Consider the following 72,089-nt stretch of genomic DNA (forward strand, 5'->3'; position numbering starts at 1 on the left):
GCTACAACTGCATTTGATTAATGTCTTGTCTCAAAATCCACTTTGGAAAAAAGCCTCAGGTATTAAAATGATAGACATATAGTGCTAATCAAAATGATGCATATTTTTAGGATACAGGAACTCTGGGCTAACAGTGCTGAGTCTAGAAGTGCTTGCTTTTTCTTGTAATCAAAGATACACATTTACTTCTGCAATCTTAGCATCAGACTTCCTGAACCCATTGGACCTCTGTTGGGGCTGCTCACATATGGTCAGATATCACTGAAGATCAGGTAGCTTCTTCTATTCAATTGAGAAAATATGGAGATATTCTTATTTTCAAGTTCTATGTCTTTTAAGCTATTGTGATGCTTAATAGAGATTCCTTTGAAAAGATTCATTCTTGTGAAGTTTGCTTTCTCTCCATTATAATTCCTTCACTGCGTATATTAGATACTGATTTTTTTTTGAGTGAAAACATCAAAAACATGTTTATGCCAAATCCTCTCAAGTTCTGAGTCCTGGGTTCTGAGGACTGTAGGATGTGCTGCTCTGTTGTCTTTTACCTTTGTCCCCTGAAAATTTTATTTAAAAATAGCCAGAGAAAAACAGATGACAGCCTAACAAAAGGTCCATAGTGTACTGTGTCCCCTCCTCCCTCCCTGAGCCCCTTGTTCTAGCAAAACTCCTTTGCTTTCTCCTTTGATTTGCACCAATCTACCTTCAGAATTTTTCAAACATTGCAGTGCATTAAACACTACAGCAGATGGTGCTTTTTGACGATGCCTTTCTACATGAAGCAACATTTTGTAGTGTATGCTGCATTATCAAAAAATCAAACATGTAATTATGCAAATATGTATGCCTTTATAATAATCAAGTTTTATTGTAAATGGTTGATGCACATCAATTTGATCCTGTAGTGCTGCTTTAAGTGCAGTTTAAGTGGCTTTTCAGTGTACCCAGAGGCAACACAAATGCATCTCTGGAATATTAATAAAATCCTGAATCTTTGAGACACCAACTGGTACAGCATTGCTTATACTGATTGGAACTAAATGCTAATCCTTTCCTTTATTTAAAAAAAAGTCCCCTTTGTTATTTAAAACACTGATATTAGTGTGATATAAAGGGCTATTTTATTTTAAATTGTATTGTAATGTAGTTGTTAAAATAATGTCTAATCATAGTATATTCAGATTCTACAATGTAAATTTGATGAGACAAGAATCCAATCATTTTACAGCCATGAAAACAGAGACGTATGTTAATATGTCCAGTTTTTTTAATCCTCCAAATTTATTAAGGAAATATCTGGTTTTATGTTTTAATTCTGAAGGCTTCCAAGGATTCCTGAATGCTCACTCGGAGATGGTTTTGCTTGTGAAATTTAATAAGCTAGATACTTGTGGGGGAAAAAAAATTCAGCAAGGATTTTGACATCCATAATGAAGTGTAAACTTTATTACTGATCTGATCCTGCCTTTTATACATTGGTTAACTTCGTTGGGCTAATGACAGCCATCTCTCTGAATGCACACATACACATTCTGCTGTGTTTGAATCAGCAGACGGGCTGTGGATACAGATAAACCAAGACTGTAAATTATGTTTTGCCTGTTTGTTCCTCCTGCTCTGAAAGCAGGGCACGAAAGGAGCAGATTGCATTGTTCACAGGGAGAAGGCAGTAGCTATACCTTGTCCCCCTTACCAGTTCCAATAGGTTGGATGTTGATTTTTTGGGTTTGCTGTAAACAGAGGCTGTGTTAACCCGAAGGCACATTGAGAAGGCAAAGAAATGGATATGCTTCTATCCTTGCACTGCCTGGACATTCCTCAAAACTAATTTCCTGTAAACTTCATGAAGCTTTAGAGGCTGAGCTTTCACTCTGTAAAATTTTTGCCGTTCTTTAGGATCTCTGTTTCCAATTTACCTTCCTCACCATTTCTCTGTCCCTCTATTTTTGTTTCATGCAGCTGGTTATTGTCTCTCTGCCTTTTGTCCTTCCTCTGCCTCTTTCAATGGTATTTTTTGGTTCCTTTCTGTGCTTGTGTGTTATCCCCCTTTCACTTTTCCCCCTCACAGATTTTGCCTCCTCTGTCAGCCTTCTGCTCCTCAGATTTTTTTCCAAATGTTTCTCTCAGTTTCCCCATTTGGTTCCTTAGTCCTTCCACAAATGTGTATTTCCTAGCTCCCATTCTGCTTTCCACATTCCCCTTCCAGGTTTTACTCTGTCTGATTTCTGTGTTTATCTTTTCTATTTTGTCCCTGCTTTTCTCAATTCAGATTGGTTTAAAATATTGCAGGAAAAGCTGCTCTTGAGAAATTTCATCCAGATTGCTCTCAGAGCAGCTGCTGTCCTGGCACTTCCAATACTGAATCAGACCTGAGCCTAGGGGATAGGAGGTCCTTAAAGGATCAAAGGGCAACTTCAGAATACTACCCAAAATATTGGCAAGCAGGAAATGAATATAAACCCACAGCTGAGAGTAACTGAAACCTCTTCCTACAGTTTTGACATGATCTGGTATTTTCAGGGGAGTGTTTGGTTTTGGTTTTGTTTGTTTTTTCTTCTGAAATAACGATTTTTTCTATCCTTATTTAGCATTCCTGGGACTCCAAAGCAGGGAAGAGATATCATGCATCTTGAGAAGGTCCTAGGGTCCCTAAAATTTTTGGTACATTTTTTTCTTTTTTTCTTAATATATAAGATCATTTAAATACAAATTTTTTAAAAACTAGCACAAGAAAAATCTGTGTCAATAAACTGTCTGCTCTTACTGAGACAGCAGGTTACTTAAAATAATCAGAGATGCTGAAAAACAACTGAGGGATTTTTCTGAACTGAAAAAAGCTCTTCAGGAACTTCAAATTAATAGAAACATTTTCATAAAATCATGAAAGATAAATATATAAAGAAACAAATTAGTAAAGTAAATTACTCCTGCCTTTAGGATTTTTTAATTAATCCTCATGTATGCAAATGTGAAAGTAGAATTTATTAGCAACATAATAAAAATTACTGACTTCCCATTTCTTTCAGCTGTGAACACTGCGAACTTAGTTTCTTTTTAATACTATATTTTGTGTCATCTTCTTAAATGACATTCATGATAAAGTTACTTGCTTTTTAAAAAGTAGCCCCTTAGATAGAAATTCTGTATGTCTGTAGCATTGAACTAGAGAAGCTGCCTGAGTCAACTTATTTGATTTTTCACAGAAGAAGCCACCCAGATTCCTGAAGTTCAATGAGCAAATGGTTTTTATCAGTTTAGTAAATCTGTTTGTATGTGAAAAATCTATAAGTACTATTACCTTTTGATTACATTTAATATTCAGAAACCAAACAATACCCTGTTCTGCTTCTGATTTTTATTTCCCTTGCATGGCATTTCAAGTTTAATTTAAACACAGTAATAAAAAAATCTATGTCTAATGCCTTGATTTCATTTGTAAAGCCACCTAGACAGCCACACACTTTGGTAGGTTTTTTCTAAATAGTCATGTCAGGAATGCTTTAGACATGCTTTACCAGCATTTTCTGTGGGGCAAAGCCTTGAATAAAATATTATAGTATTTGAATGTGATTTTGCATAAAAAAAAGGAGAAAATCTGAAAAAAAAATTTAATGGTCTAAGGCTTGATGTATAAATTTTAAGAGTATGAAGTGATAGGCAAAGTGCTGTCTTCAAAGAAAATATTGAACGTCCTGGTCAATTAATACAATATTTCACAAGATGTTTGTGTTTCCAGGCTGCATCGGTCACATAAAAGTGAATAAACCTTGAATAAAGTACAGCTCAGTCATTGCCTGGTGTTTTATTCTATATATGCAAACATCTGATTACTGGTGTGGCTACAGCAATCTGCTAGAAATCCTCATGCAAGCACAGAAGCTTGGTCCAGCCACAAGGGATTTCACTTCTAGCTTATATGTGATGTGTATAGGCTGTCCATATCTCTTGATTTACTTCCAAATGTCTTTCCAGACTTCATCCTTTATTCTACCTACCCTGGTGGTCTATATTAGATTGCAATTACATCTTAGTTACAGGTCTTGAAAAGAGTGTGAACAAGGTTTTAATGTGGTTAGAGATTCAGAGCCAAACCCCTTAAAAGCCTTAAACTGCTTAACAACCACCTTTCCATGCTTTTTCCAGTGAAAAATCAGCTCAGCACTTTGCAGTGAGGGTATCTGGTACCTCCCCAGCAAATACTCCCCAGCTGCTGAATTCCTCACAAGACTTTCAAATGAACACCCATTCTCATAATAATTTCTTCTGGTTGGTTGAAATACTTTAGCTCTGACCATTTATGGTTCTGTTTACTCTTTTGAGGGTAGCTTATCTAAGTTCAAAACCTAAGATGTGTCAGTGCAGGTGTTTTTAAGTGAAGGTGGCTAGCTTAATGACTGCACTGAAAATAAATACATTATTGTAATACTCTTTAGAGAAAAAAGGTAAAGAGAGACACTGTTTTATTTTTTAATGATCCTACTAAATCCCACTCTTTGCCATTTAACTCTTCTTTCAAATGTTCTTAAATTAAGAAAAATATTTTTTCCTCATGCAGAAACTGAAGAGCAGTGAATATATTATTTTGTACTGATTAATTTTATTCTAATTTTTTATACATTGCTTATAGGTGCAGTGAAAAAAGATTTTTTTTTCAGTAAAATGCTCTCTATGGAATCATGACTAAAACCACATTTTTCTCAACCAGCTGGTGGTACAGTCATCTGCCAGGGGAAGCCCAGCTGCCATCCTTGCAGCACAATGGGGTCAGCTTGGAGCCCTGGTGACAGTCCTAGATGTGAAAGCTGTCCTGGTGAGGCAGACACAGGTAGAGTGCACATCTCTTCCTGATCCCAGAGGCTCCTTCTTGGCTCAGCCACCTGCAGTGTGGGCAGGAGGATTTCTCCTTTTCCTGGCCTTCAGAAGACAGTCAGCAGTCATCAGGTGGTGTGACAAAGGTGATGGCACTCTCTGGATTGGAAAAAAGCTCAAAGAAAAGGTTTTGTGAACATTTTCATTACGTTGTTGGGTCTTTCTGTCCTCTCCACCTGAGGAGGTAATAGAGGACTGTGTCTTATTTTGGGTTCTTGGGAGCAGTTTCAGCCACTCCGTACACCTCTACTTAAAAGGAAATGAGTAAATCAAAGTTGTAGGAACTATTTAAATAGTCCTGAAATAACATCTGCTCCAGGCTGTATTCAAGAATAGGTGGGCTTGGTTAGTAGGATATTAATCCTGCAATTTGGTTGTAGGAGTGAACATTTGAGACCTGTGAAGTTCTGCTAGGACCCCTGGAAGTTGCCATGAGATTCTGCTTCTGTGAAGAAAACTAGCAGCTGTTTTCTTTAACTGTGATTAGAATGATCTTTCTTGAGAATTGTTCAATTAAAAGAAAATCCTTATAACCAAACTTTCCTCCAAATGTGTCCCAGAAATGCCAGCTGCCTTGTGGCCTGTGTCATGGCTAATGGTGTAACCCAGGCATGGTGACTCCATTCACTGGTGGATGTCTCTCCAGTGGGGATCCTGGCTATGAGGGACAGGTCTGTCTCATTTTCGTGGAAAGCTTCAAAAATCTGACTTTTCTTCATAATATGTCTATCTCTGAAAGTACTGAAATTTCTTGTTGAATAGAATTCTTGTTTTCAGACTAGTCCTGTGTTTTAAGTCTGTATTTTCTTCTGAACCTAAAATTCAGATGAAATTTCTAAACTTATTTGTTGCTATGTTCTTAAAAAATGTAGGCTGAATTTCAGGGACATTTCCACTGCTTCTTTGTTGGAGAAGGACTTATGCTTCTGAGAAGTCATCTTAAAAGAGCTCTTTGGCAGACACTCACTTTGCACCTTTGGGTTTTAACTCTGAAATTGACAGGAGAGGGTTTTTCTGTCCTGATTCCAAGTAAAATGAGACCTGTGTGGCTGAGCTGCTTTTCTTTGCTCCTCTTTTTCACCCCCTTCCATCAAATAATTGCTGAGCCAGTTGATCAATTTCAATCAAGTGGGACAGAAGGAGAGAGCTGTGAGACATGAAGTTTAGGAAGAAAACAGGTACTTCAGTATGTCCAAGGGTCCTGGATGAGTGCTTTTGCCAGGGAAAAGTGATGCCAGGAGCTAGCTGACCAGTCATCCCCTACACTTTGCATCAGCCACAGCAGAGAGGAGAGATTCATGCAGTATCCTTTGGGCACTGGCACCTCAAGGACATGGGAGGCCCCTGTGCCACCAATGGCACAGTGAGGTTTTGTCAGGGGATTTACAGTGAGATATTGCTCAGGAGCAGCTTACCTTGTGCTTGGGTCTCTGCCATGTAATATGCTTTACAAGAGGCCCAAAGAACACACCTATCTTGGTGTGGCTAGGTTAGCCAGAACTGACAATTAAATGTTAAATAATTAAATTGTTTTAGCTGTTAATTGTAAGTGAATGTTGTTTTTAATTGCACTTTAATAATGCCATGCCCTTTATAACCAAAATTAATGTTTTCTGTCTCTCTGTTTTTGAAGTACATGTCAGTTTAATTAAACTATTAATGGTAGACAGATTTTAAGTGCTTTATATTCTTCATTAAATTGTATCTGTTCAACAAGCATAAACAGGAAAATAGACTCAGAAGCAGATTCATGTTCTGCCTGATAAATCATTCATCATCAGATAAGATGATGAGGCACGCTTGTTCTTCTGTAGGCTCACAATGATAAACAAATCCACTTTTGTATTGTAATATTTATTGAGTTCATAGAAAAATAAACAAGACCGTTCACTTTTCATATCAGCAACAGGCCTGAAAGCTGCTGTTTGCATTTATGACTGGTCAGTCAAGCAATATCTTGGTGCTCTGAGGGTCAGTCTTAGTTCATTTTGTCTAGGGTGCTTGTTAACAGAGCATTTCTCTGGTCTAAGATACAGTTCTTTCAGGGCCATTCAACTGCAGTAATGATGAATATTTCTACTGTTCCCGCTGTGTTACCCAATTGTGTCTGGAAAGAATTAAAATAGCTTTTGATTTGGCAGAAATGATATATTTATAATGCAAATGTTGAGTAAGTCTCAATCCTTGTAGGACTGCAGGAAGGCTGATGGAAACAATTTTTTGAAGATTGTGAAAGACAGAATTATGGCAAGGTCATTTCTTCTCTATTGGTAAAATCTGCAAATCCTAGTGGGCTGTTAATGGGCTAACAGGCAGAAATTAAGAAACACTGCAGCAACTGCTTGTGATACATTCCTGTGCATATTATACAGGCAGACAAAGATGTAACTGGTTATAATAGAGACAACAAACGTCCTTCCTTTGTGTGGCAGATCAATCAATAGCCAGGCATGTGATCTTGTTCACTATTATGTTAGTAATGAAACCTTCTTGTGATGTGACAACTGTGGAATAACATTTGGTCACAAAGCTGGTGTTAACAAGCACAACTGGCACTCTGGTAATTAGACTGATTCCTGGTCTACTTTCACAGATTGTCGATAAATGCAGTAAACAACAGGCTGCTTTCTCTCAGAAGAAGTTATATGAAGTTGTCATCCATTTGATGGTATGTACTGTATTCTCCTTCATCTTTTATCAGATTCTGCTAAGGTGGGGAGGGGTATATATTTCTCTATAAAATTATGTTTCACAATAGAAACTTTGCGTGCATTGTTAAATAATCACCTAATTAACCTCAAGCTTTTTTTCTCATGGGAAGAAGCTAATTTCTCCGTTACAGGTAGACAGTTAGATGGAAATATTCTTCCTCAAATTTTCAGTGTTTTCCCCTCTGATACAGCTGTGTCTGCTGTGGACAGGCATTTATATTGTTTGAGGATAAACTGAAATCTTAAAAGCCATAGATTACATTTGATTTAAAGGCCAAGAATATAGATCACATACAATTGTAGTGTAATTTGTTACATTAAACAAAATAACTATATTCAGCCATGGATGAGCTAGCCAGCTTTTCCATCACCAATTTAGGACTGTTATGTCAAAACTCATTTGCTGTGTTTTACTCTTTCCACAGACCTGCAGTAGTAGAAAGGTGAATTGTAGTTTGGTCTTTTCACCCTCATGGCAGAGTAAGAAGGAATGAGAGCTCCTTCCCTAGGCCTAGTGCCTCCTCCAAGCCCAGAGCCTGGCTCTGCACATCAGAAAATGTGTGAGTGCTGTGAGTCTGTCTACTCCACCTCCAAAGCAGAAGAATTGAGTCAGCTGAGGTACCTCTGGGGAGTTATTCAGTTTATTTTGCATAGGCTACATGGCAAAGCTTAAGCTGGTGGAGGCCCTATAAAGCAATAAGGATTTCTATGCTTCTTCTTTCACAAGGCGCAGAATTCAGAAACTGGAAACAGTGCATAGGGGATGGTGAGTAGTGGCAATGCCACGGCATGTCTGGGCACTGGTGCACCCTGGCATTTTGCTCAGCTCTGCTAAGTCCAGCTCCATGCTGATTTCAAGTATCCTTGGTTTGCTTTGACCAAGAGGGGCTTCTTTCTTGTGGCCCAAAATTGGGCCACGTTTTGACCACTTGCTGCAACTAAATTCCCTATGAAACATCAAGAGAGGAGTGAGCTTCTCTTCATGGCCATTATAAATGGTTGCCAGATTGTAATTCCCTTTGTAATCGATGAAAAGCAGTAGGAAGGAGTGTTTTACAGTAGGTACCTAATTTTATGCAGGTTTAATGCAGGAAGATGCTTCATTAGTAGTCAGCGAACATAAAAACTAAATTCACACTCATAAACCCGGGAGAGGTTTTGGACAAGTTCACTGAGCCATAGGTATCAAGGACTTAGAGGATATAAATAGCAGTGAATGCAGTATGCTAATCTGAATGGCTGGAAATGAATATCAGAGGTGTTTGTTGCTGCTCCCTTCAGAGCAGTCTCCATTCTGACAAACCACTGAGAAAGACCAGTTAGGCTCTGTAAGACTTTTAGGTTTGTACCCTACAGGCTCCTAGGAAAGGAGAACTGTGGAAAATAACAAAGGAATGTGTGGGGTTTTGTCTGATGGGTCAGAACAATGTTTAGGAAGGAATTAGCAAGAGGCATGTGGGTGGACCAAAATGGCATATGCTCAGGGAAGGGGCAGAGTGAGAATCTCTTTTGTCTTGTGGCTGGCTGTAGATGGTGGTATGATTTTGAGTGAGACCTCATGTCACACACAATCACAGAATGGGTAAGTTTGGAAGGGACCGCTGTGGATTGTCTGGTCCGACCTCCCTGCTCAGACAGGGTCATCCTAGAGTACACTGCACCAGATTTCATCCAGGCAGTTCTGCAATATCTCCAGCGAGGGAGACTGGAAGGCAATCTGTTCCAGTGCTCAGTCACCCTCATGGTAAAGAAGTTCCTCCTCATGTTTGGGTGGAACTTCCTGTGCATCAGTTTCTGCCCATTGCCTCCTGTCCTATTGCTCAGCACCACTGAGCAGAGCCTTGTCCATCCTCTGACACCTCCCTTCAGACACTGACAGACACTGTTGAGGTTCCCTCTCAGTCATCTCCTCATGAGCAGCCCCAGCTCCCTCAGTCTTTCCTTGTGAGATGCTCCAGTCCTTTGTCATCTTTGTTGATCTCCGCCAGACCCATTCCAGGAGCTCTGTGTCTCTCTGGCTCCATCATTCCCTGCAACTGGAGGGACAGAAATGAACCCAGCTTGTGCTCCAGATCCCTTGACCTGTTGACCTAAGGCCCTGAGATCCCTTTTGATTGAAACCTTCTTGTTGGGACCTTGTCACTGCCTGGCTGGAAAACCAGCAGATGGTAACAATCAATAGGCCGTAGCAGGCTGGGAAGTTTCTCGGTGATGTCTCTTGCATGGGCCCCAGGGGGGCAGTGTAACTCCCTGAGGGATGGGTCCGGTCAGTGCATCGGGCCCTCCATTCCCCTCAATAGGGAGCCACCAATGACTAATACATTTCTTTTTTTCTTCATGGAGGAGGTTGGGATGCAGCGGGCAGGCTGACCAGCCCTAGGAGACGCCTCCATCTTGGAGGAACCTTCACCCATGTTCTCATTTCCCCGGTCCTCATTTTGCTGGTTCTCAGATTCCAGGGCCTCATACCTATTTTATAAGGGCACTTGGGAAGGTGAGGTGAGTCAGGAGGGGAATCACCTGCCACCCCAAGCAGAAACCCATTTCCATTCCACAGAATCCTTCCTTGGTTGGGAAGGCACTACAGGAGGGCTAGGTCTGACCTCCTGAATGCAGGGTCAGCCATGAGGCCAGACCAAGTTGCTCAGAGTTTTGTCTAGTCTGCTCTACTGAACCTTCAAGAGTGGAGATGATGTAGCCTCCCTGGGACACTGCTTCACTGCTGGTCCCCTACCCAGAAATCACACTTAAAGTAAAAATGTATCTTTTCAATTGTTTCTCCAGTTTCAACATGATTTTGTTTGGACTCAGTGCTTCCCAGAACTCCACACAGATTCCTATGACTAAGCCTCACATCTATTCATAAAAGACTCAAATCTGCTGCTGATGCCGACTGAGATTGTGTTGACCTGTCAATGGGAGTCCAGAAGCAATGAATATTTTCTTGCTGCTGGAAGTCATAAAATAAAGCCTTAGCTTCTAGAAGAGACCGGGTTCAAGCACCACTAGCTGCAGTAGGTAACAAGAACGTTTGTGTCATTTAAAAAAGAGGCAGTTGGTCAAGAGAATATTGAAAGCATCACATTTGGAGAAAGAACCTCTGTACTTGGAAGGTAAGAAGAAACAAGGAGATGTTTCGTTTTACTGAAGAAACAAGATGAGATATTTTGCCATTTATATAATTTAAGCTCTGCTGTTTTGAGAAGGTTTTACCACACAGATTACTTTGTAAAAGGATGACAAGGCAGAGTGTTTACAGCACGTGGCTGGAAAATCATAGCCATATCTGCCCTATTCAGACCTTGTTGGTGCACTGTTTGTAGAAAAAGTCTTTATCAGGTAAAAGCACAGTGTTCTCCCTTCTTAGGAATATATTTCACGTTCTTAAGTGATTTCGTTGGTAAGATTGAATAAATTCTAGTTTACTAGATTTGATTTCTAAAGAAACGTAAGGAGCAGAGTACAGCTAGTGACAGAGAAGTTGCCTTGGCATTTTGTGTTTATTTGCCATCAGTTACTTCCATATTAAATTGTTCCATTTACAAGCTAGTATAATTTTTTTCCTAAGTGCCTGCTGTTCAGTCTAGTTGTGGAAAATGAAGCTCAGTTGTTTATGACCTGCACTGTACTTCATCACTAACCTTCAGCAAATGTACAAGTTCTGGAATGAGAACAAAGCTTCACTGGTGGTAGCACAGCATGAGGCAAAGTATAATGCATATTACTGTGGTGCACCTGTGCTGGCTTTCCCTTGCTTATTGGGATAAAAAGCACACTTTATTAGCAGGCAAATAGGTAAAGCTTAAGAGGCCAGTCTTCTCTGCTTGGCATATGGGGCTCCCATTAACATTAGTGAGTAAAATGGATATATTTTGACAAAAAGCAGACACTTGTGGGGACAGATAAGTGCAGAAACAAGGTGACATTTTCAGTCGCTTTTCTGACCAAAACGGAACTTTTTGAGTCTCTAAATGTAAAGATTGCATAATGTCTTTTTATTGTTTAATAACTGTCAAAAACCTAATGAGGAAACCAGGTCTAGTGTTTACCTTTGAGACAACAAAGTGCTAATGTCTCCCCAGCCTGTGCTTAGGCCTGTCCCAGTAAAACACCTCTTTGACACCTTTCCCACATTCATAACAATTATCTCCTTGCTTTTGTTTTCCCTGTGGAAATTATTAATTAAAAAGTCTTTAGGAGGAAAGCTTTGATATATCTAGATATCTCAGATTTTATTTTTTTTTCCACCTTTTGAATGCTGTAGATGCATGAAAGAAGATGGTGGGAGAAGCATGAAGATCACAGAATTTCTTCTGATGATGCACAGAGATGATGTGGCTCTGGGCTTTTCAGGAGCCTTTTGTGTCACAGCCTGTGCAGACCAGACCTGCTGTCGGGGTAGATGCACTGTGATGGCTGCAGGGAAGAGATCAGCCTCTCCTGGGAATGACAAAGGTGACAAGCACTTCCCCAGTGTTTAGTTTAGGCAAAGACAATTCTCTGGATGTCCTTCTTCACGTGTATGATACATCTGTCTTCCCAATTTCTCACTGAGACTTAGATCCTGAATTTTTAACTTGACTGGATAAGGCAACTACCCAGAAGAAATGAGATCAGCTGAGGAGGTTTCTAAACTAGGTTTGCTGGGGAGCCTCAGGCTTATTCTGGCTTTTCAGGATGCAGCAGTAGCCAAGAACATTTATTCCCATTTCCACTTGGCAAAGAAGATTTTCTTTTTCTTGTTTTTCAGCTATAAGGCTTCATTGCAATTACTTCTTTTCTGTCTTTTCAAAATCCAGTTACTGAAAAGCTATCTTTTGGATGCTCTTAGCCAATACCCTGAATGTCCATTTAAAACACATATGATGTATAACAGCTTTTTTGGTTCAGTGGCAAGACTGCATCCAACCCAGATGAACACAAAGCAGGCAGTTTAATAAGTTTTTTTTTTTTTTCAAAATTAACAAGAAGTTATTCATATTCTACATACAAAGAAAAAAAAAGCTTAAATATTTGATGATTTCTTTCCCAGTTTTTTCATAGGTATTTTTTTCAATCATAACATATTTTCATTTCCTGTTGGTAAAGCTGTTTTTAGAAAAAAACTCACTTTGGAACCACACTTTTAATATACTAAAAACTGTTTCACCATTTAAAAAAGAAAGAAAAAGAATCCCTTCTGCCTTTTCAGCCAAAGCTCTGTCCTGTTCTGAGCACAATAACAGGAATTGCCTGCATTCCTCTGTGCCTCAGTTTGTGAGTGCAGCTAGCCCTGCAGAGGAGGCGCTGCACAGCCCTGCCTGGAGATGGTGGGTGGTGCTAGACACTGCTGTGACCAGCGTCAGTGGTCTGCTCTGCCCTGCTTGTGGTACTGCTCAGTTGTGCTCAGTAATTTTCCAGTCTCAATGTGCTGCATTTCTGTCTATGAAGTTCCTGTGGTTACAATCTAGGCAGGGCATGATTAGAGAAGACTCTACCTTCCTGCTGCCCAGATATGTTTCATGAACTTCTTGGTAAATTCAAAGCCTGGTTGCTTTTTCAGTGTCTCTGCTGAGGAGATGGCTTCCTGACACATTTGAGATCCTTTGTCACTTGGAAAAAAACACTGAGCCAATTTAGTTAACGTTTTAATTTTTGTTGGATTTATAATTGTGGTCATGTGTCAAGAGGTCAGTTTAGACAGCTTGGCAAGCTGGAAAAGCTAGCAACAAATTGAATCAAGTGAACATCCTTTCATTTTGATGTCTTTTTCTCTCCTTGTTTCAAGCCCAGAAGGAGGCCTTAAAGTTGATGAGAAGATAAATTCAATTATACTTAAAGCTAACTTTGGCTCTTAGCTCTCATACTACCTTTCCCCATCTTTGCCATCCATCGTATTGCAATAGTTTAGATTTGCCCCAATAATAGTTTGCCTATTAGCTTTGCTAATGAATTTACTTCTGCAGAAGACCACTTGCAAGGCTGTCCTAAACATAATGAATGTAATTATTTAGCACAAAACCAGGGCAGCATCTTTTTCTCTCTTGACAAGAATAATTCTTTATTCTCTCATTAGCTATGAGAGAATAGCCTTGGTCTCAGTAAACTAGTTATTGACCTGCTCATTTAAGGAGCTTCACTCTAAATGCTTCTTCCCTTATTTAACTCAGACAAGTTCCTCTAATTTCCCCTCACCATGCAATGCTAGCCCGTAAAATGTAACCATTGTTCATTTGTTGTGAAGAGAGCTGGAAGACGGGAAGCTATTCTTAGATGGATGCTCAGCCTCCTGAGCCCTGCTTGCTTGTCCCTGGTTATAATGGATACAAAACTGTATGGGGCTTAGTAGACATCATGTAAACTCTATAGGAAATCTGAGCCAATGAATCATGGAGACAGACCCCCACTGAGCATTGTGTGTCTGAATAGACTGCAAATAGATAGAAAAGCAGCTTAAGCAAGTGGCTTTCATATGACAAGAATGCATAAATTAGAAATGAATTGGGAGTATCTGTTGTTTTAAGGCAGTTGGATTTTTACTTTCTTTATCATTTTCCTCTTGTAAGAAACCACTAATTACTCAGACTACACTGAAGACTGATGCAGAGTTTTTGCATGTGTGTGGGTTTTGTTGTTCTTTAAGCTTTCTCAACTGGATTGTGCTGGCTCAGCCTGGCAGTGCCATCCTGTGCTGCCTCCCCAGCAGCTGTACAGCTACCCCATCCCAACTAGCAGTGTCTGCCGGGGCATCCTGGGATACTCCCACCCAGAGCATGACACAGATCCCGGGGCAAAGCAGGAATCCAGTGCTGTTAGGGCTGTGGAGGTGCAGGTCCCCAGCCCCAGGCGCACAGCACCAGTTGAACTGGCGTTATCCCTTCCCAGAGGTGGCAGCCTCTCATCTCCCCCTTGCAGCATTCAGTGCTGAGCAGCAGTTGGTTGCCTCCTGTTCTCCTTGGGGCATTCAGTATTTAGGACTGCCATCAGGTGGGCCCTGACCGTCAGAGAATGGAAGCACATAGCATTTGCAGGCCAGCTTCTCCTGAAATCAGCCATTGCCTAACCAATGGGGACATCCCAGGGGCAGCAAGGAGCGGAGCCTGCTTGGTCTGGATCAAAGGGAGATCTTGGCTGTAGGGAGAGAGGCTCAGATCCAAGGGCCATGTAATGAAGGCAAGGATGAGGAAAGTGCAAAATCCCCACACAGCCAATCCTCAGGCTCATGGTGAGGCCTCATACTAGAAGGAATTCTTTCCTTCGCAGGGATTCAATAGGCTCCTCCAAGAAGGATACTCACTCGCTACACACATGGTCTGGAAGTGGGAAATAGTCAGCATTCACAACACCATCTCCTGCTGATCACACATTGCCAGCCCCTGCTTAGTGACAGCAAGTGAACCACCCAAGGAGCAGCTGCCATCTCCCCGGCTTTCTCTGCAGCAGCATTGCAGATCAAAGGCCAGGAGTGGTAAGGGTATGTCCTTCCTCACTGCCTTTCCAGCTGGGGCCCAGTGCATTGTCCAAGCTGTACCTCTGGAGCACTCTGTCTCCCACTGCAGCCCTGTGCAGCCCCTGCAGGGTGCAGCAAGGGATGCAGAGGGCCCTCTGCCAGCAGGAGCTCCAGCACAGGAGAGGGAGTGTAGGATGGTGATGGAGTGGCAGAGACAGGGCAGCCTGATGTAGGGCTGGCAATTCTGGTGCAACCTCACCTGCCAGCTGGGAAAGGGACATTTCACTTGGAGGCAGTGCCCTGAGTACTATGGCTGCTCTCATGCCTCCTGCATGTGGTGAGCTGGTCTCACAGACAGGGTTATGATGCTACCAGGTCTCAGAGAGCAGGCTCAGGTGTTTGTGGGAGGAGAGCTGCTGTTGGCACCCACCATGGCCTCAGCAGCAGCAGAAGTCTTCTCTCCTCTGAGAAGATGTGGTGGTGGTGGGTCCAGGAGCTGCTGGGCTCAAGGGCTGGCAAATGGGGCTCTGTGCAGTGGCTGACTGCTGGTTTATTGCTTGTTTTTTTGATCGTTTTCTGGCTTTTTTCTGTGCCTTTTTTGTTAACTTTGCTATTTTCTAAAATGAAATATCCTGTCTCTAATTGTTCGCAGATTGTGATAATAGACTGTGGGCAGATGGCCCATAGTTTGTGGTCCAGCAATCATATGAGAGAGACAGCAGCCCTCAGTTGTGTTTATAAATACTGGTGCTGAAGCATCACTGTTTCTTGTGGCCCAGTGTGGGCTACATTACCTCCTGCTGTAATGATCTGGGTTTCTCACTGTGTCACTTATGCCAGAGGCCCACACGAGGTCCTTGGCTATCTATAATTTATTTGGCCTCTGATGGGTCTCCAGATGGGCCCTGGGGGTAGCATCCCTTTGTCTAAGAAAGCAAAGAGGTCTGTGTCTTTCCAGGTGGGAGGATGGTGACACCTGAGTGACCTGACTGAAAATGGAGGGGAGGAGAACAGGCAGGATGGCTGAGAGACCCAGCTTGGGGGTCTCACAGTGAGGGCAGGCTGGAGATGAAGGGGCTGTGCCTGTGAGCAACCTATCAGTGCCTGTGTCCCAGGGACACCTCTTATCCAGTATTCCGAAAGCCACTGCCCCATCTGAATGGCAGTTCAGCTTCCCGTAAAGCAATCGTCCCCTGCAGGCTGGGGAGCTGCTCCAGGGCAGCAGGTGGGGGCATGAACCACCCTCTGTATATGTTTGCTGGCTGTGATGTGTCTGGGTTGGGACAACTGTGACGAGTCTTTGGAAACGTGGCTCGCACAGCATAATGTAAAAAAAAAATACCCGGGTTTTGTATTAAAAATTAATATAAATTACAAACTTACACACGGTAGAAAGTCAGTGCAAAGTGTTTTACAGGGACATGTAGTTATAGTACAAGGTGTAATTGCTTTAAACTCAAAGAAGATAGGCTTAGATCAGGTATCAGGAGGAAATTCTATACTGTGAGGGTGGCGAAGCACTGGAACAGGTTGCCCAGAGAAGCTATGGATGCTCCATCCATGGAAGTGTTAAAGGCCTGGTTGAACAGAACTTTGAGCAGCCTGGTCCACTGGAAGGTTCCCTGCCCATGGCAGGGGCATCAGAACTAGATTAAGTTTAATATCCTTTCCAACCCAAGCCAGTCTATGATTCTATGGTTTATATTTAAGAAGGTAAAACAAGGCACTGTATTTTACCTGCCTGGCTTTCTCAAAGTTACAGGAAGCTAGCAGGTATGTAATACGAACCTTTCCCAGTCCTCAGCAGAGGGAGTATAATCCTGTGGCATCGTGTTTTTCCAATTGGTCAGTACATTTCTAGCTCTGATAGCTTTTCTTTTCAAATCCTCCTTAGTTATTTCATGTGAAACATCAGTAAGGAAAGAAAACAGTGTGATTGCAGTCACATAATTCTGCAAAGCTCTTTCTATTTCTTAACAGTCACTGTTTTTTATGAAAAATGGTTTGGCACTGAAATATTAGACTGTAAATTGCAAGAGGAAGATTAATATGTCTTCTGTCTTGGCAAGTTTTCCCATTATATCACTAACACTGAGACCTAAAATTTAGCTTGTTTTTTGAGGTTTGATAAAATTCACAGAAACTTTGATTTGATGCACACAGTCATATGGTCTCTCTTCTACTGTTGACTGGCCTTTAATGCAAGTTCAGTTAGATATATTTAACTGCATTTTATCAGAATTAGCTGTATCAAGTGATTACCTATAATATAGTTAGAGCACTTGCACAATTAAGTAATTGCTAAAATAAGAAGCAGGGCAAAACATGATGAGCATGTGTTAGGAAACAGTGCTGAGTTATGAGTTCTGCCTGTGCAAGACAGAAATGCATAAAGGCATTCCCCAAGATTTATATTTGAAAATGTGAACACAAAAGATGAAGGGTTTAATATCATTTTTACTTTTAGAGGGAATGTCCTTTTGAGGGTTAAGGTGCAAGCTGTTTCTTCATCTCTAGCAGTGGGCTTTGCCTCCCACCCACTAAGAGAAGAAAGTGCCCTGCGACACTGTGCAGACCTTTGGTGAAGTTACCTCTTTTAGTTGCTCTTCAGGAAGCCTTTTCTTGTTCCAGCTTGTGAGACTCTCAGGTAGTCTTGTCAGAGCTGTTATTTCCAGCCTCATTGTCCACTTGTGGTATGTGAGTACAGGACCCTCCTGTACAGTGGGGAACACAGGGACACGTGTCCCCCATCACAGACATCTTACTGTTTAGCAGAAAGTGGAAAGGGAGACAAAAAGCCTTGTAATCACAAAGGCTTGTGCTGTGTGATAACCGTGAATCCGTGATTTATTTTTCTTCTCTGCAAATACAGATTTGTAGCTAAAACCATCCTTTCAAGCTTCTCTCATGAGACTGATAATTTCTTGGCATTCCAAGAGAAGGGGGTCACTGGTGTTCAGAGGAGCAGCTGAAGTAGCAGCATTATACAAAGCATAAACACTTTCAGAGTCAGTAAATGAAAGCGGTGTACTTTGCTCCAATACTCATCAAATAGAAAGAAGAATCTGTCTCAGCATGCTGTAGGATGATCATTAATTTTTAATAGTGTTAATGTTTATTAGTGACAGATGATTGACTTTAAGTGCCTTATGAATAATAAATAAGTGATGTGGATTTTGGGCCTCTGCCTTAGATTTGTATGCAAAGCCAGTGGGACTAACCTTCACAGTTTCAGAGAAGTGTAGATTCAATTCATCAATGTATGCTGTAACACAGACTGTAAGACTTCTTAGGCTTTAGCACTGATAAACCTGGAAGGCCTTTCTGTCCCCTTTCTTGGGGCACATGGAGTGCTTGGCGGCTTCAGGGTGAGAGGGGAGCTCACTGCAGCTCTTTTGGCTAGGGCAGAACTGTTGGAAGGTGCATTATTCACTCTGAGACTCTGCTGGATTTTATAACACTTAAACACCTGTGTCCATCAAACAGAATGCACAGGATCGCAGCTAGAGCTGCTCTTGACTTTGTAATTTCATTGACTGACAGTTTAATATCTATTTATTTTCACATCTGACTCTGGTATAGACAGGCTGGCATCCTGAATGTCAGGATATTATGCTGACAACTGTGTTTTTTCATTACTGTAGGAAAAAAAAAAGGATTCTTCATAAGTAAAGAGGTTCTTTTCAGGCTCAGCAACTGTAATAAAGACCAAATTATACTTCATATAAATTTGGTAGTAACGAGTGATAGGTTATATGTACATATTTATATAGGAACAAGGGCACACAGTTTTCAACTTTCTAGTAATCTGTCTGTTCCAGCCTGTGAAATGCCGTGTAATCATATTGTTTAAATAGCTGGAACAACTGCCTTTACCACAGGCTCTCATAAGCAACACTATCTTTGCTTAAATCAGAAGTTTAAAATTGCTCTCTTATTTTGATCCAATTTTGTTTGCTTTCTAAACAGAAACAAGTGGCTTATCCCATCTGAATTCTACAATATTTGAAACTACTTAGGAGAGTGTTTCGAGAAAAGAGAAATATGTGTGTTTTGGTGAGGCTGTGCTGATGTTTAGAGAAAAGAGGGCAAAACTGCTTTCATACTGGGCACTGGCCAAATGGCTGATGACTCTGTAATAATGTTCTCCAGATGTTAGGCAGTTAAACCAGACCAAAATGCTGTTGCTAACTTATTGTTATTCAGCATTTACTATATAAACAGAAAATTTGTATTTAATTCCTCTTTAGTTCAATGGATTGTGATTAATATTGTAATTAGCCCAATTCAGAGAACTTTTTAGACCAGACTCTTCTGGGTTTTTTCAGAGCATAGCGCACCACACATCAGCCCTAATTACATGGTGTATCTGACTGGGATCTGCCCTGTTATCACATGCCCTAGTCTTCCCTGAGCTACTGGGTGTTGTGTCAGCAAGGAGGAGACACAACTGCACTCTGTAAAACATTTCAAGACACTGAAATTAAATTGCATTTTATCTGGGAAAAAAAAGAATTGCTCTCAAAATTCACAACCTTTAGCTGCTCATCAGGTGACATGAAATCATCTAAACTTGTCTGATTTCTCAGCAGTCACATTAATTACTTCCATTAATGAAACACCTTGCTTATGATTTTTGAAGATTTTTTATTATGCCTAAGTGCCTTATGTCTGTTTCAGGCTGTAGGCAGAGCTTCACAGTGTTGCAGATATGTGGCCAGGGGATGTGGCACTCTGCTGACAGGACATAGGGCATCCCAGTGTCTTTTGGGCGTGCAGATACTCCCACAGTAGTGCCTGTAACTGCACCACATGTGGCTTCCCTTGCCCAGCCCCAGCTTGGTCCGTGAGCCCATCTTCAGCCTGGCTGGCTGCTCTTGAGCTCAGGTAGAAGTCTGGGCTGGGTTGTCCTTAAGGGTGGAAGTCTAGGCTACTCCTGTTGCTGGAGAGGCACAGCAGTGCCCACCGTGGGCTTCTGCTTTGCACTTTCAGAAATCGTAGCACAACTTGCACATTCAGAGAGCCTTGGGTGTCACACATCCTGTCTGGAACCTGCTGGAGAGTGACAGCATGCCTCACTTTTCCCGTGTGTACCTGGGATTAGTCACCTCACTGCTCTTAGACACTTCAAAATCCTCAAAAATCAGTCCTCTGGCACATGCTGGGTGCTTTGCTGTTGCCACGCTGTACAAATACAGATGCACAGAGACCCACCTTGGTGGTCAAAGGTAAAGAGAACATAGTGTTTGTACCTTTTGGAGTGCATAACCATCAGGGTCAGATTTTGCATGATAAAAGCAAAACCGATTTCTGTGCAGCCAATCAAAGGGGCAATATTTTAAGCCTTGGTAAGGGCTTTGTGCTCTGCTTCCATTTACAGCAATGTCAAGAGTATAGCAAGGACAAATGGGAATCATGCGTGATCATAATGTTCCTATTTATATACACATAAAATAGAACAGGCTTTTAAAAGCTAATACAATTTTCTATTATAATGATAACCTTAATAACAATATGGTTTCACTGCAAAGATATAAACAAATATAATAGAAATTGAGATAATGCCATAAAATGGATGCATTATTTTTGGACTTTGAAGGACACCTGCCAGAAAACATTTACCAACTTGTGCAATCCACAGCAAATGAAATACAAACTTACCTTCTGCTGTTGCCTGGATATAACATATTTACTGTGCAGTTTCCTTATCATAGTGGATTTCTAAGATGATTAGTTGTTGTTGTTTAGTGTATAATATCTGACCTAGAATTTACCAGGACTCACTAAACAAATGTTGAAATAAGAAAAGAGATAATACTCTTTTTTAAAATTCATCGGAAGATGCAAAACTGATAAATAATGTGTGTTTCCACAGTGGAGCTCTACAGGAGATAAATGTGCTATGATTATCTCAAGCGTTTTATTGAAGTCTCCTGTTTAGATTTTGTATATACTTTGCTGCTAGCTCAATTGAAATGAACTGCAGTATCAAAGTAAAAATTACATTTGTCTCCTTTAATTACTAATGTGCAAAATGTTGTAAATTAAGAAACGGCTCACCAAAACACATCCTATGAGCATTGTATCTATGTATCTAGAATGTCTTTGTAGAAAATATTACAGATTTTATTTATGAAATCAGCCTTCTTCCTTTTATGACATAATTTGTGACTTCTATCTTTGCTTCTTTTGCTGAAATCACACAGTACTAAAATTCTCATAAGACACTGGTTTTCTTTGTTGCTTCCATTTTAGTTCTTTGCTGATTGTGTATGTGGTCCTTTTAATCATTTTGCAGTCTTTTGTCACATAAATGACCAGTCCTTCCTCTTGCATTATGAAATACCATAACCATGAGTGCCTAAGTGGATTGCTGGATGGTGTTTATTATCATGTGTTACTTTATCATGTCTTTACTTATCCATGTTTGTGGATTAGCACATTGGCAATCTGCTGATTTTCCCTCCTCTTGGTGCTGAAGGATGTCTGGGGAAAAGGACTCATCTCCAACCTGATGCTGAGGTAGCTGGGTTACAATGTGTAGTAGCCAGGGGCAGGAAGGTCCCTGGGGTGGAAAATGCTGCCTGTGTAAGAAATGTGTAAGAAAATGAAGAATTTTAAAAAATCAAGGATGGCTTGTGTCTTTGTTGTTGCTGGGTGACTCCTGCTTTCTGCCCAGGGTGTCAGAACTTGAACTTCTCCCTCTTAGGAGTGACAGGAGCAAGAAGGAATGAGAAATGTTTGTTTCTTGTTTTCTCAAGCATGGTTTATGATGCCCAATACATTTGGAGGTGGGCTTGGAGTATTTGGCAGGGGAGGGAGGACCTGGAGGCCAGAACTGTCTCACCAGTATAGGAAAATTGGGAGTGCACCTGGGGCAGCAGCCAGGGCTCCAGCACGCCAACACATGGTGCTGCCCTGAGCAGTGGCCTCCTGTGCATGGCTGTGTCTGAAAAGGGCCCTGGGAAATTGCTGCAATATAGGCAGGATCAGTACATCTACCTTTCCAGTCCCACTGCCTTTCCCTCCCTAACAAAGTGTGGGGTTTTTTCCTCTGGTGCTCCCAGTTGTCTTGATTTCACAGATTATCAGGGCAATATACCACAGATGCTTTCATTATAAAAAATGCAGTTAGGTATGTAAAATGTCAGTCTGAATGCTTCCTTTGCCTGTGTGATGTAGGTTTAAATCTTGAGCAGGGCATGTGATTTCGACTTGCCTTGAGCGTAATAAGGAAGTAATTACTCAGCCATTGAGAAAGGTCCTAACATCATTACAGATAGCCTGAATGTCCAGGCAATATCTGCCTATTATTTGAAATGGTTTCAAAAATACTTGGGAAAAGAAAAAAAACCCAAACCCTCACATTCAAGTCACATGGGAAGAATATGACTTACCATAAAAAAAGTGTTATAAGATAATTCTAAATGTCAGTTTAGCATATTTTAGCCTATTGGATCTTTATACAGAGTTGAATAACATCTTTCATGAAGTAAATGTCTTTTTGGTAAACTGAAAGGGACAATAATATTTAAAGGTCAGTTAACATGGAGAGTTGGTTCTAGTTATTATTATTAAAGATCCAGCTGTATTACCTTTACACAACATTACCCCACAAATCCTTATTAAAACTGCAAAAGCAAACCACATCTTTCCTTCTTTTCCTCCCCCCTCACCTTCCTGCCACGATCCTGAGATCTTTGATTCTGCCTTCTCTTTATATATAACAATTTCTCTAGTGAATAGCACTGGATGATCCTCACCCTGCTTCTGCCACGCTGCATCCAAAAGAGTCATACATTATAGTTGCTGTCAGTGCTGCCAACTAGAAAAAACCCTCTCATTTCTACATTACATTTCAGCCTCCCACGTATGACATGAGCTACCCTGAAAACAGTTGTTTAATAGTTTTCAGCTGCTTAGGAAATGGTAGTTGATTTCAAAGGGAGTTTTTATTCAAAAAGAAGTTGCAGTAGTGTGTTGTATGACTGCTACTGCATTTAATTGGAAGCAGGGAGGCTGTCTGCCCATCGCACTGCCCACCCATCTGTGACCAATTGGTATTAATAGTCTGCACAATGCCATGATTCATTTATGCACAAGCACCCCCTCCCCAGAAAACTCTCCTGAGAGGGATTCTGTCGCAGGGTGTGTGTCTCCTGGGGCTGGGGGTTTGAGGGGCTGCAGGCTGGCAGCACAGGGCAAGCACAGGGAGGGCTCTGTGCCCCTGCATGCCGTGCAGTGACCATCGTGGGGGCATGGCTGGGGGCTTCCTCCCACAGCCCTCTGCCAATGCTCAAGCTGTGCTCTGCTTGGGTAGGTCCCCCCTTGTCTCTTAGCCACTACTCACAGGTGTAGATACAGGGGAAGGCATAGCAATTACAGAGCAGCTTTTGAAGCCTGCAGAGGCCATTAGGAGCTCTGAGGGAGGTCTGGTACATCGGATGGAAGAGTTTGCTCTGTGTTCGTGTCTGCATCTAGATGCTTCTCTGGGCTGTGCTTGCAGACCTTTTGTTACCAAGATAGTTTTGAACAAAGAGACAATTAGTTGGTTTTGCTGAGGATCCCCAAAGGGAAGTTGCTGCCAGGGTTTGGAGCTGCAGAGGAGGGTGTTGGCATGAGTGATGTAGCTGCCCAGGAAGTGAAACAGAAGTGGAAAAGCAATGACCAAAATAAGGAGATGGGATCATGTTTTCTTTCTTCGTAGTGCTGGGTGTAGAGAAACCCAAGTGATTTAGGAGCTCCTTCAGTCAAGGTGGACATAGAGCAGGGCTAGGGCAGGCTGTTACCCTGCTTCTGTGCATGCAGAGGATGAGCAGGGACAGGATGTGCCAAGCCCTGTTCCTGATGGGCAATTCAGATGTAAACCTCATATTTTAACACACAGAGATAATTTAAGTAAAGACATGTGAACTGTGCTGTGTGTGATGCTGTCAGTGCTCAGGGCAGCCTGGCAGCCCTTTCTTTCACTACTGGAGATGTATCCAGTGTGCCCAGAAACAATGAAGGACAATCGCACAATGTTCACTGCAGTGAGTGCTTCACTGTGCTGAACAACTCTACTAAATGCAATATGCAGTTTGTAAAATGGCTTCCATGGAGAGACTGCAAAATCTGCATGTCAGAGTTTTTTATCCTAAGAAACCTCAAAAAAAAAAGCAGCACAGTTTGTTTTCCCAAAAGCAGAAACGTGATGTTGTGCAAACAGAATGGTTTGCTGCAAGCTGTGGCTTTCATGAGACATACCAGTGTGTTACCTAATCTCTTGTTATTGCTGATGTGAACATGAGGATCTGATGGGTAGTGCAACCATGACCATGGACTCCACGGAGAGCTGTTGGTCAAGGCAGAACACCACTTTGCCTGTGAAATGTTTGTCCAGAATCAGAACAGGTCCTTAGATACAAGTTGATTACCCGATGTGACAATCAGAAAAATCCCCTGCTTGGATAAAAACCCTGTAGAGCTAGTGTGACTGCTTCCATACAGTGTTGTCTGGGAGCTGATCATGGCTTTGGGACTGGAAGGAGGACTTGAGAGCTTCCAGGCATCTCCTCTGCTGCAGCACGTGCCTTGCTTCCCTGAGAGCTGCCTTCACATCTGAGAGCACGTCTGAAACGTTTGGTCTCCTGGACATACCAGCTTTTGAGTATCAGAGGAGCACAGAAAAAGTTCAGCCACAGACAGGCCACTGTCTCGGCCACACAAGAGGTTCAGTGCTTGAGTAGCTGATATCTGTGCTGTGCCATCTCTCCAGCCATCCCTCCTGCTCTCAGCACTGCTCAGAGCCAGCTCTCCTGGCCTGAGCACATGCTGCTGTTAAGGCAGCCAGGTTAGCAACAGGCATGAGGGTAACAATAGCACAGGTGGCTGGACAGGGTGGAAGGCAGCTGTGTTGGAAAGGTATTTGCCCTTGGTTACTTTTTGCAGCCCATTAGGCTTGAGGTTGCAGAGATCCAGAATTAGGACTAGTGGGACACTGCAGAAATATCCCATTTCCATTGCTGCGGGAAGCTCCAGAGTGCCAAGCTTTGTGATGCTACTCTAGCAAACAGTAAAAACATACAGAAGCATTCAGCCTTCTGTTTTTCTGTGTCCTGGGTTTCTTCATGGGCTCTACATCTATAGTTACACCCTTGTAATAAAATGTGCCTTCCTATTTGTGTTTTTCAGGGCTGTTTCCAGAGCCTCCTAATTTCCTTTCTTTCCTTGTTTCATTTCTGGATGAAAATCCAAACCCACACAAGCACTTAGTCTTCCCTGCTTCTGGCATCCTTGGCTCCCTCTAAGTGAAAGGCTCTAACAGTGCTATTTTCCCAGCTTAGTGTACTTTCCCCTCTTGTGATGGTTCACTGATGACCTCACTGATCTAAATATAGGCTCACCTCCCCCGGGCGCAGGAGAGCAGGACCATGCTGCAGCTGTGGAGGTGATGGAAGTGTTGCCTTTCCTTTTAGCAGCTATGTTGGCTTCCATGATTGAAGCCACGCTTTGTCCAAGCCTGCTGCAGCCTGTGCAGCCAAGGTTTGGTGCTGCAGAGCAGGGTGTCCTCAGAAGGGCTCCTGCCCAGCCTTAGTGCCCTCGCTCGGGGTCCACGGAAGGCATAGGTGGGATGGATAGGCTGGGAAGGCAGGGCTGGGGGCTGGGACACCTCTGCCTGCTGGGGGAGGAAGGCACTGCACAGCTCGCACAGGAGGAGGTTTGTGGTGGGGAAGGAGGTGGGGACAGCATCTCTAAGGCTGTGGAGGGCACCTCTTCTACCTGAGGAAACACTGAAAGATGCTCCACCTGTCCTTTACCCCTCCAACAAATATTCTGTCCTGTGCCCTCTAGATGTGAGAAAGAAAATGTGATTAAAAAGGTAAAAGGCTTTTATTTGTGAAATATTAGCTTTGTGTAATATGTATTCAAAAGCAGATACTCATTTAAAGGTTATATTTAATATAGCTCTGCTCCAGTTTTTCTTTTTTATTATTTTCTTATACATCTTTTCACTTTCTAAGGCAATGCTCCAGTGACTACTGCAATATAATAGCTGCTTTCTCTCTCAGTACACAATTTGACAGCATTTATTCTTTCCTTCAGTGAACATAATTACTTCACATATGGAACCTGTGATAGCCTACAGGCATCTGAGAGAAACCAGAATCATACAATCTGTCCCCTTTGTGAGCTTAATTTACATTCACAAGTGTCATTTTAATAGTGCTGGCAACATGTAGGATAAAAATTACAGGTCAGCTGCAGCATGTCACAGGGAACTGTGCTTAAGTCAATAACATGGTATTATTACATTCTGGATAATTTTACAAGGTAGATCTCACAGAAGGAATTTGACCCCTATTTCTTTAGTTTTCTGCCTTTTGGTTTCCTTCGTAAGGTAATTCACTTAGAAATGGATGTTGCAAAACTGCAAACATGTTGACAAAGAGGTTAGACTGTAGTAGGCATTTCCAAATCTGAAAGCAACACCGTTCCCTCGCTGTAACTTTAGCAGCATTTAGAATTACCATGCTCTGGCATATTTAAAAACTTGCACTGCTAATTCTTGAAATTTGTTTTCCTGATCCATGCAGTCAAAATACTGAGGGGCATAGCCTTATGCCTTCTCATTTTGTACAGTTGACAGAAGTTTGAGCTTTCTGCAACTGAATATTTTTCAGCCAGCAAAAGCAGTCTTGGGCTAGGCATTTTACAGACATTTTTTACAAGAAAAATAATGTCACAGAGACATGCTGCATACAGACCTATGTGCAAGTCATGATTTAATTTATACACTTATAAGACCTAAAAATAATAGCTCATTTTTTATACAGGCATCTATAATACGGTGCAATAAATAATCTAATAAACATCAGGTGATTTTTTTTTAGTGAAAACTTGTTTTGGGGTAGAACACACAATTCAAATATAAAATCAATCTTAGTTACCATTACTGATTATTTTCTGTTTTCAAAAACCCCATAATTTACTGCATTTTAAGTTTTCAAAGCTTCTTTAGGTTTTGTACCATTTGCCCATAGTACTATGATATTCAGCAAGTCCATATATACACAGACAAGACAAATACACCCCCAGGTGCTCCCCTGCACACATACCCACACACATCCATTCCCTGAACCACGCAGCCATTTACTCCTCCTGAAATTTGGATCTCTCTCTTGCTGTAAGCGCTTTTACTCATTTGAGGAGCACAAGGAGGGAAAACATCTTTTATCTAATGATTCATTTTCATATCACTGACAGTGCTGGGGTTTGAGTGAGGTTTTTTTTAATTAAAAAAAAAAAGACCAATAAGAAAAAGGTATTTTTTTCTTCTGAGGAGGCTAGATAGAACATACTTGAATCTATAGTAAAAAATATGATAAACTAACAGCTAGGAACTGGATGCATAAATAACTAGGTATAATGAAAATGCCCATTACCTGAAGACTTGTAACATGGCTGAGGATGAAGCAAAAGTGCATATAAATCCCCCAAATAATTGAGATTAAAACCAGGAAAAGTACAACTTGAGCACATCACACATTTTTGAGAGTGAAGGTAATTAGGCACTGGAAAGGATTCCTTTTCAGACTGGTTGAATACCTAGCAAAACTTTGTGTTTTTCTAAAGGATGTGTCCTACTCAACTGGTGGGCTGATGTGGGAAGTCAGTCAGTTTTGTTTCATTGTCCATGTTTAAGTCCACCCAGGCCTTAAATCCTTGAAAATCACACAGCCAACCTCTGAAGTCTAATGCCAGCCTTTACTTGGGAAAATATCTGTTTGGGGCACTGGGAAATATTTTTGTGGAAGAAAAGCGTCTATTAGTCATGTTCTTCAGAAGTCTGGCAAAGGGAAGTGTTTACATTTCAGATACTCTCTACCCTAGCAGGAGGCTCTGGTTTTGTTTCTTGCTCTAAGTTGCTGCAAGGGTGTAGGTTGGGAAACGAGCTACAAAGGGCAGGCTGGAGGTGCTCATTTCACCTCTGGAGCTCCCCCACACACCTATCTTAGCATGAAAACTTCTGTCACTGATACACATGTCAGCATATGTGCAAATATTAATAGTTTATGTGCCTGATGACCTATTGAACAAACGAGTGGAATATTTGAAACATGACAATTTTCATTCTTTGTGAGGATATTGTATGAGCTACAGGTCAGTTGTAGGAGGGTCTCATTTATTCCACTGGAGATGTGCTGAAGTGTCTTGCTTGCCTCTTCTCAGCTTCTGTCTTCTCCCTTGGCTGACATTAAGTTTATTACTTGCTTGATTAATGGTTGCCATATCTGTTTATTCTATTTTAGAGAAGGAAAAATAAAGGAAGAAAAATAAGTGTTTACAGGGGATACTTTGCAGACAGGAGCAAGCGCTGTGCAAGACCCTGCCTAGGAACGGGGGTTACTTCTGTTTCTGAAAAGGTAAGGGACACAATCAAGTTTTTGTCCTGACATCCACTTTTCACCAAGAGGACACAATTTTGCTGATAACTTTTGTGATAAGATGCTGAACATGCAGTAGACAAATTCTGTTCTGGGGCTTTTGAGCTCTCTTTGTCAGCTTGTGATATCGGGCTCTTTAAAGGTCCTTTCTCTCTCGCCTCCTGTTGAGCAAATGTTTATTGCTGAGAAAACCTATCTTAAGAGCTGTTAAGAAGGTTTCATCAGCCTAGTTTGGAAAAAGGTTTTGTATTTCATCAGCAATGGTTTTGAACAATATAAAGCCTTTGTGGGTTGGTTTCAGGGAAGCTGCCAGGCAACTGGAAGGTTACAGCTTGTAGTCACACGTGGTGGCCTGTGGACATAATCATAAGAAATTACTATGGTGAGATTGCCCAAAATGGTTTCCCGAGGTGTTTCCCGTATTAGGGAGGAGTTCTGTCCTTGGCTGGGATGATAGTGCTTGGCCATGCTTGCCTGGTGGCACCTGGGGCTCCCTGTGTGTGCTGCAGGCAGCACAGTGCCCCAGTTCAGCCCCTCCGCCCTGGTGTGCAGCATCAGGACAGATGTAGGAGCCTGGATTAGTGCAGGCAGTCTTTCGTATTGTATTTTCTGAGTGATGGGTAAAGGAACAAATCTACAGATTGCCTGTGTGCTGTTTTAATTTACCACTTAGAGGATGAAGCTGAACAGAGTCTGTGGTTAATATGAATTTTTAAAAGATAATGAGATGTTTTTTTTCTCACAAGCTGGCATACAATCTTATTTTCTTTACTCCTCCTCCTCCTCCAAAAAAACCCCTACTAAGCTCTTGTCTCCGATTTGTTCATAAATACAATATCAAACACCTCCTCTGTGCCTCTGATGTATGCTCAAATCCATGTACCACTGTGTTGATTCATCTGGAGGATGCCTGGCATGTGAGTGGTTTGGCACGGTATGGTACAGGAGAGGAATCTGATAGTGAGAAAGGCAGAGGCAACGGCATAATTATGAAGGATTTCTTCCCCTCATACTGCTTCTTGTTATTTATTCTTCTCTCCATGTTTCCCCTGGTTATTTCTCTTCCTGAAATGAAAATAACCTGGCAAGAAAACAATGTTTCCACTCCCATCATTTTTAGGCAAGGAACACCAGGCATGTTTTTTTTTAGTGTTGCTAACTGACGGATGATTATTCACCAATATTTTTTGTTGAAGCAAGCAGGCTTGTTAACTGTGGTGACATTTTTAGTGATGCTATGATATCCCAGTGTCATTGTTGCTTGATTTATCAGTGTCTAAAGGATTATTTTGTTGAAAAACTTACCATGGATCTTGTGTTTAAGGCTGACTTTATATGCGTATGACTACAAGTGTGTGAATTTGTATGAAAATAAGGGACAGAACTGTTAAGATACTTCTTCTGTTTTGGGCTTTTGGCTCTGTGTCATAAAATACAAACTGGAGCCTTGAATTTCCATGCTTTAAAATGGCATACTTAAAACGAGAAATACTCGTAATTGTAATGTAATTGAGATCAGCACAGCCACAGCCATCGCCATCCTACAGTTTGCATCTATTTACTCCCCCTCTTCTCCAAATTCCTGACTCACCTTCTCTTATTCCTGTACTTCTACAGGACTGTTTCAGTGTCTGCTTCCCCACCTACCCCCTCCAGCTACAGACACGGCCATCCTCGCCCTCCCCAACTTTTTCACCTGCTAACCAGGCACACTTTGATCGGCTGCTGAGCCTCTGGCTTTTGCACATGGCTGCTGGGGGTCTTTGAAGGGTTACAGCCACTGTGGCTGGAGAAGTGGGATGGCAGTCATGCTGGGGAGTCTGTGGGGTTACCCTGACTAAGAAGGGGGGAGGACAAGTAGAGTTCTCCCTTCATTCCCTTGAAGGGAGAGCACTTGGTGAAAAATCCCTTGTAGCAAAGCATTGCTGAAGGGGTGGGGATGAGAAGCCCAGGAGCACTTCGCTGCACCAAGCATTCCTTTTACTGCAGTGCAAGGGGTGTCTGTGGGCACAGCTCTGTGCAGCTCTGGCAGCTGGAGTCTGAAGCAGTGGGTAGGATAATGTGAATGCTCTGTGCCTGCTTGGAGATGCAGCAACCACAGACTGAAAAAACCACAAAAATTCAAAATTGAAAAGAAGTGACCTTGATGCTTTTTAAACTCAGTGGAAGTGAATGTGCTTCGCTTTCCTGGGAGAAAGATACTATTGGAAATTCTGTGTAAGTGTAAATATATGAAAGCTAAAAGAGGTAAAGTTTTTTCCTAATTAGGATAATTAAAAAGAAAAGCAGTCCATAAATTGAATGCCAGACACAAAACACCACAGCTCCTTTGCTGTAGCAGGAGCAGTTTTATTCATGGAGTGATGTGTCCTGTTCCTTTTCTCTCCTCCAGCACCCAGGTTGCCCTGCCTGGGTGAAACCTCTGCACTCCAGGCTGTGAAATCCAGCTTGGACTCTACAGAATTGCTGGTCGAGCCAGTATGATATTTCCCCTTCTTTTCCCCCCACTTCCCCCCTCCTAATTTTAAAGTGACAAAAGTATGTGGTTCTGTCAGTCTTACAGTGGCTCAGCTCACCCATCATCTCTAGTTCCCCCCAAAACTCTCTGGGAAATTCAGGTGCTTTCCAGCTTTCTGAATCAGCAAACCACAGGGTTTGCTGCGTTGAATCCAGACCACAAGGCTAAAGTTACACAGATAGAAGGGACAAAGCACCCTGTTCTGGGCAGGCCCTCAAAATCAGATCAGCTGTCAAAAAATGATTTTGTCCTGAAGAGAAAGGTGGCAAAAAGAAGACATTTTAGGGCCACTTGGGAGCCCTTCATGTGGGTTCTGGCCATTTTGTTTTCAATAAAACATGAATGCTTACCGTAGCAACCACATCAACCCCCTTGGAGAGAGCCACTGCTTGAATAAAGATGGGGGTTCACTGAAGAAAGTCTAACACATGTAGACCTTTTACAGTGTTGTACAAGAAAACAATCTCACTTGAAGAAGCAGACATGTTTTCCCAGGATGCATGTAAGAGTTAATGCAATATGCTACTGGCTTTCCCTGCCTCTGCTACATGCTTGGTCCTGGAAATTGCTGTTATTTGGGTGGTGCAGCTGGGGAATGGCAACAGTGAAGGGATGGGCAACACCTGTGGCCCTGCTACCTGCACTGCCTGCAGAGCTCGCTGCCCAAAATATTTTGAATCCTTGCCCCTGAAAGCTTCTCCCAAGCTCTGCACATGCACATTGAGTCACTGTTTTCCTGAAATCTTATGCCTCGTAGGTATTCTCCTGAAATGTACCCTTTTGCTTTAATCCCTGCTTGATCTTACAGAAAGATGCAAACAATTTTGTAGCATCTCTTTGTCTTGGGAAGTCTCAGGGATGTTCAGCAAACTCTTCTGTGGCTTTTTATTCGTGTGTCCCAAGAGCAGACTGGGGTCCTTCCCAGTAAGTAGGTTTGGATATAAAAATACTACTAGATCAACCTCCTGGAAAGAGGATGCTTTGATTTGTAAAACTGGAAAGAAAATGTTTATCTGGGCAGTATTAGATTAGTCACAGATTAATTACAATTGTCAAGTATTATTCATCTGTAATAAGAGTAAATTCTTCTCTCAAGATTTGTAGCAAAATAACATTATTTTTCAAATAGAAGTAATTTAAATGGAAGTAAGACCTTCTAATACCACCATCTGTACAAGTAAATTACTTTCAGAGTAATTAAATATGCATATCTGGGCTGTGTACTGTACTGATGAAGCAAGTTTTATGGAAGCAATATGCTTAAAAATCCCTTAGGTATTAAAGATGAAGAACCCGTGGCATTTTGCATTCATATAAGCATGAATAAGAAAAAATATTTTTTCTGCTGCATCATTTTGGGGAATATATTTTTATTAACTTTTCCAGGTTAATTAATATTTTTGCCAAATAGCAAATACGATCATCATATTTATTAGTCTGACATTTCACAGGGACTTAAAGCTCTGTAAGAAGTTTCAGCATTGTATGTGTCTGAATTTATGATTGTGACACAATCACTCATCTTCTGGAGATTCCCAGGAAGCAGTGCAGTGCAGTGAAACCGAAATCATTATGTTGAGTGAATTCATTACTGCCGGACTCGTCCCTCCATGAAATAGCACTGCTCAGGCAATTGGGATTCATGGTCACAACCCTTCATGGGATCATCAGGGTTTATAGTCCATAACAAATACAAATACAGACAGGAACAATAACAGTCCGATACATCTGATCTATTACCCCACCTTGTGAGACTGTCGCCAGTACCAGAATAGCGACTGGCCACATGCTTGCTGTTGTGCAGATGAAAGGCACTTTTGTGTAGCAAGGAGAGGCCATGCCTCGGAACTCAGCACTGACAGCATGGTCTGCAGTGACTAAAACCCTTCTTTATGTTTGCAACACAGTGTTCATGAGTTAATGTAAACCACTGGTGTGTAGGGGAGCTTTGGACATTTGCTGGAAGCATCTGAACACTGTGGAAATGCTTGGTTAAAGAAATACCTGGAGTCAGTTCTGTGGAGCACTTCAGAAGAAGTCTGAAGTCCCATCAGGTCAGCCCTTTCAAAGCAGCAAATACAGCTGTCTACATACTACTAAAACACAAGAGCAAATTCAAGCATAAAGACACACAGTTGGCACAATCTCTGTTTGCAAGTCAGCCACCTCGTGCTGCATGTGACTCATCCTTAGATATTTTATGTCAGTGTAACATTGCTTATGAAACATGCAGAGGCTCCTTGTCATCAAAAGATTTAGTCTACCTGCAGCACTTTCACAGTTATCTCCTCAGATTAATTGCAGGAGGCTAACAGCAGATGGAAGACAATAGATCAATTGTTTCTGCACCCCAAATGTAAAATAAGAAATGGTGGCCTGCAGCACAGAAAAGAAACAATGAGAGCTTAATTTCTCTGCTCCTAGTCCACTGCTAACATGTGTGAACCAGTATGTTGTGCCAACCCTTTGGGACCTGCTTATGTGTGTTTTAGATCATACTTAGTCATAGATGGAGGAGGATGTTCATGTAGCCAAGAGGAGAGCCATTAGAAATGTGTGACAATTGACAATCTGGGAGGTATTTAAGTTTGAGTGATATAATTTCTGACCTAGTGTAAGGCAGTAGTTTGGTGACAGGTTCAACTGCATCCAGCCTAATCACACAGATATATTACGCTGGAGGTAGCCTGCAGGAGTTGTCTCAAATTCTCTTTGCATGTCTTGTTACTTTGTCTCTGTTCTGTCCCTGAGCCCCAGTTCATGCCCAGTCTGCAAACCCCAGCATCTGCACATGCTCTGCTTCCAGCAGTTTGTTTTCTGGAGCTACTACTGGGAGACTTAACATTTCTTTTAGCAGATTTTCTGTGACGGCTGAGGTTTGAAAGAGAACAAAATTGGGAATTTGTGTGTGGAAGTGCTGGGTGAATCCTTGACAAAGGGGCTTTGGCAGGTAGCTCTGTTGGATGGCTTCTATCAGGGCTGCATATGAAAGACTTTTACAGTACTCCTGAGGAGATCTGATTTTCAGATCAAGGTTTGGCCTGTAATAGACAATATATACATAATGCTTATTGCTTTTGAGCAGTAAATTGCTTTTAAGAATTTAGGAATTATAGCAACAATGCAGGGAGATATGCAAAAGAAACTCTACATAGGCAAAAATAACTGAAATGTGACTTAGTTCAGCTTCTGAATGTTTGTGGGCACTTTGCTGTATCTAAGTCCATGTTTATGCAAAAACATCCTTAGACTAGCATTATTAGCATAATGTAGCACAATTCCCAGTAATTTGAAAGTGGGTCTTCCATTTGTTTGAAAATGCCGTAGTAGGACAAGGATACTATAATCTTTTTTCTTCCTGTGTAACAGTGTCTTGTGTTCAGGATGTCTGCAATTCTCACAGAGACTGGAGCATTATTTTCCATACCCTTTTCCCCCCATTTAGCTTCGAGTTACTTAGACAAAATTGAGAGAACTTTTTTACTTGCAGTGCTTTTAAAGCTTTAAAAGCTTTTGCTGAAAAGGTACCTATTTTCTTATCACTCTTTTTTTTCTTTCTCCAGAAAAGGGCTTAATTTGAAGATCTTTTTTGGCAGCTGTATTTCATTGTGAAACATTATGTCAGGGCACATCAGTCACATGAAGATTTATGGAAAAAAACATACTCTTTTTAGATGTCCCTCTCTGCAGTCCTCTTCAAAACATGGTGTTTTTTTCAAGGAGCTCAACTATCAACAGCGTTATGATTCTCAAAACATCGTGGGTGTAATGGCTTTATCTTATTCAATTATATAAATGTTACTTTAAAAAGGAATATAGAGTTTAATGTGGTGAAGTTAGTAATTCTAAAAAAAAAAATGACCATTTTCATCTTTTACTGATGTTTACTTTTCAGTGTTGAGCAAGGGCTTTTCTTTGTAACCAAGATAATCCTATGCTGTTCCTTATTTTACCATTAAATGAGATACATTCTGAATTCAGATGAAAATGAGGTACCTTGATGAAAGTGGGCTTCAGGTGTCGCACACTAAGCATTGTACATTTCTCTTTGCTCTGATCCTTCAGCACACATAAGATTTCACCTCTTCACCTTTGAACAAGATTGCACTAACTTTGATCTTTTCAATTTTGTTCAACTCCAGGGAAGGAGCAGCTACTTGAAACATGTTATCATTTAGACTTTCAGAGGTTCTTTAAAAAAAAAAAGGAGGAAAGAAAAAAACTTGAAAGCATGAACTAAAAGCTGTAGATTTTTATCTTGAGCATCAGCTTTTCTAGCTAGTGCATAATGGTTTAATATCAAAAACAGTCTCCACATAGAACAAAACAAAATATAGATTTTAAAAGGGCATAGAAGTATTAAATACAAATTTCATTTTAGGTAAGCATTTTTCTGCAGTAGTGATCTTGGGTATCCTTTCCCAGGTCAAAGCAGAAGCTTTGTGTTCTTGCTCCTTTGCTTATGGCCTAAACCTATAATTTGAGTCTCTGTATTTATGTGATATTAATTCATGATACTGACAGTTAATCTATTTTTATAACTGCTATTATTTGAGCAAAATAACAAAATAGGTTCTTCATTTTCTCTTTAAGTCTGAGAGCATGTAACAGTGGGGAGCAAAGTTAAAAGTATGATATTTTCAAGGTCTTACATGGTTTAGCAATATTCTTAAAATGATTATCACCGTGTGCCAGCATGGTAGGTATTTTGCTATTATTTCAGTATTATTTGGGTTGATTTAGGTTTTGGTTTTGTTTCTTTGGGTTTTTTTTGTTTTTTCTTTTTTTGTTTGTTTTTGTTGTTTTTTGTTATTTTTTTATTTTTGCTATTACAAGACAGATTTTCACCCAAATACTTAAGAATTTTAAATCACAGAGCACGACTGGGGCTGAGCCCCAATGTGGCATTAAAGTCCTAGGAAGTTCAATCAAAATTCTTAATGATTACTAAAAGTTTACATTTTTTCCCTTTGGCTCCTTTTTATTTTTGCCTAGTTTACTCAGATGTGCATTGTTTCATCCCTGTCTTCTCTGCTGAGACTGCAGTTGTTTAGGGAGGCTCATGGTAAGTAGCTCTTTGTGTCCATCCTCTTTCTTTATTTTGAGGTTTGCTTTGCACAACAGTACAAATGGGGACAGTTTCCCCCTTCTTGGATGTGATACTTATTGAATTAATTCCCATTAACAAGCTGTTGGAAGCAAGTTAATGCCACATTAATTTACTCTTAGATCTGATTTTTCCTGCCTGTTCTAAGGGTTGCTTAGACAACAGATCGTCTCCTAAAGAGTATCTCATAAAAGGTCTGAAGTCCCCTCCCCTCAAAAGTGGAGTTATGATTAACAATTCAAAAGAATAATTTATATCACACTAAAACATTAAGAACAAAAGAAATAAAGAAGATGTTAGTGTACAGGTGAAATTATTGGCAGAGCTAATCTTGCAAAGATCCTTGACATGGTTACTTTCAGGGACCAAGTAATATATTGCTATTTATCAGCTGTTTATTTGCTTTTCTTTTTCTTGCAGTTTTCAAGGTGTCAGACAATCCTGGAACCAGGAATATCAAGTCACGTATCATCCTTTGGATTCCCTGAAAATTTTAGTTACACGTTGAAGTTACTGGATGTATGTTCCATTCAAGGTATTTGCCTACACACTCCTCCTTAAGAGCCTTTGGTCTACTGTGAACTGAAGGTTCATTGGTACTTTAGTTTGTTACTTTTCGAAACTCCTTTTGGCCTGATTTTTTGAGGTCAATCAGATAACTTATTTTGAGATGTACTTGATTTTCTAGCTTCACTATCCCCTATGCATTTTGCAGGTGAGCCCCACTTCTAAGCAGCTTCTGTAGTAGCCAATGCCTCATGGCATCAATTGACTGCCACCTACTCAAGCATCTCTGTGGGAGGGTTGTGATAAAGCCAGATGGAATCTTTGGTGGTACAGGACATTGGCAGGAGTAGCAGAAAACTTCAGGTTCTCTAAGGACAATGGGGTTAGTGCCAGTGTAAAATCAATGTAGAAATGTCCTTAAAACCAGAAGTACTGAAAGAGATTACTCACTGCCAGTTCTGGGGAGAAAATATGACACCTGTGAGAACTGATCCTTTTAGTGTTGCCCAGGTACCCACTACTGCAGTGTGTGGCCAGAAATTATCTGTGAGTGAGATGCAGGCTATTGCTTGCAGACTTCAGGGCCAAGAAAATCTGCTCACATCCCAGTGTCTGCTGGCTGTAGTTCCAGGCCCTGTCAGTGTCACAGGTGCAAACTCTCTGTAATTTCCTTCTCCAAACAGTTTGCTGGTGCCTGGAAGCACCCCCAGGAAGCACTGACATTTCCAAAATCTTCAAACAATGACAAATTCCTAGACTGTGGGGTTTTGAGGTAGATGTCCCCATCCAGGTTTAATGATGTCATTCTACTCCACTTAAATGCTTCCATTTTCCTAATTTTGCCAGGAAAAAAAAAATCCAAATTTTCAGTCTACAATTTAAAGATTTCTCATTGCAGAACAACACAAAACTTTTTAAAGTAATGCAGTATAATTTTAGTTTTCCTGAGTATATGCAAAACAATATGATAGTAGTATATGGGAGAACACCTATCTTAAAGAAACTATTGTCTAGATAGATTTTCTTTTAGAGTAGTTGGTAGTTAAAAGCTGTCCTTATTGCACTGAGGAAGTAAAATCCACACTTGTTAGGCTCTTATTTCATCCTCTTTCCTACAGTCTCACCTTTTTGGCCCTGCTAACTTTCATGTCCATAATGAACTCCATTTAGCTTCCCTGCAGCAGGACCTTGTCTTTGTTAATCACTGACCCAGCGGCATGAAGCTGCATAGGAGAGCAGGTTATTTTTTTTTTTTTCTGGATTTTCTCTATTTCCTTCAGCAGTTGTAACTTCTAAGAAACTGCAGAGCAAACAAGTATAAAAGATCAGGAAGATGGCCTGAAAAAATAATGTTTAAAAGAAGTCTCATTGTACTCAGTTCTCTCGTAGCTGCCAGCTACCGACTGATGGCTGGAATCTTAGAAGGAGTTAATGAGATTAGATCTTTGGCGACTGATTTCTTAATGCTGTCTTCTCAATCAGTGGTGTCATGTTTGGGTTTTTTTTCTTCTTTTTTCCTTTTTTCAGTAACCATATATAAACTTGTAATGGATATCGGCTGGGACCTCATGGGAGAAATCTCATTTAAAACAACTGGAAATTACTTCATCTTGGCTCAAGACTCAGAATAACAGATACCTTCTCCTCCTTCTCCAGCCCTGCTGTGAGTCAAAGACATTTTCTGGGCTGTTACTTTCCTGTGCTGAATGACCTTGAGCCTCTTCCTGTTGCCCCATCTTTGCTTGGCGCAGCATGTGCCTCCCTTGCTCTTTGTAAATACGCCTGCGTGTTCGCCTTTGCTGTGCTCCTTTTTCTCCACAGCTGAAGGTATTGGTCCTTTGTCAGGCATTGACACTCACATGTATTAGTTCATAAATGCCTATAGCAATTTTCTGTGCTTTGATAGAAAGGATTTTTTTCACCCTATTAAAAAAAATGTTGGTTTTGTCAAATGCGTAGTACTGGGCTACTAGTATGTATCCTTTCTGCCCGTGCGTGCAGAGCGAGGGAAAATTAGGTGAAAAAGTGGAGTAGTAGGATTTTATACTTGTTTTGCTTGGACATAAATTTCTAGATTTGTGAAGCGGGGGAGAATCAGCCCACTGTGACTCACAGCACAAACACAGCACAGTTGGAAGAGCCCAACTTGGGTTGTGTGTATCCTTACTAACAGGGAAAGCTGAAATGCTAATTGATGCTGCAATCTGCTTCAGGTCACATAAAGGTCAGCAGACCCCTGGAAATGCTTAATCCTTCCCATGGAAGCTTTGTGGGATTCCCAAGGATTCTACAAAAAAAACCTGTATGTGATGTGGAGAATCTCTGCAGGAAGCAGAGCTGGCAGAGTGGTGGTGGAGAGGCATGGGGATGACAGTGGTGTCAGAGGGATGGTGAGACTGGGCAGAGTCAGCACCCTTTGCTTCTTTTTTCATGTTAAACACCATGTAAATACTTTGTGAAACAAACGTGCCACTCTTTGCTACCAGTCATCTCCCAGATCTTCTGCCTCCCCGTTAAAAGGCTGCATCAGCCTTTCCCTGTGCTGAGCACTAGGATAGATTCGAGCACAAGCGGAACAGGTTGGGGTGTAAGGTGGGGCAGACACAGTACTGAGCACTGTGCAACTTCAAAGGATGTGGTGAACCCAGTCCATACATTCAGCAAGGTAATCTAGCACATACATAACCTAAAAGCACATCTTGCTGAAACATAGGTGCTATCTGTGTACACACATACATGGGCATGCTGAAGTGCTCTGCTGGTCGAGGCCAGGTTGTTCAGCACTGTGCAGGCTTAGCCCTTCCAGATGTCTCCAAAGATAAAATGGAAAGAAAGTGACAGTCAGTCCCAGTTACATGGAACACAGCCTAGCTTTTAAAAGGCTACTTTTGATGATTAGGTATTTTGTGTACTGTAGCGAAATGTGAATTAGAAAACCGCTAATAATAATGTAGTTCAGTCAGGGTAGCCTTGAAATTAGACCCCTAGCAGAGAGGTTGCACTGTATAATGATAGTACAGTACCATTTGTTTCAACACATTTAGCACTTCAGAATGGGATTTTTTTGTTAAACACCAGATGTTCTAGTGACCCAAGTGCTGACTTTAAAAGAATACACAATAGAATAGTGTGTCAAGGTCAACGGCACAAATTAATCTGTATTATCATGCTGTCATATTATACCGTATGCCCCTTATGAGAAAGATCTATGGCTAGTGCTTTCCTTACGTGCAACTCTATGGGGTGGTGCAGTACACAGATTTTGAGTTTCCCTAGCCCTCAAACCCCCTGAAAGAAATCTGATTCTTGCTTTGATAGTTTAAATTGTAAATGTAACATTCTTACAGCGGGTGAGGGCTGTGTGGATATGTGACTGTAATCTCACAGAACCAGAGAGACACACAGCAGCACAGTGAGAATTATGTCTGTTAATTGTAAATTCTACCTTAAGGGCCTCAAAGTAATAATCTAGGTAGCTTGGTTGTCTGCATTTTTCCTCTGACTCAAGACTGTGATAATGCACAAATGAATCATTGTTTACAAACATTTAAAATAACAGTTTATCTGCGATAGGTGCTTTTGTCTCCATGAGTCCCCCATATCCCTTCTCCTCCCTGCCCTGTGACTCCTAAGCTATTGCTGCAAGATGGCAGGATGTCAATGCCCCCCAAATTGAACCTGTGATTTGTTTTTCTTTGATTTATGGGCTTGTAGTCAATAAACTTTATAAAGGAAAGTATCAGACTGAGCAATCAATCAAAGATAAGCAGATTCTTGTCCTTTAAAAGCATTTCACCCTAGTAAGCAAGGGCCTCATTCATCTTTTACAACCACTCTTGCAGCTTTCAGCTGAGAAAGGACTTGCTGCTGACTACATTCTCTTCTGCTGAAAACTCCCCAGTTCTGAGCTGAGATTTTTAGAATTCATTGCAGCCGTACATATCCTTCCCATGTTATTTGCTATCTCTAAAAGGGCAGATTGTTTGCATGTTGTTACCAAAGGTAAATCTCCTTGCTGTGTAGAGAAGAAAAGGCTTATGTTTTAAAGTATCAGAGGCATGGACTGTTGTTTTACAGAAACAGTGTTCATTTTCTTTGTTATTTTACAAAACAAAACATGAAAAAAGGTTCCCATTTGTTTTTTTAGTAGTATCTGAATTTCATTTTGAGTAAGGCAAATGTTATCTTGCATGTTTTGCTTCTCTGAAGCACAGATGGTGTGCATATGCAGATTGGTGATTTTTTAATCAAAACAGTGACACTTGGGAATATATGTAAGTATTGTAATAATGCATTAGTCAGGAGTGATGTTGTAACACACTGAGATCATACACATAAATCTAAGACACCATGTCTAGACACCCCAGGGAAGATGGCATGCCATGGGTTAGAGCAAGCATTAAGGAAGTGCAATATTTCAAATATGATGGGAAAATAATGCAATTTGCAGACTTTAATAAAACCACTGGGGAATTAATTTCACTAAGGATACACTCTCTCCCAAAACATCTATGTTTCTACATTTACTTCATAGATAATCAGAAGGCAAGACACTGTACCTGCTATCTCAGGCATGAGCACAGTATGATATCTATGAATTGTGCTGTATCTTTAATATGCTGAATATGAAAATAATCCCTTTATAGTGCTTTAGTAGTACAAAACTGCATTATGCAAACAATGCACAGACAGCATAAACCTTGGAGATTCAGAATTTGAAGAGCTTATAAATTAATCTCATAAGTGTTGATTTGGGCATGCTCAGGGAGTGCGCTCAGCTGTAAAACTTGACTGACCTAACCCTCCCAGTTTTAATTATTAGCTTTTTGATTATCAAATATTAAATGAAGATGTGCAATTTAAGACTTTTGTATGTATCATTTTCCTTTTTCTGAAAAGGTTTTTAATTTTTTTAAAGGATCCCTGCTGTCTTTGGCTGCTTTTTGTTATTTGTTGTCTTGTATAGCTCTTGGCATATAATTTTAATCAGCCAACCATCTTTTAAATTTTTGCCAGCTGATAACTACTCACAAGCAAGTAACTTGCAGTACTATGCCAGGAATGTTGTGATAAAAATGTCAATTTAAACCTGGCCAAGGATGACAATCATAACTATTTCCAAGTGAGAAACTTGAACAGAATACATAACACAATAGCACTTTTTTACTTTCTGCCAGTACAATATGTCCAGGAACTCAAGAGGTTCCCATAATGATAACCCTTGCAGTCAAAACCCCACTTAAAAGTTGGCTGCATTGGTAACTCCATCAACCTCATCATCTCTTGTCATCTGAAAGGCTGATGGTAGAAACTCTTCAATACAACTGAATATTTTCAATTAAAATATCAACTCAAATGCTGGCTGTAATCAGTCCTATAAATTCTGCAGCTATAGATGTGTGTGAATGAGGGAGCTCAGGTTTTGCCAATGGTGACAATGGTTTATATCCTGACCAACTGAACTCTGTTTCAGAAAATTAGGTGCATATGTTAGCATGGAGTAGACCCAAATAATTCAGTGTTTGCCCTCCCCTCATCTGTCTTTTCCTCTCTGGGCTATAAAGACACTGATCCAGAATCCTGTATTAGGACAATAATCCGGAGTGAAGATCCTTTGAAATCAAAACCTGAAACATGATGGGTTGAGACATAAGCAATACTTTGAAATTGTCAGGAGATTCTTGGAAAAGATAAGTTCACAGAGCTGGGAACAACATGGTGTGGTAGCAGTGTTGTGAGACCTCTCTGCATACAGCCCACCTTCTCCTTCAGAAAATTGTAAACCACCACTAATATTTAGCTCTTCCCATTTCAAAGGTAGATTTCATCTTCTAGCATGTTCAGGAAATGTGAATGGGCCTCAGGGCTTGTGCAGGGGTAGAAATACTTCTGCAAAATAATAATAAGGAGCAGCTTTCATGAATCTCCATGGAGATTTCTTCCCTCTGAGCATTTTCCAAGGTCTTTGCCACAGATAGGGCAGAATATCTCTGGTTTTAGGCAAATCTTCCTGTTGCCCTCTGCCTCTTCCCATCTAGCTGGTGCTACACAACTATTATTAGTGTATATTGTATTTCATATATATTCATTTGCACAGTCCTCATTTGTCTTTCACATTCCTTCATGTTCTCTTACTCTGGAACTTGGTCTTTGTTGCATTTCTGCTGTGTTTCCACCAGCACTTCATCTGTGTTAATTATTGTCATCTTTCATATTACACTATTACATCCTTCATTCTTCCTATTACAGTATCCAAAGTCTACCCACTTTGAACAGTATCACATAAAAATGCACTAATGGTTTAATTTCGAGATGGTTTTGCTAGTATCAGCTTTTGTGAATGAAATATATTACAGTCAGGTTCAATATATATAATCCTCACCATTTGCTAGAATAGAAACCAAATCCTGTATTCTTCTGTTCTGTGGAAGCTACTGCAGTTTTCTTTTTAGCATTTTCTCCCTATTAGTTAGATTTTTTCTCTATTTCTTGGTACATATGAAGAGGTTTCATGCAGCAGCTCTGGGTCACATACATTTTTGTTTATAACTCCTGGCTGCCTGCCACTGTGTCTGATCTTCGGCAGCATGCTTGCGCTGCTCCTCCCCCTCATGGAGATCCTCAGCAGAGAGAATGGGGTGGGCAAGCTGGGCTTACCTTCTCTCCTGCTTGCATAGCTGTGTGTGCTTTGAATCCAAACACCCTACAGATCCAATTCTCTAGCCATGGGGTGTAAGTGATGGTGCTGTGGTTAGCCTGGGCTCAGCAGAGGGTCAGCCATGGCTGAGGATGGGGTGTGATGGCTCCTGGTGCTCCCTGCTGGAGCCCCTCGGCCAGAGAGCTCACAGCCTTCACGGAACGGCCAGAGACCATCATTAAACCTGGGCAGGGAGAACAACTTGTCATCCTGCAGGAACAGCACTTGCTAGACAGACCCACTTTAACCTTGCTTAACCTTCCACTGTGCTCCTCAGCTAATGAGATGAATGGGAGTTTTATTGGTGTTTCTTGACCTAGATCTTTTACATGACAGTTCTGTGTATCTAAGTAGCCTAATGCCTTATGTTTTGTAAATCAATATAGCTTTATCTATTTTTAAAAAGCTAGAAATGTGTTTTTTCAGGCCTACTATCACATCCTATAAATAATATTGATTTTGTTTAGCCTGAAAACTATGTAATTTTGAATTGGCTCACCTTGTTAGTCAAATACAGTTCTTGGCTAAGTCCGAGCATGATTCTCATGAATCACATTACTTTTATCCCTATGGTGTATGCAAACCTGGTGTCCACAAATTGAGAATGGGATCTCCTGTGCATAAAACACATCTAAATTTTCAATTTATGGAAGTTTTTCCAACTCTGGGATTTAATGGGCAAACACAAGAAAGCAGTTATAGCAGATTGCACAACCTCATATTACCTCAAATAATGCAAATGTTACAGGACAGTGATGGGAATGTGCGACATTAAGTAAGCCTTACATAGTGTTATGTGAATTGCACTGGCTCAGCTAAAAAGGAAAACGTAAAAATTGATTTTAGATTTACATCTTCAATATACACTTTTTCTAGTTATTATTTTACTTCTAGTTATATACTAGTTATATATAGTTATATACTATTTTACTTCTAGTTATATAGAAAATAACTTTTCTAGTTATTATTTTACTTCTTTTTACTTCTTTTATCGTTCCATCCTTGCCATCCTTCCATTGACTGAAGTACAAATACTCTCAGTACCATTTGCGATGTTCTGAAATGAAGATTTTAAGACAAGAGAACAAAATACTGGTATTCAAGGTTGGGGTCATTGCTCCATCTGTTGTCTGCTGTGTTTGACACAACCAGTACTGCACTGCATGTACAACTAGAAAGGACCAGTACAGTGATGTTTCTTGCAGGTGCTTCAGACACTTCTAAAAGCATTTCTGAACATAACTTCTGACATTTCCTTCCCATGTGTTCAAGACTTCTGTACCAGTATTTTCTCAGTTTCTATTCCGAAATAAAGTAAATTCCTGTTTACTTACATGTAAGTAAATAAAACTTTCAAGACTGAGTCCAATGAGACAGTATTTTAAAATGCATTTCTCATTGTCCAACTCTGTGATAAGATTCTTATACAAGCCTTTGGATTGCATAGTAAATAGATTAAATAGATACCTATTTAAACTGTTCACATATAAGACACAATATCCTGATTCAATTATCCTCTCATAGCAAAAGTTTGACACTCTAGGTACCAAATAGATTATACAAAGGTTGACTCTGAATGTACAGAATTAATTCATATACAAGTGCAGGTGTGATAGTGATTTTCAGGTTCATTTTTAGTGTTAGCATTATACAAATGCAACCAAGGAAGTGATTAGTATGTTTCTCTGTTGAACTTCGGAGACATTAGTTTGTGTATTATTACTTGCAACTAGCTTTTCAGTTTTACTGTTACTTGCCTTTCTCCATTGTTAAGGACAAAATATCAGATTGACGATTTATATTTTATGTGGGGAAAAAAATAGGAATTGCAAGAAGGTCAGTGTGTGAGTTTTTATAGAAACATCAGAAAAGCTAAACAGCTTTAACTCTTAGTTTCAGAAATTAATGTATAATATTGTTTTCCAAAAACACAGCATCATCTCATGGCTTTAAAAATGACTGGTGAAAAGCACATGAGCCTATTTTGTATAAAAATGAAACAGAAAGCATTAATTTCTGCTTGCCAAGGGGATGCCCATATGAATTTGTGATAGGTGTCTAAATGCAGAGGTAAGTAATAAGCAGGTATTGACTTCTATTGAGATCAGTATCGAGATTTGTTGACCCAAAGAGGTTACAATTGACTGAAGAGTGGGGCAGTAAATCTTGTTATTGAACAAAAAGCTAAAGTCAATATATGTATTATTATAAACATTTTTCTTTTGGAAGAGATAATAAGGGCGGAGTGGTTTAAGACTTTAGATTTATATGGCCATGATAGCATACAGCTTCTTTTATTTAGTCAAAGGAGGGAGAATGCCTGGGGGGAGGTTGTGGTTTTGTTGTTTTGTTGTGGGTTTTTTTGGTGCTTTTATTTTTTTCCTTTTTCTTCTTTTCTTTTCTAATTTATTTATTTTTAATACAGCTTCACCAATCATGCCAGAGCAGTAAAGCCTGCATCAACTTTCACATCATAAACCCTTATTCTCATTGTTTTATAACTCAGCTATAAAGGTTATTTTCAGATTGAAATTTGGCCTGCAAGCTCTTTGCCTAAGAATCATTCTTTCCCCAGAAGGGTGAAAGGAATAAAGATGATCTATTGAACTATTTATTGAATTTTAGAGGAGTACAGAAAATACGTGTTGTGATTTTTATATAATTCAAATTTAGATTGTATTCCTTATTGAATATTATTTTCTGCATAAAGCTAGGATTTACTTGATCATAAAGGTGGGGGCTGAAAATGTTCTTTCAGTGCTTTCAAACACTTGCTAATAGTAATCCATGCCTTGTACTGTAAACAAGTATGATTTTTATGATTCTTATATTTTAGTCCACTCTATTATGCTCAGGTCAGTATGTTATATTTTAGGTTATTGCTTGGAAAAATAAAGAGGAGATGGATCACAGAAGAAAACAGAAATCCATCCATCTGAAGATATTAAGCTTATTAATTAAAATAACATACATCCCATAGTGAGAGTGACTGAAGAAATAGCTGTTCAATTGCTATTTTGTAACCTTTATCTGTTAGTATCTTGACTGCCAGTAAAAATGATCCTTCAGTAACTCAAAAATCCTCAAACAAAAATAATTTGTTGTTTTCCATTGCAGTAACCATCTGCCTCCTTCCTTAGTTCACAAAACCCTCTTATGTTTCTCTAGGATTCAGGAACTTGTACTAATTTAGGAGACTCACTGAATCTCTTTAGCAGCACAGGCTACGATAAACGCTTCAAACATATTCTCTGTTCTTTGCAATGGCTTACTGTGAATTTAAAAAGAAGCCCCAGCTTGCTGCCCTTCTCTGGGAGCCGTTTGGTGGCCTGGTCTCAGCACAGAGGAGGCTGCCCCAGGCTGGCACTGGAGCCCAGGCTGTGCCTGGCATGGCTGTGCTGGAAGCACCACGCTGTTTGGGGCAGGAGGGAAGCTGCTTCTGCAGAGGGCAGAGAGGAGGAACCATCCCACGCACACCCAGGGTCCAAGCTCTGCTTTGCTGCCTGGTGAGGTGCTCTCAGGTGATGACGCTTCATTCGGTTCCCTTCCATGCTCCCACACCACTGGCATCACTTGCAGTGGCATTCTGAGCTGGGAATTACTGCACTGTGGCTGATGGCCAGGACCTTTACCTTCCTTGGAGAAGTTCTCCTCCTGTATAATCTCTGTATAATCTCACGGAAATATCATCATGGAAGTTATTTACTCGTCTGTCAGACCTCAGTATTGTGAAAGAGACCTTGAGAAGTGTACCTCCCACAAGAGCAGTATTCCAAATTACTTGCAAAAAACCCCCAAACAACACAACTTATTTTGAAATGAGTGCTATTTCCTTTCTATTTATTAAAGGGCCATTTATTAACTGGCCCTTTAACTTTTGTTCTTTAAGTAGCAAAGAGTGAAAACAGAAAAAACATTTTGCAACCCTTAAATATGTCATAATTACATTTTTCTCTGTGATATGGAGCGATCATTGGTACTTATGGTGCATCAGTAGTGCATCTGGCTGGGGATGCTGGTATTGGCAGACAGTGCAGTGGCCTTCATCCCAAACATGAATGAAAAGCTCAGCTTGCACTCTTACCCTATATGGGCAAGCAGACTGGGGCATATTTGCTTATTCACCACAATTATAGAAATTACTGTTTGAGTTTAGCCAGAGAAGGTTGCTGTGAAGAAGTTTCCCTTAGAATATTTTGGGCTCCAACCATAGGCAGACAAATCTATGGACTCTTAATGCCCCATCTGAGGCTTTTCATTCACTACAAGATAATCTACTTTGTCTGCTACAGTACATGAAGGAATAATTTCTTTTCAAAAGCATGAATGTGCCTTGAAGCATACTAGGTTTTCACAAACCACAGCAGCTGGCTGTACTTTGCCCACCTTATTGCAGTTTCTGTCTGTAGATGCTGATGCACTTAAATTAGTTCCCATTTCCAAGCTATTATAAAGGGTACAGATGAAAATCTTCTGTAGCTACAAAGTGCCCAGATTTATTCAAACCTACTGAAACGTCATTCATTTCTGTTCCCGAGACAGTCTCCAGCCTTCCCCTATGGATATGCATGCTGTTTAATGGCACATGAATTAGCATGTCTGCTTGTTGGCACCAATGTGGTAATGGTGGCAGTTGCTGATAAAGCTCATTAGATGGAAATAAAGGATCTCAAGGAAGTTAATGGTGAAAAACATCTGAATTTAGTAGGAGCAGGTCGGTGAAAACAAAATGAATCTGTAAAATATTGAGCTTCAGCATGGTCAGGCTCTGGCTTGTGGCTGCTTGTTGTGGGGAGATTTTTTAAAATTCTGGGTTTATGTAATTGTTTTTAGAAAATCACCTGCTTTTTGGTGTACGAGCTGTCTACACAACTTTATGTCTGCTGGTCTCTATTTAAAATGTGCTTATAGCAAGTGAATTGTAAGCAGAATTTGTGAAGTAGAAGAGAAAATCTACTTATGATGACATCCTTTTCCTGAGGCTTATGTTGGCCAACTCTGCTGCTTCTGATTGAGACACACCTTTTTGAATATATACAATTTAAGCACAGTGTTGACAGATAATACAAAAATAAATATTCAACCGATAAATATTGGACTGAATGTCCAATCTGAAAATGACAGCTTCTTCACCAGTTTGAAAATAATGCTTCTGAACTCATTTCCCCATGAGTACACCATTGCCTTCTTTGGTTGTACTGAACTATTTTTTATTTACAATACAAGGTAATATGGTATCAGAGTAGTGCCATGCAGATCTATGATGTGGTTTTTAGAAGATATACGCTAGGGTGATTCATATGGTGTTCACAAAGACAGCCAGACCATGACTGATTGGATAATAATTTGCTCTTTGATTTTCCACTGTTCAGAAGTTACTGTGTTTAAGCTAGAGATGTGCTGCTCTCACCATTGTTCGCCAGAGTGGGATTAATAGTAGAATAATATTGAGCCAGACAAACTTAAACTGGTAAAGTTACTCACTTTTTAAAAAAGAGATGGGATTAGTGGGTTATGTGGGTGAAAAGCTTTCCAGTATCACAAGGCTTGTAAGCCCAAAGAACGTTTTTATTATAGTCAGTGGGGGATGTTCAAACAATGAGAAGTTGAAGAGCAAAAATGTGATTCTAGCTGATTCTTGATCTTGCTGGGGGAGGCTGTGCTTTGATTTCTTTCAGGAAAGCACAGTGCACACCTGTGGTATTATATAAAACATTACATAATTATGAGAATAACACCCTGAATTTTCTCCCTCCAGCTCTGGCGCAGTCCACCTCTAATGAAGAAGCAAGTGTGTGGTGATTTTCGTTCAGATCTGTCTTTGTGGCTTAGCTTGCAAGTGTGTGAATTTGTACATGTTGCCCTTGGCATTTATTTTCTGGTGTAGCTTTTGGTTATTTCAGGGAGAAAGCCTACTAATATTCCCTTAAAATAAGTTTACTATTCAGGCCAGATTGTTGTCTTTTCTTTCCTGCCACGCTTGCAGCCTAATTGTATTTAATATCACAGTTCAGGGCTTTCCTCTCTCTGCTCCTTGTCACTCAGAGGTATTTAAAAGAGGATTTAAACCAGCTATTTTTTGTACTTAATCCTTGATCCTTCTGCCCGCCCCCTGCCCAAGCTTGCTCATTCACTGGAAATAGCAACCTATGTCCACATTTTACTGCTCCAGTTTATAGTAATTTTGTCGTATGCCTTTGGAGTATAAATGATTGTTCAATCCAGACATTCATAATGAAAGTGAAGTTGCCAGTGGAAACGGGTGACTCATTATACAATGAGTGAGTACAAATAAAAAGGTGCCTGAGTATAATAATCAGAAGATATTGACTTTTGTTGAGGTCAGGATCACAATTTATTAACCCAAGAGGTAAATATTGACTGAAACTTTGGGCAGCTTTTTCTTTTTTTCTCCTTTCCTTATAGCCCAGTGAAGACTGTAGAGGATTTACTAAATAACTCCATCTGCCTGCACAGTAAGATGGAGACTTTTGCATTTTGCCTGCAGTTTTATGCTCGTCTTTTGTTCTGGCTCTCCCAAGGGCAAAACGATTTATAGCGTATTTTAGAGGAATATTTAAAATCATGCTAATTGCTGTTTCTTTGTGATTAATTCTGCTCTTGACAAGCCAGAATTCTTCTCCTGAAACAGGTTTTTCTTCTGAGCACTTCTTCAGATGATCCCAGCTCCAGACAGGCTGTCTGCATTTTCTCATCTGCCCTGGCCATTGCCCTCTGATGTCTCAGGGACCATTTTTGTGTGTGTGTGTCTGAAAACACCAGGGTATTGAAGCAGCCATCAGAAAGATGCCTTTGGGAGTGGTGACTCCTAGTGCTGCTGAAATTCTGTTCACTCTTTGGAAAGGGCTTTAAAATCAAATTATTTGCCAGCTGCAGGGACACTTGTTTGGCTAAAATGAGCACCCTGGAGCTGCTATTCTGCTGTCTTTTCCAGGTTTCCCCCATCTCTGACTGCTCTATGCTTCCAAGGGCTGCAATGTAGTCTCCATCCTCAGAGGCTGATAAAGGTGCCATTGACATAGGGTGACAAGTTCCTGAGCACAACTTCCCAATACTCTTCTATGACAGTTTGTGCAAAAGGATATGTTTGGGATTCCTGGGGCAGTTATGAGCCTTTTCAGAGCAGGGCACTTACCTGCTTTAAATTCAGTCACTTTTTTTTTGTGCATACTTATTTGTTCTTTTGTTACTAGTAATTTATGGGGTGACAGTCCCATGGCTGGCATTTTGCAGTGGGTCTGGTCCCTGCCTCAGGAAGCACATGGGTGCAGATCTCCTGCAGGGCTGGCAGGGGACCAAGGGGTGTTGGCTGCCAGATGCTGTCTACCAGGCTCAAAGAGATGGTGTAGTGAGAATTAGTGTGAATTTCTACTCTCACAGGCTAATTTCTAGGTTTGCTTCTTTTCAGTCCTCCCCTTCCTCCCTCTCCTTCCCCTTCCCCAGTCTTGTATTTTGTCAAATAATCTGCTGCTTCTTTTCCCATGTTCTCATTGCCCACTGTCTTGTATCTTTGCTCCTGCATCCTCCTCAGAGTAAGATTTTTTTTTGTTGTTTAAAATCTGATTTACATGAGTAATGCCTGAGGATAATCAGGCAGGATTGAATTTTCACACAATTTTAAATATTACAAGATAACTCCTGTGAACTTTTAGCAGGAGAGGGCTGCTTAGTGAGCATTGGAAAAGTGTTCTGAACCTGCTGATAAAATCCATCTGTGAAAAAGGAACTGCAAAGTATTAGTATCAAATTGTTATATATGAGAGTAAAGTCTTAAATCAAACTTTTTAATCCATGGATCCTGAGCATTCATGGACCCCAGACTGGAAGCCACAGCCAAAAATCAGTTTAGTGTTCTGGGAGGAACTTTCCTGCAGAAGCTCAGCTTTGCTGAGCTAAGGAACCCCAGATGGTGACACAGGTTGATTTAAACAGTGCTTAAATCACTCTGCAGTGTTAGGGACTCTAGTGCTTCTGCTGCATCTTGGAGACTCCAAGTCTGCTCTGCACACTTCTACGTGTCTGACTTGTGTCTGGTGTAATGCAGCCTGCGTGACCTGATCCACACACTCCCATTACCTCCACCAGTGAGGCCCATAAAACACTTTTGGGCTCAGACCAAAGTATAAACGGCCAGAGGAAATGAGTTTAAAAGCCTGAGCACATCTCCCAATGGACATAAAAGTCCACATCACAGAATTTATATACATAATTTGAAATAACAGACAACTTTAGGAAGCAAAGCAAAGAACAAAATGGAGCTACTTTAGCTGATTATTTATGATCACCTTTTGTCTCGGATGTTTCTGTAAGGAAAATCTTGCCTGTTTGGTAGTTCAAATTACTAATGCTGAAGCTGAACTACTCTGTTCTCTCCTCTAAATGAGAATCACACTTCTACTGTCTATTTAACAAGTGCATTTGCTGTATTTTTAAATTTAAATTGTCTCCCTTTATTTCCCAATGCTTAGGTGAAGACTCTCTCCCCAGACTCTGCTACCTCTCTGTTGCCCTCTAAGTATTTCATATGAAAGGTCATAGGCTCTCAATACTGACTCCTTTCAAAGTTCAACTGGCTCTGTTTTGTAGGATAAAGCCATTCCCCATCTCTGTAGCAAGGGAGGTCCCCTGGCAGTAAAACAAATGTGGTTAGTTATGTGTGGCATGAACCTCAGCTGCGTTGGGAGCTGAGCTCCGGAAAACATGTAATGGTAATGTATCGAGAATTACAAGGCTAACCCATCAGCCTCTCTCAAGAAATTTAACTCTGAAATGTTTTATTTTGCCTAGGGAAAGTCTATTTGGGTCTATCATCTGGTTTCCAGGAAGGTCCAGCACTCCCCCCTCCCCTGCTCCTTAGCAGGACGGATGGCATATAAAGAGGTCAAAGAGACTACCAGTGTCATGCCATAAATCAGGGGCTCAGCTTAGAGGAGAGCCCAAAAGGCTTCTGCTCATCTGGTGTAAACTGACTCACTCTGCTGCAGTCAACAGAGGATCTGACAGCAGCAGATTTGTCCCAAGAGCTTCAGAATTCCCACTGTAGATTTATCTAACTGGTATTTCAGACACTCTTTCTGGGTTGTCAATGGCAGAGATTTTATTAATATCCTCCTAATAAATATATTTCAACTACAGCTTCATAGAATATCCATAATTCCCTCCCTGACCACAAATAAGATATTTCGTATATGTGATTATAAAAATACCAGTAGCCAATTTAGTTTAATTTAAATTTAGATTTCGCCCTAAACAAATACTGATGTGCCCTGTATATTTTTACTGCCAGATCATGATTTACTAACTCTGTTTTGGGGGTTAAAGAGAGCATGACCTTGCCCCATATTAATATTTAAAGATTACTGTGCACATGAAATCAGATGCTGACACAAGTCTCAAAGGACTAAGAGGATTTTAATCTTTTGAAGAAGCAGTGCCACACTGAAATATGTATTACTACATTCAAAACAGAGCATGTAACAAATGTCCCACTAGCAGGCATCAGAGACTGCAAATTTCATTCAGTGTAATGTGGTCCACGAATACCAACTTTTTTCCAGAAGGGAAATTGCAATGCCACAAAGGCTGATGCTTGACACCATAGCAAAGGCCACCAGCAGCATCTCAGACACTGCAGTGAAAGAGTTTGCCATCCAGTTCTAAATGCAGGAGCCATTTAGTGCCCTTTTCAAGGCAATACATAGATTTTACTCTTTCAAAAAGGTGAAAGTTTATGTACATTTCTGTACAAATGCAATTTAGAACAGTTTAGGAACCATGTGATTCTTTGGTTTTACAACAGCACAAGCCTAAAATATGAAAACCTCCTGATTTTCTTTTAATACAGTAAAAAAGAAAGCCAGAGCTGTTTTAATAAAAAACAGAAACAGCTGATATTTAACATAAATGAATAATTGTATGCCTTTTTTAGAGCACAGTTATTTTCTTTAAAAAAAATCAAGTTTAGCCTATTAGCATTTTTAACTCTTGTGATTCCACTACACCTAAGTTTCAAACAAAAATATAGCTAGCAAGCTGTAGGAGAGTCTAATTAGTTTTTCATTGCATTTTGGGTGTACTCAGTTTGTACGAAAATGCTGCAGATGAGATCTCTGATTACAATAGTTCCCCTGTTTTGATAGCATCGTGGAGGTGTTACAGGATTTGAAAACCATGACTGAATGGCTCTATCCAGTCTCCTTTTGGGTGGATGACAGAGGTGGCAGCCTGCCATTCCTGGTCTCTTGTGTCTTATTTCTGACAGGTCATTGCAGCCTAGTGCCTCTGGGAGCTTCTATGGTGCTGCTTCTGATTGAGTGAGTACATGAAAGGGGACAGGGAAAACTGCGTGGAGACTTTTGCTTTCAGTGCTTCCCAAACATGTGGTCTTAGTTCAATACATATGCCAGTCAGCTAATCTATTTCCCTCTAAATTTGGTTGTCTTGTCAGATTGTTGTGGGGGCAATATTTATTGGAAGTTCTTTGGTCCCTGTAAACACAATTTGATCTCTTTTATCTAAAATGAGTGTTTTTCTCAGCGTGGCTTACTTAGAACCTCATCCTGCTAAGTCTCAAAAAAAGAATTTCAGTGAGTCACAAGGGCTTCAGGATGGCATGATGCCCTTCACAGAAATAACAACTGCAGATGCATAAAAAAAATAAAATAGAATTTAAGAATCTGGAGTTCTTTGCAAAATCTGCAACATTTTTATTATCAACAGTGCTGATAGTACAAATGGGACTGAAGCAACTTATAAATGTTCTGGTCCAATGAATTCACCTACTGCTTATGATCCTTCCAGTTGTATTTTAACTGTTTTGGCATTCCCCATTAAATCTCCCTAAACAGTCTCCTTGCTGGTTCACTGCTCTCGACCAGGAAGCTTGTGAGTTTGTGCGGATTTGTACTTGATCATGAATGATTCATGAAATGAGCTTAGAAAACTAAGTTTAACATCTTATTCAATGCTGAGGAAAAAAAAGAGCATCTTCTCCCATACTCATAACAACTTGGCTAAAAAGGAAGAGTCTCAATGTCTCATTTTAAACACTGAAATTCAGAGCATCTGTTGCCTTTCCAGCTAAACCTCATCTCTACTAAGAAGCAAGAGGAAGCATTTTAATTTACTACTGTAGCTGGTTTTGTTTTTCATTCTGCTCATACATCTGACCACATAGCAGCAGCACACACAGCCAGGCTATCGGGGCACAGCTGACAGCCAGGAACTGCCCACATTGCCATTTCTTGCTCACATTTAACCACGTGTTAGATTTTTCTCTAAAGCTCTGTCTGAAATCAGTTGATCTTGTTTTTATTTGTTTACAACTGATTCTGTATCTCCCTTAGGACAACAGAAAGCCTAGACCCCAGGATTTTAGGTTGTGGTGCCTCCCTTTCCTTCTCCTCTCCATTGACCTCTCAGTGCATGGCAGACAGAAGTGCCCCATTTCTGCTGTATACGTGTGGCACTCATAGCTGGGAACATGCAGCACTACTTCCCTGCTGTGCCTGTTCCATACAGACCATGTTTGAGTCTTGGTTTTCTCACCAGCGAAATGGGGATAATTGTGTTGCTTTGATGTACTGATAAAAGTGTCTTGTGAGAGCTAAATATTTCTTTGTGGAACATGCCATAGCATGTTTGGAAGCTCTGTATAGCAAAGGGTAGGAAGATGGCAGAGACATAGATCTGATCCAAAGAAATTGGGACAAAACAGAGAAGGAGGTCCATGGTTATTCCCTTGCTGTCCTTTGTCTCCTATTCTAGCTCTGCAAGAGGATAAGGATTTTTTCCACTTCTTTTGCTGAATGAAAAGACGACAACACGGCATACATCTAGGGACACCTGCTGAGAGAATAAAACACAATAAACATGAGCGTGCTATGGTGAGAGACATATTTTGCTTGTACAATAGACATTTTGATTCAGAGTTACAGAAAGTTTAAACCCGTAAATTAAAATCAATTCAAATGCTTTTGTTATTCAACCTGAGGGTTTTTTTGTTGTGCTTTGGGGTTTTCTTAAGCTGAAAAATTTTGATCTCATGGTTAATAGAATTATGAAAAAGAAGAAAGTACTTCTAAACAAGGTCTTCTAAAGTGTCCCCTGGGACTGTGATTTTAAGCTGGTCTTGCATTAATTGCAGTTTCTCTGGCTGTTTGTTAGGCCATTGCCATGCTGTGTTAAGGTCTCGATGCTTTTATCTAGCCCTCCCCTATTCTCTGTTTGTTCTTCAGCAAGGATGAGAGGAACCCTTACAGTATGCAAATACATAATGATTTCTATGCTTCTTTCTTTAGCGACATAAAAGGATTTTTTAAAAAAGGCAAGTTGAATACATGGCAATAAAGACATAAATCTTCAGAAGCAGTCAAGCTACACTCCCTCTGCACTTCACAAATGAAGCATGGTTTTTGCAAAGAAAGAGTTTGTTAGGAGAACCAGAGGAAGCTGGATTTCCATAATGATTTGCAAGAAAAAATTCTGTAACACATGGCACCGCATTTCCTTCAGAACTGCAATCCCCTTGGGACCAAATTCTTTACTACTTAATCACTGCAGTAATTAGAGATGATGTTGGCAAGTGTTCATTGAACGTTGTGTCATTTTACATCTTAAAACATTTTGGCATTACTTTCCATTTCCTTTATTCGGTGTGTTCTGGTCCATCCCCTGGATGATTAGACACAGCTGGCCTTTGCTTTGGGACCAGGTCAGTTTTGCAATTAAGAGCTGTGTTGGTCTGCACTGATAAAAACAGGGACTAAATAGTTCCATTTATGGTTTATAAATTACTTTTCCACCAAACATTTTTTATAATGACTTGTGCACAAGAGATTTGATGTGAAACAAGTCTCTGAGTGAAACAGAAGATTCCAGCCACAAAAAATTACTCTGTCCTATAGTGAGCCTACAAATGTGGAAAACTGCAGTAACAAAGTAAGAATAAAGATCAGACTGGATGAAGCACAGCTCTGCAGATGGAGAATAATGTAGCAGCACCAAAGCTGTGTGCAGAAAGTGGCTGTGATTGTGAGGAGTGCCCTGGGCAGCGCGGGCAGCAAGTGGCACCTACCTGCAGCATCCACCTAGTGCTGCTCCTTCCCTCTCTGCTGCTATGCAGAGGCTGGCCAATGTGATGTCAGAGGAAGAGAAAGGGAAAAGTGAAATGGCTGTTCAACCCCTAAATCTGTCATTTGAAACTTTTGTTGGTAAGGTTGGGGGGGACTGCTGTTGTGCTGTTAATAATACCTCTGGAAATAGTGCAGCCTGACTTCTCTGCATTTCAGGTCTGTGCCTGTAGCTGTGACTTCAGAAAAGTAGGAAAGGTTCTTCTTACAAGATATCATAATAACTGAAAACTGCAGGTGTACCATTCAGTTTTCTGAAATCCAAGTATCATTAACTATGTTGAGTGACATATCAAGGCAACAGTGCACAGTGGAAGGTCCCTGCACTACTCTTGCAGGCTTAGATTGTCCTTTTACACTCTAGATCTTAATCTTCATTTTTCAAAATGCTCATGTGTCTGTTGCTTTCTTAATGGGCTTTGATGAGGCACTGGAGCCTGTCAAAGGTTAGATGTGCAGGGTGCAGCAATGGCCTAGCTGTGGTGCACACTTGTCCCTGACCCCATGTGTTTGAACATCCTTGCAGCTGGACAGGCATTGCAGTGTCCCTCATAATTTGCCTTGGTCTTGGATAAAGACTGTTGCCACTTTCAGTCTCATTTCTTACAGGCTGAAACAGAAAATTCATTAAATATAAAGTTCAGCTTAAATGACAATTTTTGTGACTAATGACCTTCTAAAAGACAAGGTGGTAGATTATAATGTCTTTTGAAATGCTTTCAGAGGAGAAAAACACACAGTAAAAATTATATGACAAATATAAAAAAGGGAAAAGAAAACAAAGTTAGCAACATAAGCAAGCACTAGCAGCCATTATGCTTTTAAATTATCTCTCCACAGCCTACAAATCTTTGCTTTGACTCACGCACACTATACATCTAGCAAAGAGAGAAATAATATTTTTTATTGCCGCTCAATTATAATTGATATACTACTGTATAATTTTAAAATGTGTGAAAGCTGAAAAGTACACACAAAAAAATTTAAAAATGGCAGGGAAAGAACAGCATATAAAAAGTGATAGAACTTCCTAGGCTAATTTTATACACATCCCTTTCTTCCCTTATATATAGTCCTAGGCACAGACAAAAAATACTAATGAAAATTGGTAATGCATAATACCTCAAAACCGATTAAAGGAAATTACCTCTCCTTTTAATTCTGCTTACAAGCCTTTTCTGCAATATTGATTATTTTTCAGAGGTAAGTGATAGTATCTATTCTTTCTGCAAGTAATCCATATGTTCATTTTGCATGGTGGTTGTAGAAATCCTCTGAGGTCCAGAATTAGCAGGATACTTGGTAACTCTAGAATAAAGCTAATTCTGTGAAAGTTTCTAGGAAAAAATCTGGTTTAAGGCTGATTGTGCTGCTGCTGTGATAAAGACATCTATTAGTGTATTAGTTGCCTGACATACTAGAGGACAGGTTCTGGAATAATTTGAAACTAGAATTCAGATTGTACCTGGCCAATTGCTTCCTTTCTCCAACACTAGCACTTAAAATTCCAGAGCTGTGGCTATACAGCAAATGCATGGCAAAACCACTATTTATGATTTTGTTTGTGACTCTTAAATAATTTTGATGTTCCTTTTTTCTTTCATTTCAGAGTCTGTCACTTATATCTTCCAAGAGATGATGCTAGTTTTGGGCTGAAAGTTGTATCTCTAAGTCTTTGTTACATTTATCCCATGTGCCAAACTGATACCAAAAGGGAGTACATTTTTAAGCATTTTTATGTAGACTATTCAAGCACTACTTTCTTTTCTATTTTTCCAGTGCAAATGCTCCTAAATCACCATGAAGCAGAAGGTATTACGGGATGCACCTTAAACAAAGCGCTGAACATAGACTGAGTGGCTGCAGGGCCAGGTACCTTGATAGTGTGAATGGGAGTATAAGAACACTAGAAATTCCCGAATCTAATGGCAATGGTACCACATAGGCAAATTTCTCTATCTTACTTCCACCTGGGTTTCCATTCCTTTTAGTGCTTTTACATCCATTTAGTGGATTAATAACAAGATGTGCTAATCCCTGCTGTTCACTCCTTCCAAGATGACCACCTCTCCTTTTGTGTACAAAAAGACTGAAAAGTGTGAGCATGAACACTTGGAGCTTGGCTCTGTCCTACAGCCCCTGTTAGTGGGCAAACTGTTCATTAGGCAGCCTTCTGCAACCTCGGGGGCACAGACCTTGTCCCAGGCTTGCTCCCTCAGGATGCCACCAGCAGCCAGGATCTGCATGAATCCAGAGGCAGTCTGGGCAACTGCCCTGTCCTTGCCTCTAGGAAGAAGGGCAGACTCTACTTTCTCCAGTGCTCTGCCATGCTGGGTGCTATTTATGTTTACTTTTTTTTTTTTTTTTTTTTTGTAACAATAAGAATCTCCTTGTAACACTTGAAGGCTGAGTTAAAAATCAGTCTGGAAAGACAAATGACAGAAATACAGCTGGCCTCAACAGATTTTCAGCTTTTAAGTTCAGGATGCAGTTTGTTACTAGCTGTGGGAAAACAAAGCAAGCCAGAATGCATCCTTTTCTCATGGACATAAATAACCTATTTGCTCTTCTGAGGCTCACAGGGACCCTGCTCCAGGCCTCCCAAAAAGAATTTGGGTTCTACAACAAAGATAATTATAAACTAGCCTCTGCTTTTGGTTGCTTTAAATCCATATGGCATTTCACACACTTTTCTTTGTGCTCTCAGGCATACAGGAATTCTACCATGCTGCAAATCCCCCCCCCATATACTGTAAAAATGAGCTTTACTTTTTAAGTCATGTCACAGTAAATTGACTTTGAGTGCATTTAAAAAAATTGTCATACTTCCTGTGAGAAAAGTTTCCTGTACTCTATTTTAAATTTCTATCTGTTTCTTCAGAAGATAGAAAAATCTGCAAAATTTGAAATTATGTTTCTCTGTAAAAGCAGTATATTCACAAATGTTCTTTGTATTTTAAATGTATTTTACGTGAAGTTATAAGTTACAACAGTGACTCAATTTCCAGATGTGTTTTATATAAATATGGATTCAGGTAAATGTAGCAGGTTGAGCTAAAATTACCAGTCAAATGCTTTTGATTATTGCGTTTCTGGATAACAGCTTAAATGATGTATCCTTTTAAGAGTTATGTCCTGAAATGAGGGATGCATGTGCCTTCCAACCAGGAGACCAAGCACAGCACGAGTGAAAATCAGTAGCAGTTGTGCAGTGGGTTATGTCTATGTAGAAGTTATTTATATCCCCAGCATACTGTCACAAGGAGTGCCCCTCTGGTTGGGAGCCTTAGCAGAGAGGTCACGGGCTCTAGGCAGAGGGAGACTGAGTTTCCTTCTCAGGCTTTGATGGACTTTATCAGGTCTGTCTCTGTTACCATAGTTTCCATTTTATTCTCTAGATAAGAAATGGAAGTGTATAGTTCACAGAGGCCTTGATCAGTTGGTTGACATAGGGTCCCTGCCTGTGGTGAGGTTTAAGGGAATGAGAAGTAACTATGCAGAGTCCTGTTGTGTGTAGGTAAAAATCAGTCTTTTTTTTTTTACTTTTTCTTTTTTTTCTTTACTTTTTCTATTTTTTTTCCTTGTTTGCTTGCTTTTAGCCATATCTCTGTTCACAGAAACTTGGTGTGCCATCTGACTCACCAGCCAGGTAAAAGAATATCTTTATGCAGTTTTATAAGAAATATTGTCTAATGATTGTGCATTCCAGAAGCTCAGCTGTTGTGTTCCCTTTAGTGAGCTTGTTCAGCTCCATCCCTTTAGGCTATGGACATTTTTACTGGGTGTCCTACTCATATCACTCTTTTTGCACTGCTGTTACCTTTCTGTTCTTGGGCTTCCTGCACTTGCAAGTTCACTGTGAAATTTCAGAGCAGCAAGGACAGTGTCTGTACTGAAGCACCCAGAAGTTATAAAACCAGTGGCTGCAGTTAACCACCACTAATAATACCTCTTTCACAGAAACAATAATTGCCTTCAAATATCCTCTCCCTCCCTAAAATCACTGTTCCTTCCAGCACAAGAAAGGCTACACAAAGGTTAGGGACAAGCCTCCACTGCCCATCACTCTCCCTATTTTACCATCAGTGGAAATTTTACATCACTTTAGTGCCATGCCAGCATCATTCCCCCTACTTTCTTCCTCTCTGGGCAGTGACCAGGACTTTGGAGTTAATGCAAGTATTGTTGTGCAGAAGCAGTATTCTCTGTCACTGCTCCTTCTACCTTAATAAATAGATACTATCTGCAAGCCAAGGAAGGCCCTATGTGTTTTCTTTTAATTTATTTTGCAGGCACTGTTAAAAGGAAGGGAACTCATTATGTTCCAGACAGACAGGAAGTTTTATTTACAATTTCTTACCTCAGTGCAGCTGTGGCAAATTATATCAGCCCTTCAATTCGTGCATTATCATTACTTCTTCACTTTCATACCCTTTCCAGAATTACACTACCACTGACCTGATGAACCCATTTTCTTTTAAAATCACTCCTATTTTATGTTTAGAGATTGCTTGGGAAAACTCAATGGCAGCAGCTAAAAGAGCAGGCAAGTTGGCCGTGTATAATCAAAAGGTCAGTCTATTTTCAGGTACTTCTTTAGGGCTAGTGCTGAAGAAAGCATGGAGCCATCTGTACCCATTCAGGTGTCAAAAGTTTGTTCATGCACACAGCACAAAGGGCAAAGCCAGGGAAAACAGCCACCAACTCCCCTGATGCCTCCTGTTTGATCCTGGAGGCTGGAGGGTGCCTGAGAAGATATTCATCCCAGGACATAACCAATCCACCTCCCACCAGCCCAGAAGCAACGATTCACTTTTTGTGCTGTCACTTTGAAGGAAGGGGACTCTCTCCCAAGCACTGACAGCAAGACTGATAGCTGGAGCTGAAGTGGATGGGTGACAGTATGATAGGGATCAATTACTCTTTGAGGTTTACTTACCTTTTCTGCAGAGATCAAAACTTTCAGTGTGAGCTGCCAGTACAGGTGCTTGCAGTTTACCCTTCTGTCCAACTGTTCCTGCTAACTCCATCATCATGGACATATGTGGCTAGCACAGGTCTTTCCCACGAGAACTTCTTCTGTGTTTTATAAACAAGATAAAGTTTGGATGTTGTTAGAACAGTGTCTCGAGATTTGGACAAGTTCAGGCCTGGCCAATCAGGCCTAGGGGGAGGTTTCTGACTGACCAATCTGGGTGACCTCTGAAAAGCCTATATAGGTTGGATTCAAAATAATAAAGCTCTCTTTTCTATGCTACGCTGAGAATCCGGGGTTTTCTTCTCTGCTAGCGGCTCAACAGCGACAGACATATGATCCCAACCTCCAGTTCTGTATTTGTGGGCTACATGTATAGATTTGAGCTCCAGCAACACAGGATCCCTTCCCTTTACTTGTGGCTCCTTAGCCGACTTATGTTTCTACCTAAAAAGCAAGCTTTAACACCATAGATACTAAACGTCCAATTCTCCAGCTGAGCAAGGCAGCATAGCAGGACAAAAATCTTGTCTTCCCTTGAGTTTGCAATAACTTTTCCTTCCAGCCCAAGCCCCTCTTTGGCTCCCTGTCTCTCCATCTCCATCATGCATTTTGTGCTCCTATTCACACTCGTGTCTCTTTCCTTGCTTCTGCTTCTCCACAGTTACTTGGCCTTCCCTTCAGCACAGCAAAGAGCATCCTAAAGATCACTCAAATTACATCCTAAAGATTACTCAAATTGTTCAACTGCCTTGTGCACAGGGATGAAGAATGGTCACTGCTGCCACAACACTGCAGGTCATTTTAGCAGTTCACTGGATTAACAGGGTGGCACTAAAAGCTATCTCATACCTGCCTTCTTCCCCTAGAAAAATGACTAAGAGCTTCATTAGTTAATCTTAATTTTCTATGCTAACTAAGTATGCTGCCAGTAAAGAAATAGGCTGCTATTACACAGCAACTTAATATGCTAAAATATTAGAGAATATGCTAAAGAAATGTACTCTTTTATTGAGTAAACTCTGAATTGCTGCTGCTCAGTTTGCTGCTAGTTTGCTAGTTGTGAATTTGCTCTGAGTTATTTTTGCCATTGAGAATTGCCAGGCTTTAAACCTTGTTTTGCACAGGAACTCAGCTGCCCTTCACTGTTGTGTTTGTAGCTCCCTTCCAAGGAAGCTGCCTGCTGTTCCCAGGTTTTGCTTTCCTTCTGCCTCAGTATCCTCTTTAAATACAAGAAATGCAAATAACTGATTTAAACTCTGCATTTTGCAGGGAAATTTCCTGCTGAGACTTGACTTAGGCCAACTGGCACTTAAAAGTAAACCTGTTTGGTCTGCCCCTATTAAACAGCAGTGCTGAAGGAGAAAATCACTTTTCCCCTGTGTTCAGCACTTGAGCACCACAGGATTGAGACTTTATTCAGACCACTTTATTCTTTGGTATCATCCAATGCCTGAGTCACTACTTGATTCTCATTTCTCTTCCATGTGAAGGTTTCAGCTCCCTTGGACTGCCATGAATCCCAAGCAATGATCCTGGTTTTTCCTGACAGCAACCCCCATGTTTACATTGTGCTTCCTGGATTGGTGGTCTGAGAGACTCTTCCCATGGGCTCTGAACTCCTCTGCTCGGGATGATGGGGGAAGGCAGCAGCACAGGCTGCCGTGTGGCACCACCTGGGAGATTTTCTGTTGCTTTTTGTGCTGCCCTTCTCTTAACAGGGCAAGCCCTTGGGGCTGATAAGGATGTGTTAAGTGACTGAAAGACATGCAATTGTCCCCCAAAAGGTGTCTGTTCAGTATTGCTGTAGACGAGAAACAACTGCTCTATTTCTGTCCTTAGTGTGAAATAATTTTCATTAGGATTGCTAATGGTCCTTCTTTGCTGAGTGGGACCTCTGCATAATGCTGAAAGGAATATTCTGTTTAATGTTCTGTTTCCCAATCCTTTGTCTTTCCTTCATCCAGGATAACTGCCAGCACATTCGTGAGTTTTTCATTTGAATGAAATTTCACTCTAGCTATGGGCAGAATATAGAAAGAATCAATAGCTATTAAGATATGTGATACTGCAGGATATGGGATCCTACTGGTGGAAAAAGCAAGGACCATTTATTTATTCACATACCCGAGTGCCTGCATTCACAGTCTGACCTCACTGCCCTGGTCCTGCTCTTCCCCCAGCTTTTCAGTGGGGCTTTTTTGTTGCCAAACGCTGAGCAGAGGATGTTTTGCCCCTTGTGTTCTGTGCTAGTTTCTTGTGAAAGTGCCTTCAGGTTCTTTCCCAGGGCTCACATTTATTTGTTCAAGAACAAGTTAAGAAAGAAGAGTGACTGGAGGTTTTAAAACCCATTTTCTTTTTATCTAGTGTTCTGTTAAAGCTTTCCTCCTAAGCAGCTTACAATAATATAAACAACCTGCAGAAAAAACTTCCTGTCAATCTACTGCTATAAATTCCTACAAGTCCAGGGGCTTCAAGAACTGTATATTGCACCTAGAGGCCTTGGAGTCAGAGATAACTATCAGATAATTCACTCCTCTAAAAAATACTACCCTATATTCAGAGTGAGTGGAGAGCAGGAAGGGGGAAGAAAAGATGGGAGGAGGTGTGCTCAGAGCAGGGGCAGTTTGGGGTACCTGGTGTGTGGGATGAGCATGGAGACCATGGGACACACGAGTGCAGCAGCTGAGCGAGGGCTTACCTCTGCCAGCACCCCTGGCTGTTGCTTTACTAGCTCCTTAGCTGCACACCTCCTTCCTTGGCGTAAAACACACATTTCTGTCTTTCAGCTTGTGTGGGTGCAGCCCAGGATCCAGCCCTGGGGCTGCTTTAGCACCGAGAGCAGCCATGGTGCTGTGCTGCTTCGGCTTTGGAGGGGCTCAGGAATAACGAGCAAAATCTAATTAAGAAAAGTGAAATACAGTAGGGTAAGTCAGCTGCATTGGAGTGTGAAATGGAGCCATTATAAAACAAAACACTGAACAGCAGCAACTCAGGAGCTGCACAGCCTTACAGGATGCTGACAGACTTCCCTGGTGCCAGAGCAGGAATGCAGCGGTGAGAGCTGTTAATTGTCTGTCTCTGGCCATGGCAGGGCTCTGCTGGGAGCACAGCTCCTGCTCCAACGGGGCAGCAGCAGCAGAGGGCACTGGGGGCATCAGGGGGCATCAGGGGCATTAGGGCAGCACATGGCCTGGCCAGCCTGGGAGAGGAGGAATGGGAAAGGGGGTGATGAGAAAGCACTAGTGCAATAGAAAGGGGAGGAAAAGGAAAACTGGGCAGTGAGGGGTGAGCATGAAGGGCAGGTGTGGAGCAAGGCTGGGCCTTTCCCTCCAGAAAATGAAACCTCTGCAGCTATCAGAGCATGGGTTCACCATCTGAACCGCTGGTAATGGCTATGAGAGCTACTCTGCTCGCAGGGTGCCGTGCTGAGGGTGGGCACAGCACACCACTCTGCTCTGGCAGCATTCAGCAGCTCCATGTGTGCAAGTTTGGCTCTTCAGCGACAACTGTTTTTTTTATAAAGCTCCAGAACAATCCCACCTCCCCTGCTTTTTGAGTTGAGAATGTTCTGAGGTCAACAAGTAATGCTTTAAAGTATAGAAGTTGTATTTGTTCTTCATGATGATACAATTTATGGAGTGATAGAATTAATTCTGTTATTTGAATTGAATTGTTTAAAAAAAATATTCTTGCTGGAAAAGCATCTTTTGAAAGAGGAAGGAATGGTTTCAATACCCTAAAAATAATTTTAATAGTAATTGCTTGCAGTTGCTTCTCTCTAAAAGTTGGAGAAAGGGCATCTTGAATGCATTACAGTAAGTTCAGCCCAAGTGGATCTGCTTTCAAGTATGCTAGAAAGGATATCCACTGTAATAGGATTAGTACAAGGAGAATTTGTTGTCTTGGTATTTAAAATCCTACAGTTAATTTGTCTGTTAATTTGTTCCCTCCAAAAAATTTTGTAACAAATTACTTTTGCCAGTCATTACTGAATGATGTTTCACTGCTAAATGCTCACAAGAAATATCTAACACCTGCTGGGAAAAATTATCCATAAAGGTTATCTCAGTAAGGCTTGGATGTAAAATGTCAAAGGACAACTTCATCTCTTTCCCCTTCTTCACTCTCCACCCTTAGTACAGGCAGGAAAACCAGGGAAATGTTTGCTAAGCTGTCAGACAGGCAGGAGCCTGCTTCCTTCCAACCTCCCTCCCCTCTCAAGAGAGCCTTGGGAAGTACTTATTTAAGCTATCAGGGTGTCCAAAGGTAGAAAACTGAAGGCAGAGAAAATTAATAATTTAATAAATATTTGCTGGAGAGCAGCAGAGCTCAACACCTGCCACTGTCACCTGAAGGACAGCTGAACAGAGAGGCCAAGGGGCACCTCCTGCCTGTGTGGAGTGCAGCACCAGCCAGGGACCCTGTTGCCATGGGGGCACAGGAACAAAGATGGATTACTCCTGGCTTCAGGATGGCAACTTGTTGGTTTCAGCACTCTGCTATTCCCCTGCTCTGAAAAAAAAATGTGTCTGAACACTTCACCTTGTGACCTTCCCAAACCCTAGTGTATTTAATGCACCAACTTCAGTCTTAGTGGTATCTAGTAGGCTTTCTGATCCTCCACCCCAAAACCAAGACACTGCAGACCAACTTAATCACATAGTGGTTTTTTTTTCCTCCCTACACTAAAGATGTTTCTTTGGAACAGATGCAACACATTTAGGTGTTTCAGGGGTTTTTCTGTGTTTGGTGACTGCAAATATTTGTGAATGCACCTGTTAATGTTCGTGGGAGACCTATGCAGGAAATCAAAATTGCTCACGGCAAAGTCTTTGCAGGATCAGGTTTATGTTATACCTTACATTACATACCTTATATTTCTCCAAAGCAGCAAGGAACAAACTCTGTGCTTCTGAGGTCAGCATTTGTTCTCCAGAATAGTCTAGGTGTTTTTTATTAATCATCTGTGTTACTATCCATCTGTGGTTTGCAGGATGGAGAACCAGCAGCAGCAATTATGATCAAGCCTGGCTGCAGTCTTTGGCCTTGAGTGCTGCTTTTGGCTGGGATATAGAAAATCTTCATCTTACTTCATGAAGCCAGCGTCAAAAGCTTGACACATTCTGTACTTTGCAGTGCTCTTTTTGACCCCTGTCCCTCTTGCACCTTAGATGAGGAACTCCTGAAAGCTGAGTGTGCTCTTTGTTGTTCCTACTCAGTGGCTTTGTGCAATTGTGGAGTCCCTTCACGTGGTTGATCATTCTGGCACCTCCTTGTGAGTGCTAGCAAGGGCTCACAACTGGCCATGCAGCTTTGTACTGCAAACTGATTAAAATAGGAGTGTCCTGGAAACTAGAGAATCTGGGAATCTAATGAAGGTCTGGGATTTGGGACTGCAGGGATTTTTCCTTGGTAAATGCAGCCCATGGTGGGGAGACACACACTGGTCAAGGTCAGAACTTCAACATTTTTACCTTTTTTCCATGTGTTTCTCAGGTTGGTTTCAGCTTTTCTGTTATTTGGGTTTCATGTATTTGTTTACTTTGTCTCCTGTAGCCAGTGAACAGAAAATGTCTGATTATCAGAGGTCTGATTGCATTCAGTGGGTGAGTGTTACAGTCAATGCTCTCTGCTCTTCCTCTTGAGTATGCTGTGTTGTGTATTGATGGAATGGGGTAAAATACCTCTTGTGTATCTGCTGGAATCAGCTCAAGGTAGTTTTGCCAACACAGTGTCTCTCTGCCAGTACCATCTTTCCTATCTTGATGTTTCTGTGACAAGATCGTTTTTTTGCCTACACAGTGTCTTGATAATGAGGTTTATTGACTTCACCTCATAGAGGCATTTTGCACCTACACCAAAGAATTTTGAAGAAAGAAAGTCTTTACAACCCCCCAGAAAACTTGTCCAGGTAAAGTTTGATATGTGACGTGTATGGATGTTTCCTTTCATTGTGGTTTTAGATAACTGTGTTCACAGTGGGTAACAAAAGCATAGAAATACCTTGGGAGTACCAAGGGACTGTTTCTGTTCCTTAAGCTTTGGTAACGTGTTGACATCCTTAGTGAAACTACAGAAAGGGTCAACATCCTTTGCTATCTTTTCCAGTGACATGTTTTGGAATATTTCTCTTTTTATTCACATGCCCTTTCTGTTCTCAGGTGAATACAATTGTAGCTCTCACTTATGGACAGCTCTTCTCTGTTTTGTGCTGTGTCATAGAGCTACAGATTTCTGACAGCTGGAAAACATGCCTCAGATAATTCAGTGAATCCTGGTGGTGTGACAAGAAAACCCTTTAAAATCCTCACTGCTTTTGTAACTGCATAACAGGAAACCCCTGATGCTGGGTTCATAAAGGATGGCTTTGCAGGACTCTGAGATAATCCTCACCGTGGTTTTGGAGGTTTGAAAAAAAATCTCTGCTATTATTTTTGTAACAAACAAAGTTTGCATTCTTTTCAAGTTTATGACCTTGACAACATAAATGCATACAAAACTTCATCACTGGGATATTTTTTGCATTTTTTTCTTAAACAGTCATTTTCCCCTGCAGATATCCTTGTCCCTTATGCCAGTCTCCCCTGATTCTTTTTTTGTGATATTTGAAAACATTGGCTCCAGCTGTTCTGTTGTTTGGAAAGACCTCAACACAGCTGGTGATTATAGAGAGCAATGTTGTTTAATGGGCACAAAAGGACCTGATGGCTGCTAGCAGATTCCTGCTCAGCTGGGACAGGCCATGTGCCAGGGTCCTCTCGGGGTGTGCCTCAGCGCACAGCCCTGGCACAGTGGCACCGATGTCTGCTGCCTTCCCTCAGCCTCGGGACACGACCTCTTCCCAGCCTCAGGAAGCCCCTTCACTCTTCTATTCTATATGTTTCCCCAGGCTACCTGCAAACCTACCAGGAAAGGCAGGTTATTATTCTGGACCCTCTTTTTCAGAGTGCTAAGAAGGGAAAGTAAGGTGTAAGCACAGCCTTTCCTCTGCTGGGATCACAGTGAGCAGTGTTACTGAGGTTTCTGACTTGGTACATTGTTTCCCTTTTCTGGATTAATCCCAAAAAATTAAAAATGTTTCTAATAAATCCACTTGTGTTATCAGATATCTTTGTAGTTACAGGAGCATGAGCTTTGGCTTGCACATCTGTATCCCCCCAAATGACTCTACTGCCAAGTTTCTCATTATATTCTCAAGTAACAAATTTTTGGAGCCCACCTCCCCCCCATATTGTTAATATTCATCAGAGAAGGGCACTGGTTAGATAGTCAACAGCAGAATCCACAGAAAGGTTGCATATGTGGTCACAGAAGCAGAAGGGTTGTCTCTTAGAGCTGGAGCAGTCTCTGTGTCCCATAAATGTCTCCTCACTTTGCATTGAGGCCATCCCTGAAGGCTGGGAATATTAGTAGTGGCTCTTGTGCACCAAATGAACCCAAGAATGGATTCTCTGTTGCTCACCCTCAGCTTTCCAGTGGTCATTCCCTTTTTTGCTCTTGATCCACACGTATTTGCACCTACTGACTTGGAGGGGAAGGGCTTGTGTGTGGATGTGGCTTGGCAAAGAGCTAGCTTTCAGCATGCCTCACAATACAAAAGCTCCTCTTTGTGAGTGGTTTCTGCAAGAATAGCTGAGATAATCAAGCCTTCAAAGCAAACGGGAGAAAAAACAACCCTCGAACCAAACCTCAAAATTTTAGCCAGGGCTATTTCCAAGCTCTGTCAGCAACGCTTAAGTGAGCTGGGACTTCTCTGACAGCAGAAGCTGTAGGTGGAAAAATTTCCACAAGAAAAAATAAGAGAGAGAGAAAAAGTATATGCGCAGCAGGCCTGTGAAACAGCAGTGATAGAAGACAATTTTTAAAGGTCAGAATTATTATAGGACATTAATTAGCAGACTGATAATGCTCAAATTGCCTTAGCAAATTTAGACACTGTGTAAGGCCACAAGCTGCAAGGGGCGCAGCCACCTGAAAAGAATTTGGACACTTTAACAGAAAATATGTCCTGCTCAGAACAGAGCTAGAAGACCATAATGGCAAAACAATATGACTTCCCTAAAGTAATTAGGAGATGGTAGTGAGAGTAAATAAGCTTTTGCAGAACACAGCATTAGTGAAGCAAATAAGAGCAAATAAACTGTGTGTCAGGTTTTCTTCAAGTGCAGAAAAGAGAAGGTAGCTAATCCTGAATATTAACAGTGGTACTTGAGCTGCTATCAAACAGTAAAAGTATCCTTGCAAAGAGGGGAAATTACAAAACAGATTGGATATACTTATAAATTCCTGATCACAAACCATCAAAAGTCTTTGATGCATCAGTGAGGTCTTCATTTGGCTCAGGTACGTTACATAGATTTCAGTGACAGTAGTTGCCATGCATTTACATTTCTAGGAGAAATGAATAAAAAATAAATCTGAAACATACTTATTTTTTCCTTGCTCTTAAATTCAAAGTAGATCACGGCTGGACATTTATTCCTTGCAATTCAGAAGTTATTTTACTACTTCTTTTTTGATTACATGATGTTGGCTAAAGAAATACTTTGATACTGATTTGTGGGAGTTGTGTTTATCTGGTAATTTTGTGCACATTTTAACAAGATAGTAGCTGTTGGAGGGGAATAATAATCAACTTTGATGTTTTCTTCCTTTTTATGGGTGGCTGAACTGCAGAATTAAAACTGAATTTTGAAGATGTTAATATTTAGGGAATTGGCTTCATTCATTGTAGACAAAGTATTTCTGAAACTTGGAGCAGCATTTCCCTTCCATATCTAGCCTTTCAGCTTGTAACAGTGCACAATGCAGGGTAGGTGTGTGGATGTATCTGTACTGCTCTGTAAATATATAGGCTTTATAGGCTTTGTATATAATACATACATATGAAAGACATGTATGTGTATGAGAGATATATATTTATGTGTGTGTGTTTTTATATTCTTAGCAGTATTTGCCAATAAATGGTTCTAGTACTACAACATTATCTTAAATTACCTGTTAAAGGTAGTTGTGAAAACTACAGCTAATTTGAATTCTCAACTGCATGAAGAAAATTTTAGCTCATGTTTTACTATGAGTTCTGTGATAGAGTATAAAAAGAGTTGGGAAGAGGATACATCTTCTAAAGCATGGAGCAGGGAGCTTGAATTTAACTGTGTCTAATATCTTTCCGTTATGAATTTCCATTGAATTGTCTCAACAACCCAAGATAAAATCAGCTGAAGATTTCTTTTTTTTTTTTTCTTCATTTTTGATGGGGACACGTAGATTGAGGTTAGAACTCTCCAAAGATTATCCGCTGAGTGCCAGCTTTTAATGAATCCCATTTGTTTTCTTGATTAAGTCTGCTATTACCCCTGTTTAGTCTTGTCACGAGCCCATTAGCCAGAATTTTCATATTATAGTTTAGAAAAGAAATTAGCCTAGAAGAGCAGCAGTCATCATCAGTCAATTTTCAGTGTATTTAATATAGTTTACAATTTATGAATTCAGGAATCTGTAGCCTCACACACATCTATTAAAAAAAAAATCAAAAAACTCACCAAAAACTAACCAAACAACTGTTCTTTGTGGTGAAATTTATAGGCCAATAAGGGCTGCAGTCAAATATCATGTTGTGGTGATAGCACTGTGTATCTCTAGTGTACGTACAGCCACAAGGTCTGCTTGGTGAGCCTGCATCTGACAGGGTATGTCAGGTCTATGACTTGTGTGACAGAAGCTTCTTTAGGAAGAATCAACTCTCAAAAGGTTTGACCTCTTATTTTCAAAAGATAAGCACACAGGAGGCTTACAGAGCTTTGTGGTCAGTCACAAAGTACTCAAGAGCTTTGGAAGTGCTCAAAAGCCATGTGATGGGTGCAGTGAAAAGTGTACACAGGTGTAGCAGGGTTTTTGAAATTCTTGACTTTCTTCAAAATGTTGTGAGAATAACCCTTTAAGAATTTTCAGATTCTCTAAATGAAAAGAGCAGTGTAGGGTGAAGTGTGCTTTTTAAATGACATTTTGTAAATTTCAAGAGGTGCCATTTCAGCCTCTCCTGGAAGTGTGAAAACTTGGACAGTGGAATTTGCAGAGCTGCCACAGAAGTATTTCAATGGTGAAAAGAGCCAGAATGGACTGCAGCTGAATTATGGGGTTGTGCCCTGCCATTATTCTGTAATGGGAAACATGACTTTGTCATGTGCATGGAAGCCAACATTGCAAATACTTGGACATCATGTCATTACTTATTATTACCCATTAAATTCCCTTTTTCTCTTTTTTTTTTTTTTTTTTTTTTGTGCCACTCTAAATGACTAGGCTGGCCTGCTGGCATTTCCTTTTTTCCTTCTGCTTTTCCTCTTTTCTTCTTTCTTTTCTGTAATTTCTGAAACAGAGTGGGGTCTTGATCACTCTATTGGCTTACAGCTCCCACATCACTTTGTATTTGATGAGCAGTGTGAGAAACATCCAGTAATCAAAGTGAAAACAACTCCAATCATATCACTGTTCCACAGGAGCTCCTGAAGATGCCTGGAAGAATTTACTGCATTTCTGGCCCCAGAGGCTGTTATGGAGAACACCAGTTGGTAATCACAGCTCTTTTTTCTTTCTTTTTGTTTTTTTTTCTCAAACTATGTGAATTATTGAAGGAAAATCTTTTCCCATATCCTTACCAGAGTTGGATCGAAACAGAAGGACCCATTTCATCAC

The 72,089-nt window shown here is 40.7% G+C and overlaps 1 protein-coding gene and 2 long non-coding RNA genes across 3 annotated transcripts in view; all 3 read left to right on the top strand.

The window, feature by feature from the left end:
• Window positions 1-7,421: 7,421 nt before the first annotated feature.
• LOC146433953 (uncharacterized) lies at window positions 7,422-38,326 on the top strand. The gene is made up of 4 exons (XM_085067300.1): window positions 7,422-7,534; window positions 28,299-28,412; window positions 36,479-36,593; window positions 38,093-38,326. Exons 1-4 carry the CDS (start codon window positions 7,532-7,534, stop codon window positions 38,194-38,196), a joined length of 336 nt encoding a protein of 111 aa, XP_084923426.1. The 5' UTR covers window positions 7,422-7,531; the 3' UTR covers window positions 38,197-38,326.
• Window positions 38,327-58,119: 19,793 nt separating this feature from the next.
• On the top strand, window positions 58,120-60,663 carry LOC146433954 (uncharacterized). The gene is made up of 2 exons (XR_014853619.1): window positions 58,120-58,285; window positions 60,013-60,663. It is a non-coding gene; the product is annotated as an uncharacterized LOC146433954 (long non-coding RNA).
• Window positions 60,664-66,604: 5,941 nt separating this feature from the next.
• LOC146433955 (uncharacterized) overlaps window positions 66,605-72,089 on the top strand; it is a 5,548-nt gene continuing 63 nt past the window's right edge. Inside the window, exons 1-3 of the long non-coding RNA XR_014853620.1 lie at window positions 66,605-67,302; window positions 71,894-71,965; window positions 72,056-72,089. The exon at window positions 72,056-72,089 is cut by the window's right edge and continues 63 nt beyond it. This is a non-coding gene — a long non-coding RNA (uncharacterized LOC146433955). The remainder of the gene's footprint in view (window positions 67,303-71,893; window positions 71,966-72,055) is intronic.

Source organism: Lichenostomus cassidix, chromosome 8 (assembly GCF_008360975.1).
Source record: "Lichenostomus cassidix isolate B80296 chromosome 8, HeHo_3.0, whole genome shotgun sequence".
Lineage (NCBI taxonomy): Eukaryota > Metazoa > Chordata > Aves > Passeriformes > Meliphagidae > Lichenostomus > Lichenostomus cassidix.

Bases quoted from the DNA above. Each gene is read 5' to 3' on its own strand.
- LOC146433953 (XM_085067300.1), top strand. The intron at 28,413-36,478 runs GTAAGGGACACA...TTTTTCTTGCAG, and splicing joins TTACTTCTGTTTCTGAAAAG to TTTTCAAGGTGTCAGACAAT. The intron at 36,594-38,092 runs GTATTTGCCTAC...TCCTTTTTTCAG, and splicing joins GGATGTATGTTCCATTCAAG to TAACCATATATAAACTTGTA.